The sequence below is a fragment of the Rattus norvegicus genome, chromosome 14 (genome assembly GCF_021556685.1).
Source record: "Rattus norvegicus strain SHRSP/BbbUtx chromosome 14, alternate assembly SHRSP_T2T, whole genome shotgun sequence".
NCBI lineage: Eukaryota > Metazoa > Chordata > Mammalia > Rodentia > Muridae > Rattus > Rattus norvegicus.
This window is the reverse complement of record NC_141547.1, coordinates 20,813,946-20,886,034: the sequence shown is the minus strand read 5'-3', so window position 1 is coordinate 20,886,034 and position 72,089 is coordinate 20,813,946. Positions and strand designations below refer to the sequence as shown.

The following is a 72,089-nucleotide window of genomic DNA, read 5'->3' as shown; positions in this document are numbered from 1 at the left end:
CTGGGTCTGATACTTTCCCAGAATTCCTATCTCTTCCTGGTGGCAGGGAGATGTCCTACCTTCCAATCCTGCCTGAGCTCATTGTCATCAGCTTTTTATTGACAGGTGATACTTCCACACAGTATGTGATAAATTTTCTCTACACTGAAGACACCACGCCCACAGAGTGGTGCATATCACAACCCCATCTGAGAATATTCTTCCAGTAGATGAGGAAAAAGTTAGCAGACACTCTTCTGGGAATTAGTTCTAAGAAGCTGTTCAATAAACAAAACCAGGGAGGAATAATAAGAAGAACTATGAATAAAAAGAATAACGAAAAATTAAAATAATAGAAATAATATGAACATCCCATTTTATATGTAATATAATTAAATGTGTAATGTTTGTGAAAAAGTAAATAAAAGGCCAGATGCAGTCAACATGGAACAGTATTGGATTCCTGTCTTTCTTGAGTAAAACTGACCTGTAATGTTATCAATATGTCTTTCTTAACTATTACAGAAGTTGCCTGTAAACCAAATAGTAGTAATATTTCTTGGTACTTTACAAGAGTGTCTCAGGGTCCTTAAATTATATCTTAAAATTTTCAGTTTAACAATTTTATTGAACATAACTATTTTGTGAATGCACTTAATGTTGTTGCCTCAATTTCTCCTTCCTATGGTGTACCATATCTTTTACTCATTACAGTAGTTCAATTTAAAAAAATCATCTGAAAGACATAAAATTCTTGAAAAATTATTACCACATTATCTCACATTGATTGACATAGTTTCTTCTCCACTAATGCTGCACTTTCCACATAACTCATGAGTTTAACTAAAATAATTCATCAATTGGAAATTACTCTTTCTGTACCTAAAGGAAAAGTATATTAATATAAAAACTTCAAGAAAAGATATATATGATATTTTATACATGTTAATTATATATTATATAAACATATTAAAATTTAAAGGTGTATAGAGCACACCCTTGGAAAGGTGGTCATTTAGAATAAGTCAGATATTACAGTTGTGTTACAATAGCTTATTATGTATTTACTAATATTTTTGTCCATTTGTTCAATCAATTGAAAGATACATTAAAGCATCCAATTGTGATTTAATACTTTTCAAAAGGTGATCAATTATATTAGTAGACACTTGCTACTTCAACTGATGATGTATTTTCTTGTACTTTGAAATTATAAGGATAAGTGTCTATCATAATTATAGTGCTATCTTTTCTGTTTCCTCTTTGCAGGTATGAATATAGAATGATGATATTTAATGATAACTGGTGGGACAAAGAATATTGACTCTTCTGCTCAATATTTGTCTAACCACTGTAGAAAGAGAATCCAGCTACTAATATGGTAGTTCTCGTCCACATCTAGTTATCAGGTGGATAACCATTGTGGCAGTTACAGCTTTCAATTCACCTTTGTCAGAATTGCTCTATGTTCTCTTGCTCAAGTATTTTATGTCCAAAAGAACCCCAAGCCTCTACTCATGCTTACCTTAAGAGGAGGGTACCCATTGCCAACATTTGAGATGCAAATAAATGAAAATTTTGAAATAATTTTATTTGCTCTACCTATTTTAATTTTCTCCATTTCAAAATTTGTTTTGCTAAATATCAAATGAAGACCCTGACAATGTTAATGATGCCCCAAATAGTTCAATATTTATCTTTATGAACATGGGACCTTGGAATATATATTATAACATATTAACACATCTTACACAAATAATGTAGGTGGGAACCTATTAGCATGTCTTTAAGACTTATCATGTAATACCTAATGTATTTAACAAATGAGTCAAATCAGAAAAGTATTAGTTGTGCAATGTGTTCCTGAAGTAGTTAACTAAATTTCAGGTGTTGTTTTGAAAATTAAATTTATTATTCTCTAAGCTTTGTCTCCTATCTCAAGGGTGGTTGGATATTCCCACCTTTAAGCCACATATTTAAATTAAAGATATTTTTGATATATTAAAGACACAACTTTATAAAGAAAGCATTTTGATCATCAGTATTTATTGTTCTCCTGCAATATAATTAAATGTTTAAGTAAAATAGAAGTGAATGAGTAAAACAGAACGGGAGAGAATTCATGAATTTCCTGCTTTCCTTAATGAGACTTAGCTGACAGGTTGCCAACAGGCATTCCCTAAATATCCTTGAAGGAACCCAGAAATTGCATAATGGTAATGAGTTTTTTTCATACTCTCTATGAGGGGCCTTTGCATTTGTAATTTCTCTTTTCTCAACTTCTCTTACTTTCCTAATTTGTACCATACCTCTGCCTATTGAGAAGGATCTGTTGTTTTCAAATGTCACCTTATTAGGCAAATATTTTTTGGCTAATTATTACAAGTTTATCACACAGTCATTGACCTTCATTCTTCTTCAGTCATGCTGCTTTACTGTCACCATGGCTCATGATTCTAGCTTAAATATTTCAGTAATATAAAGCTTACCCTTTTTGAGCCTACAAGTTATGCATGGGAATAGAAAACCTCGGAGAGAAGACATGTAAATTAGGTCAATTTTATATTTTATATTATCTTATACTTTGAGCTATTAAAGATAAGTATCTGAGGCTCTACATAATTTCTTTGTCTTGATAGAACATTGATACTTGGTGGAAATTAATTGACTCAATTTATTAATTGATCACCTTTTTAAAAATATTAAATCACAGTTGGATGCTTTAATGTATCTTTCAACTGATTAAACAAAAATATTAGCAAATACATAATAAACTAATATAACACAACTGTCATATCTGACTTGTTCTAATTGACCACATTTCTAAGGGTGTGCTCTATATACTTTAAAATTTTAAAAAGTTAATGTAATATATAAATAACAAGTATAATATATCATATATATCTTCTCTTGAAGTTTTTATATTAAAATTCTTTTCCTTTAGGTACACAAAGAGTAATTTTCAATTGCTGAATTATTTTAGTTAAACCCATGAGTTATGTTGAAAGTGATGCAGCATTAGTGGAGAAGAAATTGTCCACTAATCCAACATTGAGATAATTACTGCAGAAATTGAAAGATAGCTATGTTAATATATCAATTATGAATATATTTCTGGAAAGCACATGAGTAATTATCAGTGTTGCTTCAGAAAGATGTCCAACACTATGTTCATCTTTGTCAAAATTTCTATGTACCATATCCCTTTCTTCAAGAGCTGCATTTCCAAAGGAACTGCATGGCTCTTTCTTATAGTATATAACCTTAAACCAGGACCTAAGTAGTAATACATGAGAGTGATAGGGTAGCTCCTTTATAATAACATTTATTAGAAAATATCTCAAATACTTCAAATAGGCCAAACTTTTGCCATACATTTCAACCAGGTTAATAATATGGGTTATATTTAATTGAGTTGTTGGCCAAAGAGGTTCCATGACAATCACCAAACAACTCTGGCTACTTCCAAGTTTATTGGTCACTCTTCACAAACTGATGGTGATGTCCTGTGGCTGAAGACAGTGTCTACATCATTCATTGAACATGTAAAAGTTACGCTTGTGCTTAATTAGAGCTTTTACCCTTGTAGAATAGTATTCATGTTACTGGGAGACATTCTGCATGCTAACAGAAGATAAGATAATCCCCAACCCAGTTACAAACACTGATCTGCAAAGGTAATTGGACTGCATAGTATGCTTATTCAGTAATTTCACAAACCTTGTGTTAGTAACCCACCATTCTTTGATAAGTTTTAATGCCCATTCTAGGAAGTAGAAAGTTCGTTCTCTGGCAGTAGATGGGTTGATAAGAACCTGAGACTGGATAAGGCATGGAGCTGGGGAAAAACAAATATTGTTCTGTGCAAAGAAGATTTTAATGATCCCTAATTATCTTCTACTATAGCCCACGATCAGTGTCTCAGCCATCATTAATCATCCTCTTGCAAGAACAAATACAGGGTCCCAAAACTGGGCAATATATAGAGAATGAAAGACTTTGGAAGACTCAATCCTAAGTGAGATGTCATCATAAAATTCTTTCCCTCAAGACTCAGGGAACTCTGTGAAAGTAAAAGCAGAAAGTTTTGAAGAGCAAGAGAGAATAGATGACATCATACAAACAGTGTCTTGCAGATACAACAGGATGGATGCACATATGAACTCATACAGACTGTGGAAGCATGCACAGGGCCTGCACAAATTAGAGCCAGATGAGTTCTAAGTGCTCGGAGGTGGACACAAGCTCCCATGCCTAAACAAGAAACTATCTCTAAATAACAAGTGTTGCAAAGGAAAATTGTTTTTTCCCAGTAGAATCTCAGAGGACGTGCAAACCACATTTAAGTATAGTTTTCATGCCAAGCTGTAAATGACCAACGCAAAACAAACTCAGTGGTTGTTTTTTGTAGATTTTTAATTTTTATCTCATATTGCTTTGTTTTGGGCATTGTTGTATTACTGTCTTTTGTTTTTTCTTTTTATTGTGGTGACTAATTTTGAATTTTATGAATTTTGTGTATTTCTTTTGCTTTTTCCTTGAGGAATTTATTACGTCTCTCTTTTTTTAACATAAGAAGTCACGGAGTTGTTTGAGTAGGGGGGTAGAAAAGACTTGGAGGAGGTGAGAGTGGGTAAATGATGCTCAGAATATATTACATGAATTTTTAATAAAAGAAACATGCCTTGAGTTAATTTAGAACTAAGTGTTAAATTTGCTATCTTATAGTGTACTTAGCCTGTTGAAGTTTAACCTGTCATCAAGAAAACAATGAAATCAACCTCAATATGCCAGGTAATCAGGTTCCAAAACTTAAGATAAACATGCAGGTTTAATATTAAACTATGTGGTATTCTATGCCTGTGATTCAGAGTACTATATGTGTGTACCATATATGTATATGTATATATTGTGGTATTCATTTTCTGCAAACAGGAGCCAGACTGGCATCAATCTTAACAGACAACAATATCTTAAATCGAGAGTACAACATATGAACATGGGTTGATAATGTTAATGTGTGGCTCTGGGTTTTGTTTTATGTCTCTTGATATCAATAAAGTAATGCCTTTCCTTGCAAAATTCCATTAAAGATTTCTGTTATCATATTCCTAATACTTTCCTATGCCATTTTGTGTTTTGTTCTAAATATAGAACAAAGTCCTTTGTAAGGAACTGACAGGAAATATGGGAAGGCAACAGGGGCAGACTCAGATAAGACACACAACAACCAGGCCAAAGACCACAAATTATAGATACACTGGAAGTACAGTAAGAGATGTGGGACATTCGAATTTGGGGCTCACTCTTATTCTAAACTATAAGAGAAAGCCTCTCTCTCTCTCTCTCTCTCTCTCTCTCTCTCTCTCTCTCTCTCTCTTTCTCCCATGTTATTGACACAATTATTGCCTAAGGACTTACAACATTTGGGATGCTAATAAATGCAGTTTGAAATAATATTATATGCCTTAGCTATTTCTATTTTCTTTTAATTTCAATTTTTTTTACTAAATATTAAAAGGGAACCTAAAACATTTCTACATTTTCAGATGCTTTGATGTTGATCTTCATCAAATTGAGCAGTGGAATGTGTATATTTTAAATAATTTATATAAAAATGTAGGACAAAACCTTCTATCAGTATTCCTACATTGTTTAACCTTTACTTGCTTGCATGTTATAAATAGGGGTCAATTTAGAAACTACTAGTAGTGAACCTTGTCCATGAAGTAAATGACCAAATTTCATATTTTTTTTCAAAATTAAATTCATGATTCCGCATTTGGTTTCAAATCTCTATAGTGTTTGTGTAGTCCTAGTTTTAAGCATTATATTTGAAATTAAAGAAGCATATGTCCAAGATTTTAAAGATATAGAATATTACCTTAACTATGGATTTAAACATGACTTCCAGACTGTTTGTTTGAAATATTTTGAATACAGAGAATTTGAAAGTTGCAAGAATCAATTGTGAAGAAAAATATAAATACATAACTATTTTTCCCATTAACTAATGTATTTATTGTCTTTTTTTTTAGTTTTTTTTATTAACTTGAGTATTTCTTATATACATTTCGAGTGTTATTCCCTTTCCTGGTTTCCGGGCAAACATCCCCCTCCACCCTCCCCTTCCTTATGGGTGTTCCCCTCCCAACCCTCCCCCCATTGCCGCCCTCCCCCCAACAGTCTAGTTCACCGGGGGTTCAGTCTTAGCAGGACCCAGGGCTTCCCCTTCCACTTGTGCTCTTACTAGGATATTCATTGCTACCTATGAGGTCAGAGTCCAGGGTCAGTCCATGTATAGTCTTTAGGTAGTGGCTTAGTCCCTGGAAGCTCTGGTTGCTTGGCATTGTTGTACATATGGGGTCTCGAGCCCCTTCAAGCTCTTTCTCTGATTCCTTCAACGGGGGTCCTATTCTCAGTTCAGTTGTTTGCTGCTGGCATTCGCCTCTGTATTTGCTGTATTCTGGCTGTGTCTCTCAGGAGCGATCTACATCCGGCTCCTGTCGGTCTGCACTTTTTTGCTTCATCCATCTTGTCTAATTGGGTGGCTGTATATGTATGGGCCACATGTGGGGCAGGCTCTGAATGGGTGTTCCTTCAGTCTCTGTTTTAATCTTTGCCTCTCTCTTCCCTGCCAAGGGTATTCTTGTTCCCCTTTTAAAGAAGGAGTGAAGCATTCACATTTTGATCATCTGTCTTGAGTTTCATTTGTTCTAGGCATTTATTGTCTTTATATCCTGATCAAAAGCCCCTCCCTCCTCTCATTACCACCCTCACATGACCTCTCCTTCCCACCTCCTCCCCTTCATCTCTGAAAATTGTAGGTCACCCCCAGAAATGCATAATTTCAAATGTTAGAAATTTTACATAAAATTAATTAGGAATTGTTATGAATAGTCCTGGTTCTGCTTGTATTTTGATCTAATTACACTTCCCCAAGAGGGGCTGCCTAGGATGAGGAGTTCTCAGTGCACTTCCTGTGAACTTTCCCCTAATGAATAAAGATGTCTAGGAACTAATCACTGGGAGACCAGTAGGCTGGACATCCAGGTTGGAGAGGGGAAGAGAAGAGGCAGGAAAAGGTGACCTGCTATTGGACAGGGAGAGCATGGAGCACAAAATGTAGCTAGCCAGAGACCTCCAGTGTAGATGGTGGATTCACCAGGATCGCCACTGGAGGAGTTAGATTTAGAGTAGATTACAAAATTAGGATGCTAATTGCTGTGCCCAGAGATTGTGTTACCTGTTGATTCTAAACTAAGTTTATGTGGTGTTTTCCTTCACGTGATGACTCAACAGAGTTCCAGAGAAAGGTAAAGTGGTGGGTCAGCCCAGCTAGCCACAGGAATTTGGAAGCATGGGGCTGGCATGGAAGTGACCTGACTTGCCATGGGTGCGTGAGGCAATAGAGGCAGTGAGACCAACAGTGCCAGTGGCCTTAGAGTAGGAGGGTGCATTTTTATTCTTTCATGGTATAGATGACATCCAACGTAAAGTCAAGAATCCATTAGAAATTTAAGGTTCTGGGGTTGGGGATTTAGCTCAGTGGTAGAGCACTTGCCTAGCAAGCGCAAGGCCCTGGGTTCGGTCCCCAGCTCCAAAAAAAAAAAAAAAAAAAAAAAAGGAAGAAAAAGATAGAAATTTAAGATTCTTAGCCTTTACATAAAAATATAGTTAGAAATTTGGAGGTTTGGCAAGTTGGGTAGAGTCAAGTCACATGAAAACTGAAAAAACAGGAACCTTGAAACAAAAAGGGCTCTGAGGTCCCCTGCTGTGAAAAGAAATAAGATGGCTGTGCTGATTCAGAGAGCCAGAAAATGGAAGCTGCCTACTTCTTGGGGCAGATATTGACTGAACTGTGAATTTATAAAATTGGGACTGTTTGCTTTTAGGATAGATTTTTATACAGATTTCGTCCGAATCACATGGAGAATTCTGCCCGAGGTTTGGAACTAGGTTAGGGAAAATTAGTCACTAACTCCAAGTAGAAAGCAGTGATAATTGTCTGCTATGAATAGGTATTAATTAATAGAGTCTTTAGCTCCAGGCAGAGAGCATAGCAGATAGACGGTGTATTAAAGTCAATAGGAAACTCATATTCTTTGAACGTGGGCTCCACAGGATTTTTGGGATAATTACACAGGTATGACAGATTAGGAAAAAGGCCCAAAATTTGGTTTATACAATAAGCAAAAGATTTTTTAGGATAGTAGGGAGATGGTATGAAAATAATAGTTTTAGGGAAGCTTTGAAGTCCTGCAGGATATCTCATATTCTTTGAAGGTGGGATCCATGGGAATTTTGGGTTAATATCCCAACTTGACAAATTAGAAAAGGCCTAAAATATGAGTTTTGTCATTGCTTTACTATTTCTGTGAAAGAGAAGGCAGGATACAAGCTTTCCTGGTTGCCCACTGAAGAATATGCTGATCTGGGAGGAAGGTTTTTAGAAAAGGTGGTTAGTGTCTATCACCCTCCAGAATTGTAAGGATCAGATATGACAAAGGGAGAACCCCAGGAGAACTAGAGTCCAGAGAATCAAACAAAAAATTATCTTGATACTAAAATTTTGTTTCGAAATTTATATATTACAGAATGTAAAGCTTTGGTGAGCTTCATCATCAGACATGCTGAACTGACCTGCTTTAACTTGTGATCTCAGGGACTTTCAGCCGAATCCAGTCAGAACACAGACATCAGAGACTACAACAATCATTAACGTGGCCTTCTTAAGGCCAAACAACTACCCTATTTCCCCTACAGTTCCCCTCAATGATATCTCAATGCCCTAACACTAATCCCAACCCTAACCCTAACCCTAGCCCTAGCCCTAGCCCTAGCCCTAGCCCTAACTCTATAGCTGGAAATAGGTATGAAGAGTCGTCACCTGGACTTGTGCATCTGGATTTGGTTATTCTAAGTTGTCTCTCTGGGAAATCTAGAAATGGTCATAATTTGAAAAAGGAGGAAATAGCTAGAGTTGATTGTGCAGTCCTAATCTCATTTGGTAAGAAATCTTTATAATAGTTACTAAGTTGAAGTCATAATATCTTACTTTGGTACAGAATTTATTTTGATAGAAATTTAAGGTTTTCATTGGTACAAATTTCTTATTGATATAAAATTGGGGCTAATATTCTAATTCTTATAATAGGCATTGTGACCATACAACACACTTAAAAATACAAGGCTTGGATTCAGTCCTTCTTTAACGGTTATTACAAACTGTTTCTTATATGATGAGACAGTATGAGTTAAGGACCAGATATCAAATTCTTGGCTCTGAGTTAATTGCTAGGGAGCTTGCTAGATATTTTATTTATAAATAGCTGAGAGTCATTGCAGAGTACTTTACATTGATAGATAGTTCTCAAAAATATCAGAAATCTACAGAATGTGACAATTAATGTTAATGTATTCACTTGTCAATGAGACATATCTGCTCATATGAGCTCCCCATTCATGGGTTCAATGAAGCAGGTGAGCAACTCTACCTCCAGGTGAGGTACATTATGGCTAGGTGACCACTGGGCAGGAATTGCCTATTTTTCTTACAGATCTGTACCCTCTTGAGAGGACACAGGTTACAGGTTAGGACAGCTTAGTTCTGCCAAGAGAGAATAAGCCCGTCCTTAATAATTCCTGTTCTTCAAGATTTGTCAGATATCTTGGGCCAGAAGGCTAAAGACTGATGCTCCAGCTTCCTGACATACTGGGGCTGTATAGGTAGGCAGCTAGCTGTCTCTAGAGTTTGTCTCAGCTCTGTAAGCTCTTAGGCTTTCTATATTTTCAGATAGTACTGGTCATTCTCAGATTTCTGATGGGGTTCAAAGACTAGTTATAGTCTTATAGGTAACCCAGGCTATTTAGCATTGAGAGAATATATTAAGAGGATAGTGTTCACATAGTATATGAGCTAACCAAGACATAACCCATTAAGCCTTTCTTAAGTTATGATAGATAGCAGAGTGTTCTAGTTAGCTGACAAAAATGATGGACTGAGTGTTATATTCAGGTATATTTTCTACTTTATAAATAACAAGATGGTAATAGTTGTGCTCAATTCATATCTGAGAAAAGATCCTTTTAATTGGACAGAAGTGGGAAGTGTTGTGAATGGCCCTGGTGTTGTTAATATTTTGATGCTAATTCTGCTTCCCCAAGAGATGCTGCCTGGGCTGAGGAGTAAATCACATACTCGGGTGAATTCCCGTGAACTTTCCCCTAATGAATAAAGATTTCTAGGAACCAATCATTGGTCGAGGAGTAGGCAGGACTTCTGGGTTGGAGAGGAGAAGAGACAGGAAAAGTGACTTGTTTTTGGACAGACAGAAAGAGCTAGGAGGACAATGTAGCTAGCAAGAGACCCCCAGTTTAGATGGCGGATCCACCAGGATTCACCACCAGAAGAGTTCTATTTAATAGAGCATACAAAATTAGGATGCTAGTTGCTATGCCCAACAATTGTGTTACCTGTTGATTCTAAGCTAAGTTTGTGCGGTGTTGTAACTCAACTGGGTTCCAGAGAGAAAGGTATGGTGGCAAGGCTTGGGATTGGAAGAAGTACACCCCAAAAAGAAGTTGGCATTTGGAAGCAAGGGGCCGATGTGGCAGTGACCTGCCATGGGAACTTAGCAAGCCAGGTGGAAAGGTTTGGTAGCTCAGGATCAGAGAGTCTGCTGGGCTCTCAGGCCAGGTCAGCCTGCCTGCCAGTGCCTTGCCAGCAGTAGCATGGGATTCTCAGGGTCAGAGAGTTTGTGAAATGAGAACAGGCTGGCCTGCTCACAAATGCCTTGCTAGTGGTTGCATGGATACTTATTTAATATTCCACAGCACAATAAACCTCCAAGAGTATCTTCATGTCTCAAAAATTTCTCAAGTGTGTGATTGTTACTTTATATATTTTTTTTTAAAAAAGAAATGAATTCATTTTTTTAAACAGATAAGTAGTGACAGAGTTATATGTCTTCTTGCAGAGTAGACAAATAGTAAAAGAGTGTTGATTTTGAGATACTATATAATATAATATATTATACTGTATATTAATATAATGAAAGAACCATACATGTTTGTTGTCGCACTGTGGATAGCTGAAGCTTTTACTACTAAAAACGCCCATGGTTTCACAGTGTCTGAGTTTGGTGAGCTTCCTAGTTATTTCAGCGACGTACATTACAAGGAGCTTGGGGATCATGGTTTATTTCTATCTTCTGTCATCCACCTGAAAAGCTCTATCTTGAGATATAAACCTGCTGTTCGGTTTGAAAGTAGTTGGCCAGCTGCTACTGAAGTATCCTCTAAAATCTACCTGGTAACTGTACTCACTCACAGTCCTCAGAAGCTTGTAGGATACATACAAACAACTCTCTAATGAGTTTTAGGTATTTTGAACTCTTCAGGAAAAAAAAGTGCTACAACCATTTTCCCATTACCCTTGTAGCAACCAATTGAACCTATGTACCCTCTCTTGGCTCTATAAAATAGCTTTGAAAAATAATTTAATGGATTGATCAAAAACGTTCTCAAATACAGATAGGATACAACCCATCTGGTCCACTGTTGAAATCCCAGGGACTTTGCAGGCTTGCCTGAGTAAGTTTACCTGAGAAGGCTATCGCAAAATAGTTTGTTAATCTAGCAATCTTTTTTCAATTCCCAAAGTGTTTAGCAGCTTATTATCAGCAGGGTAGCCCAGTAAAGCTCGGTTAAGTAACCGATAAGATGTATCCACATACTCTGTACTGCAGGAAGCAGGACATTTGCTCACAAATCTTTATAAATTTGCCCTTGGATACTAACAAGTAGTTGTAATCAGGTCCAATCCACTAATACTCAGACCTAATAGATCTCCAACACGAAAAACTCATCCATCAATAAAGTAAATTCTATCATTAGCAATATAAGAATCAAAAGAAAGATCATTCATGATGGCACTGTTGAGTATTTCTTCCCTAATAATTTATATCCTGTTTAGATTGAAAAATAAATATTTTGTCTGAATAATTAAAATAGTATTAAAATAAATATGACCTAGAATACTCTTAAAATATAAACCATGACAAAATGAGTTGGTAACAGGTCGACACTAAAGAAACAAATAACTATATACCAACAGACATCTAAGAAAATGAAATTGAGATATTTCCTAGAAAAGAACACCAAGTAAGAAAGTTTAAGGAAATGGTGAGTTACAATTTTGACAAAGTGTAGAAGGAAGTACCTAACAAGTCTGATATATTTACAACTGAGAATTATTAAAAAGGGGCAAAAATGCCATGGCAGTAGTGGTCCTCCAAAAGACTAAGCAAGTGGCCAGCTACAACAGAAAATGTAGAAGAAAACTAGTGTCTGCCTTTGAATACAAATAATTTGAAACTTGAAATGGAATAAGAAACTTGAAATGAAATGAATACACGTCGAAGATATTGCCACTATGATAGTACAAGAAAATATAGAAAAATCATAAAAAGTCTACAAAATAACTTCTTGGAATATTCTTTTATAAAAAGATGTGGATATTTAAGAAATTATATATATATATATATATATATATATATATATACATATTTCACCAAAATCACTATTGTCAAACTCTAAAACAAAGATAGTCCCAATATTAGCATGAACGAGTTATCAATCCACTATATGGAATCCTACTAGACTAGGAAAAGAATTCATAGCAAATATTTAAGATTATGTGTTACAGGAGAAATATATTTAAAGTACTCAAGGAAAAAATAATATCCCCAACCATACAGTAACAGATAATTCCTTCAGTGACTTTCCATTGCCTATATATAATATAATTAGATGTGTAAAAATGGGACTGAATGGGTAAGTAATAAAATGGATAGCAAGATTTAAAATTTCCTAGAAATTGAGAATTCACTGAATAACATTATATTTAATACTTTAATTGAGGATATTCTCCATCCTTGAATTATATCTAAATATCTCTAATGGTTTATTTGAATATAACCTTTTTTTTTTTGGTTTTTGAAGTATTTGTGAGCCAATTCAGTCTTATTGCTTAAATTGTATCTGGTTTAGAGACACAGCCAGAATATGGCAAATACATAGGCAAATGCCAGCAATGAACCACTGAACTGAAAAACGGGACCCCCGTTGAAGGAATCAGAGAAAAGGCTAAAAGAGCTTGAAGGGGCTTGAGACCCCATATGAACAACAATGCCAAGCAACCAGAGCTTCCAGGGACTAAGCCACTACCCAAAGACTATACATGGACTGACCCTGGACTCTGACCTCATAGGTAGCAATGAATAGCCTAGTAAGAGCACCAGTGGAAGGGGAAGCCCTTGGTCCTGCCAAGGCTGGACCCCCAGTGAACAGAATTGTTGGGGGAGGGTGGTAATGGAGGGTGGATGGGGAGGGGGGAAAAGGAAAAAAAAGAAAAAAATTGTATCTGGTTTTCTAATTTAAATCTTATTTTTAATTATGTTTCAAATGTAACCATACTAAAAATTTTTCAATTATTATTTTTTTATCTGCCATCAATTGATCTGATTTCTTTTCTGGTGATGGTATGCTATTATTACCGTGTCTCACAATTTTAACTAAACATTACAAAGACCATTTCTGTGCCCGTGAGGAAATGTGGTGAATAGGAAAACTTCAAGAGAACAATTGGTAGATATGTAAATATAGCAATCTGTCTATCTGCCTGTGTACTTAATCTATATTTATCTGTACACATAAGTGCATAAAATAAATATTAACTATAATATTAGATACTTGTCACCTCAGTTCATTAAATTTTTTCTATCTTTAGTTGATAACTGAGAAACAAAATTTCTTCTTCAGTTCCCATAGGATATGTATGTATACAGAATGATGAGGTTTTAAGAGAAAAACGGCCCATCGACACAGATTCTCCAGTGAACATTTATCTAATACTTCATAAACAAAATTCAAGCCTTGTTGACATTATGTCTAATTATCTATCTGGACAGCCAGGGAAGGGTTACCCATGTGGCTGAAGACTCAATGTCTAACTGTGAGTTCATTATTCTCAGAATTTCTGATGTTATCTGTTTTTTAAGTATTTCAAGTTTAGAAACTCAGTGCTTCTTGCTTGTGTTCGATTAGATGCCATGAAGGCAAGAGTACTAACAACCTTTAGCATCTTAATAAATGGGAATTTTTAAGTACCATTTGCCATATTATTTTTATTTTCATTCAGCTTTTAAAATGTTTTGATCAAAACAAAGGAGTGAATTCTTGATCACAGATGCTTGGACTAAGTCCTGAATTGTGTATGATGTTACAAAAAGGGGAGAAGGTCAACATCGAGTGTGACATCAGTGAGTTTCCAGAAGGTGGTTTAAAAAGCTGAAGATGGTAAAATTTGTCTCAAAGTACGTAAAATGTAACTGTTGCCTTAGAATGAGACATGTGTAATATTCTGTCTTTTAAAATATATTTATAAAATGAAAGGGTACTAGTATATTCTTATTTCTGAAAAACCTATACATATGAATTTTCTAAATTTTTACTGAAAATATATTTTTTAAATTTTAGTGAAATGTATAAAAACAACATATTCTATTTACTGAATGGAGTTATCATTATTATTACTAAAATTTCTCCTAAGTGTATTTTTTCCCCTCGAGAAGTTCAATGGGTTTTTCTTTTATAAACTCTTTTCTTACAATTAATCATTTTATTTGTTTACATTTCAAATGATAGCCCCTTCTGGGTTATCCCTCCAAAAATCCCCAGTCTCCCCCTCCCCTGCTCTATCCTCCCCTTTGCCTCTAAGAGGGTGCTTCACCCACTCACCCACTCCCACCTTACTGTTCAAGCATCCTACTATGCTGGGGCATGAAGCCTTCACAGGACTAAGGGTGTCCCCTTGTATTGATGCTAAATAAGGCCCTCCTCTGCTACATATGCATCTGGAGCCATGGGTTCCTCCATGTACACATTGGTTGGAGGATTAGTCCCTGGGAGCTCTGGGTGGATGGTTGGTTGATATTGTTCTTCCAAGGGGTTGCAACCCCCGTCAGCTCCTTCAGTCCTTCCCCTAGCTTTACTATTGGGGTCTCTAGGCTCAGTCTGGTGGTTGGCAATGAGTAAGTCTGTATTGGTCAGGTGCTGGCAGAACCTCTCAGGGAAGAGACATACCAGGCTCTTTTGCCCAGAGTATGTTCAGGAAATCTCAACTTGCTTCTACTTTTACTGGTAATTTTCCATTTACTAATAGCTGATCAGCCCTCCTTTATTCCTAACTCAGCACTAAATTGTTTAAAGAAACTATCTTAGAATTGCCTAGTTACTAGCATTTATGCAAAAGGAAAATGTGTATGCATACTAAATATTCTAAAGTTTTATAAAATAGAATTACCTTGCAACAACTAATGCTGGGATACACAATGCTGGAATAGACAAAATTCTCTCTCTTACGACACACAACCTTAGATCACCCAATAGCTCTCAAAGGAATTGTTCATTGATTCACTCTGAGTCATCAGTAATACATCCATTGGTATCACATTACGGAAAGAAAGAAAAGCACTTCCCTTTGGAGTCTTTTAACCAAGAGTGAATTAGGTTTGAATACTTTTCTTCATGCTCCCTGTATTTTCTGTCGTCTGTTGCATGAATCTGAATCTGCCTACCTGAGGACTCTGTCCTTGTATCTCTGTGTCTTTACTGAACAGCATAGCAAACATAACCTTGAAAGGAATGGGATACTTTTAAGAAGTGTTCTAGAGTTTTACAAGAGATTGAATCACTGGCTCCAACTTATCACAGCTGATTAGGACAACAAAGAGTACCAAAAATATCATTAGTTATCAATTAATATCTGTTTGTGATTACTTTCAATCTTTATGGTGAGTTTAGGAAATTGCTTTCAACCTCTGTGTTTACTACTTTCAACAAATGATACATACACCTGTGTTGACTGTGTCAGGAGCATAGAAGGGTATATAATTTAAGATTAGAGCCATGTGTTAACTTAGGTTGTAAAAGTTGATTATATGGGAAATCCAAAGCAAATGATGTTAATTTTTTTCTAAAGTCAGGTTGAACAAACAGGTTTAGTACATGGAAGTTTAGTAGTCTTAAGGATTAAGTAACCTCAAGGTGTATCATTAACTCTGCCTGACTGTGATGTCTAGGAAAAGTTCCAGTCTCTTAATGTGAGAGATATTTTTAGAATATTGCATTGCTCTACTCACTGTCTTTCTTTCTAAAGGGTTGGGATAAAAGAGAAGCAGAGTTTTATTTTCCAACAAGAAAGCGTATCCTGACATACAGACTGGTAGAAATCCAACCACATCTAGGGAATGTTGAGACATAGAGATGCAGCTCCCAGGCAGGATTAAGTAAGGACTGGTGACGGGTGCAAGTAGCGGCTGGAATGATGCCCTTGAGAAGAAAATGTTTTTCTCACTTGACCTTAAACTATGTTTTGCTGTGTCCTGTTTCTTTGGAAGTGATTCTTATGCTCTCTTGGTTATGGTGAGTATATTTGATAATAAGAAGAGGGGTGATTTGTTATATGAATATTTTGATAAGAAACCTTTGTTTAGTCTTATTTCTTTCTTTAGTCTTGCCTCAGTTGTTCCTGGTATCATGGGAAAAATTATCTTATGGTATCTGGCCAAAATGGAAATTGAGGTAATGCATATTCATATCTATATAAGGATTAATAAAGCTTGCAACTGCGTGCAGTTGCTTTTGCCTTTGCTCTGCATCCCCTGTGTCCTGGTGATATGTGACCATACCCAGGCCCCCCAACTAGATGTTGACAAGAGAATAGGACCAGTACCAGATAAGATTATATATACAAATGGCCACACGTTCTTGGCCCATGCGTAGTGCGTGATAAACTCAGTTTAGAAGATGGCTATGTCTAGATGCTTTATAGACTGGATAAAGTGAACGGCTGACAATGATATTGTATTCTCTATTTTTTAAAGGAAAATAAAATACATATCATGTAACATGAATTAGGTAATGCAAGGGTTTTTTTATAATTAATAAAGAGGATTACATAAAAAGTGTAAAGAAAGTATTCTATCCAACCTTAATTATAGAGGTCTTAGCATATAGGCTTCAACTAGAGCACCCAGGATATAAACACAAAAATATACAGAAAACCATTTCTAAGATACAGACTAGAGCTATAAGTCTTCAAAGCTAAACAAACAAAATAAGAATGAACTATTGATCATTTGTGGATATAAAGCTTGAGGTAGTGGATAAGAAATCATTAATATACTAGTGTAAAGGTCACAATTCAGAGACAGGAGGCAACTCCCTTTCAAGTTTCCACTGTGTTCTTAGGCAAGCAAGGATAAGAAGGAAGTGGAATTGAGGTTGTACTAACCTCTCACTATAGATTAATTATTATTAACTATAAATGTGAATGGCCTATATTGTTTACAATAAGTGTATGGGATTATGACTTAATACTTACCAACAAAATCAAATGATGAGACCTTTTGTAAGAAGCAAAAAAAAAAAATTCTTGAAGTGTCAATACTAATCTAGTCTTTTCACATAGCCAGACACTTTGTAAGAAACAAAAGCAAAACAATAATAATAAAGCCAAAGATTGTTTTGTTACAGTCCCTCATAGTATGATTTAACTCTGCCCGTATTTTGGCCTCAACCCTTATTTTTATTCTCTTTTCATTCAGGTAAGAACTAACCAATAACAATTATATAACAAATAGATAAGGGAATATATGAATAAATAAAATGACCTAAGAACAGAGCTCAGTGATAGAGTACATGCCTATAATGCCTAAATAAATAAATAAATAAACAAACAAATAAATAAACAAATAAAGGAAAAAACAAAAATCTGGGTTCAAACATCGGACAAAAGAATAAGTAGGTATGCAAACATTAAAATGATTATACTTACAAAGGTTTGTTATTCAAAACTTTAATGCACTGAGAAAATCTATAATTCACAGTACTCTGCTATCGAATCCTACAGCTACTCCTTCAGCCACAATGTAAGCAACATTATCACGTTGGTCCCCAAGCAAAGAATGCCATCCATAGGGATGCCATGGTGGATGGCTCCACCATGAGTTACAAGATTTTTAGTTTTTGAGTAGCCTAGGATCAGAATGAGGGTCTAGGAGTTAGACAGACCCCTGACAGTATTTTTGTTGTTTTTCCTTTTTTTTTTAATTTTTGAGAGAGAAGGAAAATGAATTTAAGTGGGCAGTGGGATTGTTAGGATCTAGCGAGAATTAAGGAAGAGGCAAATGACCAAAATATGATGCATGACAAATGTAGAGGTGAATGTTAGCAGCGAACCATTGAACTGAGAACAAACCCCCACTGGAGGAGTTAGAGAAAGGATTGAAGGAACTAAATGGGGTTTGCAACCCCATAAGAACAACAATACCAACCCACCAGAGCTCCTAGGGACTAAACCACCACCCAAAGAGTACACATAGACAGACCCATGGCTCCAGCTGTATATGTAGCAGAGGTTGGCCTCATTGAGCACCAATGGGAGGAGAAGCCCTTGGTCCTGCCAAGGCTAGATGCCCCAGTTTAGGGGAATGTCAGGACAGGGATGTGGAAAGTGGAGTGGTTGGGGAAGGGGACCAACCTTATAGAATGTGGAGTGGGATGGAATAGGGGGCTCATGGACAGGAAACCTGGAAAGGGAATAACATTTGAAATGTAAATAAAAATATCCAATAACAAAAATAAATTAAAAATTCTATTCAGTAAAAATATTTTTTGAAAATCAAAAAGAATTCATGCTGTAATATCTGTAACACTAGAGAAACAGAAAAGTTCATTTTTATTAGATAAGTTTCATCTCACAATACACTAAGTTCGTGTGGTTGTTCTTAAACAATATGATAGGCTTGTGACATTGACTCTAGGAGATCCTAACATACATCAATAATACTCATATTATGTGTCTTCCCAGAGGTCTAACATATTGTTATTCATCACTTCATTTCTATAGACTATATTTAGAAGTCATGGTTTCCCTATCTGAGGAAAGAGAGAGGAGAATGCCTACAAGATAGAAGAATGGAATACACTAGAAGTTAATCATTATATTACATGTCTACATTTGTTTCCTGTCTGAAACAGAACAACTTATTTGAAAATAGGACTAAAGCAGATGGTTGCAGGCTTCTTGTGGTTAGAATTAATATAATGTCACTCCGGACTTTCCCAAATCTAAAAAAGACCTAGTTCTTTTTCTTTCTATTACCCTTTTTCTTCCTTTCTCTCAAACAAAATTTTCTACACATAAACAACATTTAGTGATGACGAACGTCAGAGTTACAACACAGACCAGTAGGAACCCGATCACATCCAGAGAGTGGTACTGAAACCAGCTGAGGTCATGTGCAGCCACAGGAAGGTGCTTGGCTCCTTTGTGACGCATGACAAACTCAATCCAGAAGACGGCTCTGTCCAGGGGCTTCACTGGCTGATCATTGTGGAGTCTTGATAACTGCATGGCATTCTCCTTATAGCTAAAAGATGAACACACAAAACTATTTTGTTGCTTCTTTATGGAACATCTGATACTTTATGCAAACCGCAGGTCATATATAAGTTCAGGAATTGGTTAATACTTTCTTAGACTTTGTTGGTTTCAGAGATCTTCAGGAATTTAAAGGAAATATCGTGGAAGCAATCTGTTCCCAAGACAATGTGGTCTAATGCAGACATAAAAAAATGTAATATCCAGTATTAAATCAATACTCTCATCTTTTTGAAATAATTTTGATACCAAGCAACTATAGTGCTCAAGATTGTTTAAGATAAAAATAGGGAAAGATGCATGAATATATGACCACTAGCATGTAGGTAATTCATGTTACTGACCCAGAGAACGTGTAGTCAGCATAAGTCAGTCAATTTAGAGTTCAGAGATCTTTCATTCCTTTAATGTGTTGAGGGCTCGGAGGTTCTTGTACTCACACAAAGCACTAAAAGAACTAGGAATGTTAGTTACACAGGGGAGTCTCCTCCAGAGAGGAGATAAAATCAAATACCTGAATTCCATCCAGAAAGCTGAGAGTGGGGGTTGCTAACAACCTGGCGACCATTTTGGTATCTGTGGTGGCAGATCTCACCTTAGTGCCTCAGAATGGTTATTTCAGATTCTTCCCTCCTTAGACCACTACTGCTCCTTAGGGTAGAAGTCACATATACATGTAGCCTGCTGCCTTCTATGCTATTGGCCATAGACCATACTGAATTCTAGGTCTTTTACCTATAGATCTGACTCTCATTGTAGCCCCATGCTATGGGTATGCCTTGTTCTTGGCCCAGTGTAAAAACAAAACTAGAAAAAAAAAACCTGAAAAAAGCCTTGTGGGTTTTTTTTTTTATTTCACTAAACTACAGACAGAGTCAAAATATAGTTTTATAGGGTCATCCAGCTGAATTTCAGGCAAACGGTATTGGTGATAAAATACTAATATTCCGAAGTTGTTTTTCCAACAAGATATTTTTGCTTACACTCAGTGATTAAATTTCAAATTTACATGTATTTGGTAGAAAAGGTTGTGATTCTAAACTAAAGTTCCTAGTCTTATAAGCAAGGTAAGACCATGCACAATTTATTTCACATTTTAGTTACTAAATGTTTAGTCATAAAACTGTGAAAATATCCTGAACAATTAACACAATTAACACATTTACAGTTTTAATGTACCCTCTTTTGCCTCTTTTCCTTGTCTTTACATGTATAGTGTATGTGAAGTGTGGGTAGTATATACACATGGAGAGGTCAGAAGACACTCACTAGGTTTTAGTCCTTAAATTCTCTCTTATTTAAGATGGATCTGTTGTTTACTGCTGTGCACAGCAGCCTAGCTGGTCTGCTTTTACCCATTCTTCTGTCTCTACATCTCATTCTGCTGTAGAAGCCCAGGGATTACAGGCAAAAGCTAGAAGACTGAGGATCTGAACTCAGGTCTACATACATGCACAGCAAGAGCTTACACTGTGCCTCCCTTCCCAATTCCCTATTGAAAATTGTAGTTTTATAGAATCAGATAATGGAACAAAAACACTATGCCCTATGTTCTCAAGTCGTCTTAGACATACTATTTGGCTTAGTGTTAACATCAGGTTATTTTAAGTTAAGTACTATTTTAGTCCATACATATTCAAACACACACACACACACACACACACACAGAAACTTTCTAAAATTATTTACATCATATTTTTTATACATCAATAGATTTAAAATGATGGACTAAATGACTATTGTATGCATTAATGTTTATTATAATCATAAAATCTAGCCACTCAGATAGTTAATAAAGTTGAATCAAATTACCATCAACTAAAAACTTGGTAATAGTCTAATGTAAAATATATATTAACATTTATGCAAAAAAGTAGCTTATCCTAAGAAATATCGATAGTCCTAACCCTAATGTGATCTTCTGAAATATACCTTTCTTATAGCCAAAATATTATAACACACTTACTCAGCTATAACTGTTACATAATAAGCAATTGTTTTTTTTTTTTTTTCTATTAACTTGAGTATTTCTTATATACATTTCGAGTGTTATTCCCTTTCCCGGTTTCCGGGGAAACATCCGCCTCCACCCTCCCCTTCCTTATGGGTGTTCCCCTCCCAACCCTCCCCCCATTGCTGCCCTCCCCACTAGACTAGTTCACTGGGGGTTCAGTCTTAGCAGGACCCAGGGCTTCCCCTTCCACTGGTGCTCTTACTAGGATATTCATTGCTACCTATGGGGTCAGAGTCCAGGGTCAGTCCATGTATAGTCTTTAGGTAGTGGCTTAGTCCCTGGAAGCTCTGGTTGCTTGGCATTGTTGTACTTTTGGGGTCTCGAGCCCCTTCAAGCTCTTCCAGTTCTTTCTCTGATTCCTTCAATAGGGGACCTATTCTCAGTTCAGTGGTTTGCTGCTGGCATTCGCCTCTATATTTGCTGTATTCTGGCTGTGTCTCTCAGGAGCGATCTACATCCGGCTCCTGTCGGTCTGCACTTCTTTGCTTCATCCATCTTGTCTAATTGGGTGGCTGTATATGTATGGGCCACATGTGGGGCAGGCTCTGAATGGGTGTTCCTTCAGTCTCTGTTTTAATCTTTGCCTCTCCCTTCCCTGCCAAGGGTATTCTTTTTCCTCATTTAAAGAAGGAGTGAAGCATTCACATTTTGATCATCCGTCTTGAGTTTAGTTTGTTCTAGGGATCTAGGGTAATTCAAGCATTTGGGCTAATAGCCACTTATCAATGAGTGCATACCATGTATGTCTTTCTGTGATTGGGTTAGCTCACTCAGGATGATATTTTCCAGTTCCAACCATTTGCCTACGAATTTCATAAACTCGTTGTTTTTGATAGCTGAGTAATATTCCATTGTGTAGATGTACCACATTTTCTGTATCCATTCCTCTGTTGAAGGGCATCTGGGTTCTTTCCATTTTCTGGCTATTATAAATAAGGCTGCGATGAACATAGTGGAGCACGTGTCTCTTTTATATGTTGAGACATGTTTTGTGTATATGCCCAAGAGAGGTATAGCTGGATCCTCAGGCAGTTCAATGTCCAATTTTCTGAGGAACCTCCAGACTGATTTCCAGAATGGTTTTACCAGTCTGCAATCCCACCAACAATGGAGGAGTGTTCCTCTTTGTCCACATCCTCGCCAGCATCTGCTGTCCCCTGAGTTTTTGATCTTAGCCAATCGCACTGGTGTGAGGTGAAATCTCAGGGTTGTTTTGATTTGCATTTCCCTTATGACTAAAGATGTTGAACATTTCTTTAGGTGTTTCTCAGCCATTCGGCATTCCTCAGCTGTGAATTCTTTGTTTAGCTCTGAACCCCATTTTTTAATAGGGTTATTTGTTTCCCTGCGGTCTAACTTCTTAAGTTCTTTGTATATTTTGGATATAAGGCCTCTATCTGTTGTAGGATTGGTAAAGATCTTTTCCCAATCTGTTGGTTGCCGTTTTGTCCTAACCACAGTGTCCTTTGCCTTACAGAAGCTTTGCAGTTTTATGAGATCCCATTTGTCGATTCTTGATCTTAGAGCATAAGCCATTGGTGTTTAGTTCAGGAAATTTTTTCCAGTGCCCATGTGTTCCAGATGCTTCCCTAGTTTTTCTTCTATTAGTTTGAGTGTGTCTGGTTTGATGTGGAGGTCCTTGATCCACTTGGACTTAAGCTTTGTACAGGGTGATAAGCATGGATCGATCTGCATTCTTCTACATGTTGCCCTCCAGTTGAACCAGCACCATTTGCTGAAAATGCTATCTTTTTTTCCATTGGATGGTTTTGGCTCCTTTGTCAAAAATCAAGTGACCATAGGTGTGTGGGTTCATTTCTGGGTCTTCAATTCTATTCCATTGGTCTATCTGTCTGTCTCTGTACCAATACCATGCAGTTTTTATCACTATTGCTCTGTAATACTGCTTGAGTTCAGGGATAGTTATTCCCCCTGAAGTCCTTTTATTGTTGAGGATAGCTTTAGCTATCCTGGGTTTTTTGTTATTCCAGATGAATTTGCAAATTGTTCTGTCTAACTCTTTGAAGAATTGGATTGGTATTTTGATGGGGATTGCATTGAATTTGTAGATTGCTTTTGGTAAAATGGCCATTTTTACTATATTAATCCTGCCAATCCATGAGCATGGGAGATCTTTCCATCTTCTGAGGTCTTCTTCAATTTCTTTCCTCAGTGTCTTGAAGTTCTTATTGTACAGATCTTTTACTTGCTTGGTTAAAGTCACACCAAGGTACTTTATATTATTTGGGTCTATTATGAAGGGTGTCGTTTCCCTAATTTCTTTCTCGGCTTGTTTCTCTTTTGTATAGAGGAAGGCAACTGATTTATTTGAGTTAATTTTATACCCAGCCACTTTGCTGAAGTTGTTTATCAGCTTTAGTAGTTCTCTGGTGGAACTTTTGGGATCACTTAAATATACTATCATGTCATCTGCAAATAGTGATATTTTGACCTCTTCTTTTCCGATCTGTATCCCTTTGATCTCCTTTTGTTGTCTGATTGCTCTGGCTAGAACTTCAAGAACTATATTGAATAAGTAGGGAGAGAGTGGGCAGCCTTGTCTAGTCCCTGATTTTAGTGGGATTGCTTCAAGTTTCTCTCCATTTAGTTTAATGTTAGCAACTGGTTTGCTGTATATGGCTTTTACTATGTTTAGGTATGGGCCTTGAATTCCTATTCTTTCCAGGACTTTTATCATGAAGGGGTGTTGAATTTTGTCAAATGCTTTCTCAGCATCTAATGAAATGATCATGTGGTTCTGTTCTTTCAGTTTGTTTATATAATGGATCACGTTGATGGTTTTCCGTATATTAAACCATCCCTGCATGCCTGGGGTGAAGCCTACTTGATCATGGTGGATGATTGTTTTGATGTGCTCTTGAATTCGGTTTGCCAGAATTTTATTGAGTATTTTTGCGTCGATATTCATAAGGGAAATTGGTCTTAAGTTCTCTTTCTTTGTTGTGTCTTTGTGTGGTTTAGGTATAAGAGTAATTGTGGCTTCGTAGAAGGAATTCGGTAGGGCTCCATCTGTTTCAATTTTGTGGAATAGTTTGGATAATATTGGTATGAGGTCTTCTATGAAGGTTTGATAGAATTCTGCACTAAACCCGTCTGGACCTGGGCTCTTTTTGGTTGGGAGACCTTTAATGACTGCTTCTATTTCCTTAGGAGTTATGGGGTTGTTTAACTGGTTTATCTGTTCCTGATTTAACTTCGATACCTGGTATCTGTCTAGGAAATTGTCCATTTCCTGAAGATTTTCAAATTTTGTTGAATATAGGTTTTTATAGTAAGATCTGATGATTTTTTGAATTTCCTCCGAATCTGTAGTTATGTCTCCCTTTTCATTTCTGATTTTGTTAATTTGGACACACTCTCTGTGTCCTCTCGTTAGTCTGGCTAAGGGTTTATCTATCTTGTTGATTTTCTCAAAGAACCAACTTTTGGTTCTGTTGATTCTTTCTATGGTCCTTTTTGTTTCTACTTGGTTGATTTCAGCTCTGAGTTTGATTATTTCCTGCCTTCTACTCCTCCTGGGTGTATTTGCTTCTTTTTGTTCTAGAGCTTTTAGGTGTGCTGTCAAGCTGCTGACATATGCTCTTTCCTGTTTCTTTCTGCAGGCACTCAGCGCTATGAGTTTTCCTCTTAGCACAGCTTTCATTGTGTCCCATAAGTTTGAGTATGTTGTATCTTCATTTTCATTAAATTCTAAAAAGTTTTTAATTTCTTTCTTTATTTCTTCCTTGACCAGGTTATCATTGAGTAGAGCATTGTTCAATTTCCACGTATATGTGGGCATTCTTCCCTTATTGTTATTGAAGACCAGTTTTAGGCCGTGGTGGTCCGATAGCACGCATGGGATTATTTCTATCTTTCTGTACCTGTTGAGGCCCGTTTTTTGACCAATTATATGGTCAATTTTGGAGAAAGTACCATGAGGAGCTGAGAAGAAGGTATATCCTTTTGCTTTAGGATAGAATGTTCTATAAATATCCGTTAAGTCCATTTGGCTCATGACTTCTCTTAGTCTGTCGACATCACTGTTTAATTTCTGTTTCCATGATCTGTCCATTGATGAGAGTGGGGTGTTGAAATCTCCCACTATTATTGTGTGAGGTGCAATGTGTGTTTTGAGCTTTAGTAAGGTTTCTTTTACGTATGTAGGTGCCCTTGTATTTGGGGCATAGATATTTAGGATTGAGAGTTCATCTTGGTGGATTTTTCCTTTGATGAATATGAAGTGTCCTTCCTTATCTTTTTTGATGACTTTTAGTTGGAAATTGATTTTATTTGATATTAGAATGGCTACTCCAGCTTGCTTCTTCTGACCATTTGCTTGGAAAGTTGTTTTCCAGCCTTTCACTCTGAGGTAGTGTCTGTCTTTGTCTCTGAGGTGTGTTTCCTGTAGGCAGCAGAATGCAGGGTCCTCATTGCGTATCCAGTTTGTTAATCTATGTCTTTTTATTGGGGAGTTGAGGCCATTGATATTGAGAGATATTAAGGAATAGTGATTATTGCTTCCCGTTATATTCATATTTGGATGTGAGGTTATGTTTGTGTGCTTTCATTCTCTTTGTTATGTTGCCAAGACGATTAGTTTCTTGCTTCTTCTAGGGTATAGCTTGCCTCCTTATGTTGGGCTTTACCATTTATTATCCTTTGTAGTGCTGGACTTGTAGAAAGATATTGTGTAAATTTGGTTTTGTCATGGAATATCTTGGTTTCTCCATCAATGTTAATTGAGAGTTTTGCTGGATACAGTAACCTGGGCTGGCATTTGTGTTCTCTTAGGGTCTGTATAACATCAGTCCAGGATCTTCTGGCCTTTACAGTTTCTGGCGAGAAGTCTGGTGTGATTCTGATAGGTCTGCCTTTATATGTTACTTGACCTTTTTCCCTTACTGCTTTTAATATTCTTTCTTTATTTTGTGCGTTTGGTGTTTTGACAATTATGTGACGGGAGGTGTTTCTTTTCTGGTCCAATCTATTTGGAGTTCTGTAGGCTTCTTGTATGTCTATGGGTATCTCTTTTTTTAGGTTAGGGAAGTTTTCTTCTATGATTTTGTTGAAGATATTTACTGGTCCTTTGAGCTGGGAGTCTTCACTCTCTTCTATACCTATTATCCTTAGGTTTGATCTTCTCATTGAGTCCTGGATTTCCTGTATGTTTTGGACCAGTAGCTTTTTCTGCTTTACATTATCTTTGACAGTTGAGTCAATGATTTCTATGGAATCTTCTGCTCCTGAGATTCTCTCTTCCATCTCTTGTATTCTCTTGGTGAAGCTTGTATCTACAGCTCCTTGTCTCTTCTTTTGGTTTTCTATATCCAGGGTTGTTTCCATGTGTTCTTTCTTGATTGCTTCTATTTCCATTTTTAATTCCTTCAACTCTTTGATTGTGTTTTCCTGGAATTCTTTCAGGGATTTTTGCGATTCCTCTCTGTAGGCTTCTACTTGTTTATTAATGTTTTCCTGTGCTTCCCTAAGTGTGTTCATGTCTTTCTTGAAGTCCTCCAGCATCATGATCAAATATGATTTTGAAACTAGATCTTGCTTTTCTGGTGTATTTGGATATTCCATGTTTGTTTTGGTGGGAGAATTGGGCTCCGATGATGGCATGTAGTCTTGGTTTCTGTTGCTTGGGTTCCTGCGCTTGCCTCTCGCCATCAGATTATCTCTAGTGTTACTTTGTTCTGCTATTTCTGACAGTGGCTAGACTGTCCTATAAGCCTGTGTGTCAGGAGTGCTGTAGACCTGTTTTCCTGTTTTCTTTCAGTCAGTTATGGGGACAGAGTGTTCTGCTTTCGGGCGTGTAGTTTTTCCTCTCTACAGGTCTTCAGCTGTTCCTGTGGGCCTGTGTCTTGACTTCACCAGGCAGCTTTCTTGCAGCAGAAAATTTGGTCTTACCTTTGGTCCCTAGGCTCAGGTTTGCTCGTGGGGTGCTGCCCAGGGGCTCTCTGCAGCGGCAGCACCCAGGAAGACCTGTGCCGCCCCTTCCGGGAGCTTCAGTGCACCAGGGTTCCAGATGGTCTTTGGCTTTTTCCTCTGGCGTCCGAGATGTGTGTGCAGGGAGCAGTCTCTTCTGGTTTCCCAGGCTTGTCTGCCTCTCTGAAGGTTTAGCTCTCCCTCCCACGGGATTTGGGTGCAGAGAACTGTTTATCCGGTCTGTTTCCTTCAGGGTCCGGCCGCTCCCCCACCGGAGCCCAGAGGCCTTATACAGTTTCCTCTTGGGCCAGGGATGTGGGTAGGGGTGAGCAGTGTTGGTGGTCTCTTCTGCTCTGCAGCCTCAGGAGTGCCCACCTGACCAGGCGGTTGGGTCTCTCTCTCACCGGGTCTGGGAGCAGAGCAATAAGCAATTGTTAAATGTATCACTATATATTATTTTTAAAAATAATATTGAACATATTATAAGTTCCATTTTTGTACTTAAGCAGTGTATCTAAGTGCTTATATATTTATTTTTAAATTGAAACTACAAGTGAATTTGTATAATCATACTATATTTTATAAACGTAGATTGGTATAATCTTCAAAGCCAATATTTTTCCCAGTTTCACGAACTGACTCCAGTAGATAGGAAATAAGAAATAAAAAGTTCTTCTCCCTTTTTTTTGTTTTTTGATTTGTTTTATGTTATCCTATTTGAAAATAAGACAAATATAAAATATAAAACACTGGAAAATTTCTAGAATGATGGCAAGGCGAATCAGTGATCGACAGAGCTTTTCCCGCTGTAATACTTACGAAGGCTCATTAATGACCGCTCTCAAGGCACTGAGCAAATCTGCGCTGGTCATCGTGCTGATGGTGACTTTCACGGCTGCTCCCTTGGCCTCCATGTGAGTGACGTTGTAAGGCTGATCACCAAACATGGGAATGCCCACCATAGGGACCCCGTGGTAAATGGCTTCGTAGATCCCGTTCGTTCCACCATGTGTGATGAAAGCCCTGGTTTTAGGATGTCCTGTTTGAGGGGCAGAGTGGTATGTAGGTGCCCTTGTATTTGGGGCATACATATTTAGGATTGAGAGTTCATCTTGGTGGATTTTTCCTTTGATGAATATGAACTGTCCTTTCTTATCTTTTTTGATGACTTTTAATTGAAAATTGATTTTATTCGATATTGGAATGGCTACTCCAGCTTGCTTCTTCCGACCATTTGCTTAAAGGTTGTTTTCCAGCCTTTCACACTGAGGTAGTGTCTGTCATTGTCTCTGAGGTGTGTTTCCTGTAGGCAGCAGAATGCAGGGTCCTCATTGCGTATCCAGTTTGTTAATCTATGTCTTTTTATTGGGGAGTTGAGACCATTGATGTTGAGATATATTAAGGAATAGTGAGTATTGTTTCCTGTTATTTTAATATTTGGATATGAGGTTATATTTGTGTGCTTTTCTTCTCTTTGTTTTGTTGCCAAGACTATTAGTTTCTTGCTTTTTAAAGGGTGTAGCTTGCCTCCTTATGTTGGGCTTTACCATTTATTATCCTTTGTTGCGCTGAATTTGTAGAAAGATAATGTGTAAATTTGGTTTTGTCATGGACTATCTTGGTTTCTCCATCTATGTTAATTGAGAGTTTTGCAGGATACAGTAACCTGGGCTGACATTTGTGTTCTCTTGTGGTCTGTATGACATCTGTCCAGGATCTTCTGTCTTTCATAGACTCTGGCGAGAAGTCTGGTGTGATTCTGATAGGTCTGCCTTTATATGTTACTTGACCTTTTTCCCTTACTGCTTTTAATATTCTTTCTTTATTTTGTGCATTTGGTGTTTTGACTATTATGTGATGTGAGGAGTTTCTTTTCTTGTCCAATCTATTTGGAGTTCTGTAGGCTTCTTGTATGCTTACGGGCATCTCTTTCTTTAGGTTATGGAAGTTTTCTTCTATGATTTTGTTGAAGATATTTACTGGTCCTTTGAGCTGGGAGTCTTCACTCTCTTCTATACCTATTGTTAGGTTTGATCTTCTCATTGAGTCCTGGATTTCCTGTATGTTTTGGACCAATAGCTTTTTCTGTTTTACATTATCTTTGACAGTTGTGTCGATGAGTTCTATGGAATCTTCTGCTCCTGAGATTCTCTCTTCTATCTCTTGAATTGTTGATGATGCTTGTATCTATGGCTCCTTGTCTCTTCCTTTGGTTTTCTTTATCCAGGGTTGTTCCCCTGTGTTCTTTCTTGATTTCTTCTATTTCCATTTTTAATTCCTTCAACTGTTTGATTGTGTTTTCCTGGAATTGTTTCAGGGATTTTTGTAATTCCACTCTGTAGGCCTCTAATTGTTTATTTATGTTTTCCTGCGTTTCTCTAAGGTAGTTCTTCATGTCTTTCTTGAAGTCCTCCAGCATCATGATCAAATATGATTTTGAAACTAGATCTTGGTTTTCTGGTGTGTTTGGATATTCTGTGTTTGCTTTGGTGGGAGAATTGGGCTCCGATGATGCCATGTAGTCTTGGTTTCTGTTGCTTGGGTTCCTGAGCTTGCCTCTCACCATCAGATTATCTCTGGTGTTACTTTGTTCTTCTATTTCTGACAGTGGCTACACTGTCCTATAAGCCTGTGTGTCAGGGGTGCTGTAGACCTATTTTCCTGTTTTCTTTCAGCCAGTTATGGGAACAGAGTGTTCTGCTTTCGGGCGTGTTGTTTTTCCTGTCTACATGTCCTCAGCTGTTCCTGTGGGCCTGGGTCCTGAGTTCACCAGGCAGGTCACTTGGAACACAAAAGTTGGTCTTACCTGTGGTCCCGAGGCTCAAATTTGCTCATGGGGTGTTGCTTAAGAGCTAGCTCTATGCGAGGGCAGCAACCAGGAGTACCTGTGCCACCTTTCCGAGATCCCCCGTGCACCAGGGTCCCAGATGGCATTTGGTGTTTTCCTCTGGAGTCAGAAATGTGGGCAGAGTAAAGTCTCCTCTGGCTTCCCAGGCATGTATGCCTCTCTGATGGCTTAGCTCTCCCTCCCACGGGATTTGGGTGCAGAGAACTGTTGATCCGGTTCCTTCAGGTTCCAGCGGTATCTCGGGCGCAGGGGACCCGCAGCTCCAGTGCCCCTATCTACCATTTCCTAGAGGCTGTATTGGGCCTGTTAGTTTTTAAAACTATTCTTTTGAGCTCATTACTCTGATGATATGTCTGTGTTTATTTTTGAAGTGTTTTTCTTTAATGTAACATCCATTCTGCTAGGCCGTGTCATTTTACTGGGGAACTGAGTTCATTCCTGTTATAAGCCCTTTCAGCTCTTTCAATTATTACCCTAATTCCTCCAACAGGGATCCCTTTCACAGGCCGATGGTTTGCTGCTAACATTCAAATGTGTATTTGACATTCTCTGGCTGTGCCTCTCAGGAGACAGCTATATCTGGCTCCCGTCAGCGTGTACTTCTTAGCTCCATCAATCTTACCTAGTTTTGGTGGCGGTGTATCGATGGGTCACATGTGACTCAGGCTCTGAATGTCCATTCCTTCAGTCTCTACTCTAAACTTTGCCTCCATATCCCCTCCTATGGACATTTTTGTTCTCCCTTTTAAGAATGAGTGAGTTATCTACATTTTGGTCACCCTTCTTCTTGAGATTCATGTGGTGTGTAGATTGTATGTTGGGAAATTCGAGCTTTTGGGCTAATATTCCCTTATCAGTGAGTGGCTACCATGTGTTCTTCAGTATTTGGGTTACCTCACTCAGGATGATATTTTCTAGGTCAATCAATTTGTCTATGAATTTCATGGAGTCATTGTTTTTAATAGCTAAGTAGTACTCCATTGCGCAGATGTACCACATTTTATCTATCCATTCTTCTCTTGAAGGGCTTCTGAGTTCTTTCCAGCTTCACGCTATTATAAATAATGGGACTACAAACATAGTGGAGTTTGTGCTCTGGTTATATGTTGGGGCACTTTTTGGGTGTATGCCCAAAAGAGGTGCGACTGGGTCCTCAGGTACTACTATGTCTAATGAGACCCATCTGAGGAATACCCAGACTGATTTCCACAGAGTTCGTACCAGCTTGCAATCCCACCAATAGTTGAGGAGTGTTCCTCTTTCTCAACATCCTCAGCAACATCTATTGTCACATGAGTTGTTGATCTTAGTCATTCTGACTGGTGTGAAATCTCAGGATCATTTTGAATTGCATTTCCCTAATGACTAAGATGGATGCTGAACATTTCTTTAGATGGTTCCCAGCCATTCTGTGTAAGAATTCATTGTTTTGTTTTGTTTCCCATTTTTTAATATGGCTATTTGGTTCTCCAGAGTCTAAATTCTTGTGTTCTTTGTATATGTTATATATGAATGACAACCAGTGTCACAAATATCCAATCTCAATACTAAGTTTACTTTATTTAGGGCTTCAATTTGTTCCCTGTTCATAAGTTTCATTTCCAATGAACATTATTCCTCATGATCATAGTTAAAGTATACTGAAGAAGTACAGGTGTTCTATGGTGGTGTGTTAGAACTTGGAGGACTAGAATGTTAACAGCATAAGGTGTGCTAAAAAAGTTAAGAAACAGAATGATTTCCTGTTATTGGTTTGAATGTAAAATGTTTCAGATAGGTTTATGAACTTGAGCACATTTTCCAAAATTTGTAGTGCAGATTGAGGTTATGGAATCTTAATTAAAGTGGTTAAAGCTTTTTGGATGAAGTACGTCACTGGACTAAGCTTTGAAAGTTCATAGCTTATCCCTACTTCTTGCTCACTCTCTGCTTTCCATATATGGTTGAGATGTGACAAGTGAGCTTCCTCCTCTGGATGACTGCTGCCCTGCCTTCTCCGCTACTCTACATTTTAAGGAACTGTGGTCACAACTCCAAATAAACTGTTCTGCTTTTCCCTTGAGATGCTCTATGTTAGCATATTATGTAAGAGGAACAAAAGAGCCAACAGATTCCTTTAAAACTGATATCCAAACTAACCACACTTTATCCCAGACAACAAGTAATTAAGTCTATTACAGAAAAAAAATTATATGCCAGTATTTATCGTGTACAAGTTATCTACATTTTATTGTATGAAAGCTACAGATTCAGTATTAGACAAAGAAGCTAATGGACACTATTCAAATATTTTAAGGTTAATACTTTGATTATTTGGACTCTATCAAGAATAATTTTATTCTGCACATTTTTCTACAATGTAACTTTTACATTAAGTGGTTTTAAAATTTAAAAATGATGGATTTTTGAGTACATATCAGTATTCACGGAGTTATATGTCTTCCTACAAAGGTTATCTACCTTGATAAAAAATTAGTAATTTTTAGAAGGTGGTTCATAAATTAGAATGACGCTGAAATTTCATTTCTGTAGTGCATTGTCAATGAGCTCTACTCATTCTTCATTTTCTTTTCCTTCTTTACAAAGAATCGGTACATGAACAAGAGACATTTTACAGTAAGAGCTGCAATGACTGCAAAACAGGTGAGCAGGAATCCAATCACATCCAGAGAGTGGTACTGGTACCAGGGAAGGTTATGTCCAAGTGGTCTCAGGTGCTTGGCCCCTTTGTGGCGCATGATAAACTCAATCCAGAAGACAGCTCTGTCCAGGGGCTTCATAGGCTGGTCATGGTGAATGGTTGACAACAACATAACATTTTTTTTATAGCTATAAGTGATAAAATGGTCATCAATGGATGGAATGAATACTACAAAAAACCCTGCTCTTACCCATTGAGCCTAATTTTTGATATTATTGCTGACCTTCATTTTTTGTTAACATTCTGACTCTAGAAAAGTTGATGGAATTTCACAAAGAAGCATGATGCAAGTGCATTTGACTCTACTGTTGAAATAATTATTGATGGGTACACAAGTAGAGGGTGACATAGAGGCCTGAGTTACCACTCCTAAATATCAGTTTGATGTAGAAAAACAGGTAAGAATTACAATGGTTTTAATTTCAAAGCACAAGAGCAAAACTGTGTCTTTCTTCTCATTAAAACATCCTCATTCATTAGTATTCATATTACAGTCATTTACAATTTAAGATTCAACTTATCTCTTAGAAGAATATGAAGAGTAGAAAGTCCTCAGAGACTGGGAAGGGGTGTAAATAGAGAAGACTGTGTGAATAGGGTTAAGGGAGATAGCAGATTTTGAGGGATCTAATTAGGGAATTGGGAAGAGGAGAAGAGGAGAGAAATAGAGACAATAACAACAGGAATGTATGACAAAAAAAGAATTAAACTATTAGCTACTTATACCTTACATTCTATTCCAGGTCTATGTACATATATAATTTTAATGAACTTTGCTCATCTAACCGGATGGTTCTCCTTCCAATAACCATGGAATTCTTAATAAAAAAAAACCCACACAAGAAATGAAAGATTTCTTTTGGGGTATTGTCCAGGGGTGTCAAAAATACTTCTTGGCCAAGTAGTGTGGAAGGTAAAGCAGAAGGGTTGCACACTTAAGACTACCCTGATTTAAATAGCAAAATAACATAAGGCCTTACAAGGAATTTAAAAACAATGAGTAAAGGAGAGTATAATGTTTGTACTGAATCGTGCCCTAATATATGTCGGTTCATATCAGTATAATTCTCGTTTGTTTGTCTTTGGTAAGAAAACAATGAACGTATATATATGAATAAGCAAGTGATTGACTGATTGATTGAATGAATAAATGAATGATTATAGAAAGTTATACTCACAACGGATTGTCTATGACTTCCTCCAGTGCACTGAGAAAATCTAACTTTGACATTGTCCTGATATTCAATGAAACAGCTGCTCCTTTGGCCACCATGTGGGCAATATTATCAGGTTGATCTCCAAACAGAGGAATGCCAATCATAGGGATTCCATGATAGATTGCCTCATAGAGGCCATTGGCTCCACCATGAGTTACAAAGGCTTTGGTTTTTGGGTGACCTACAAGAAGATAAATTCAGATTAACATTGATTAGCAGTTTTGGACTTGGAAAGAGATATGTATACTAAGAGGAACTGAAAGGAGATGTTTTTACATAAAGATTCATAAAATCATAAGATCTCTAAAATATTTTTCTTTCTCAGAGCAAGAAGAAACTAAATTTCTGGAGAAGTATTTTTGCAAATTTGAATGTGGCTTGAGACTTGAGGTATGAAAAACCCTTTTTTGGTTGAACATATGAAGTCCCTAGTAGATAAAAATAGTGAGTGAAAAAATGGAATCCCACAGATTGTCAAAAGATCTTTACCAAACCTATCCAATAGAGGGGTAACATGCAAAATATACAAAGAACTAAAAAGCTTGGCTCCAGAGAACAAAATAACCCCATTTAAAAATGGGGTATAAAACTAAGCAGAATTATTATCTAAGGAAGATTGAGTGGGTGAGAAGCCCTTAAAGAAATGTTCAACATCCTCAGTCGTCAGGAAAATGCAAATCAAAATGACCCTGAGATTCCACCTCACACCAGTCCCAGTGATTAAGATCAAAAACTCGGGTGACAGCAGTTTCTGGTAAGGATATGGAGAAAGAGGAACAGTCCTCCAATGCTGGTGGGACTGCCAACTGGTACAACCATTCTGGAAGTCAATTTCGTGGTTCCTCAGAAAATATGACATAGTGCTACCTGAGCATACAGCTATACCACTCCTGGGCATATACCCAAAATATGTCTCAACATATAACAAAAAACTGTGCTCCACTATGTTCATAGCAGCTTTATTTAAAATAGCCAGAAGATGATAACAACCCAGATGTCCCTGAACAGACGAGTGCATACAGAAAATGTGGCACATTTACACAATGGAATATTACTCAGCTGTTAAAAAAATGACTTCTTGAAATTTGAAGGGAAGTGGAAGGAACTAGAAAATCTCATCCTGAGTGAGGTAACCCAGGCACAAAAGAACACACATTGTATGTACTCACTGATTAGTGGTTATAAGACATAGAAAGCTCAAAATTCTAATGACACATCTCACAGACCATGTGAAGTTCAAGAAGACAAATGTGGATGTTTCAGTCATACTCAAATGGAGTAGAAAATAATCAAAATAAGTAGAGGGTAGGAGGGATCTTGGAGCAGGAAAGGAGAGGAAGGGAAAGATTCTATGGCATTTCAGATATAGGAGGATATAAGGGAGATGTACAGAGGGCCAGGAATTTGAATTGAGGTGTGTAGATGCAACTAGTGAAAGACATTAGAAAGCACCAGGTTCCAGGGACTCAAGAGGTTTCTAGGAACAAACAGGGAGGACATTAGCTGAAATAACCAACAAAGGGGAGAGAAAGTCTGCAGAGACCATATTCAATGGATAGCCAAGGCCTCTGTTTGAGGGATGGGCCCAACCACCCACCTCAAAAATCTTAAACCAGAATTCCTCCTGTCAAAAGGAAAAGCAGGGACAATGAGTAGAGCAGAAACTGAAAGAAAGGGCATCCAGAGTCTGCTCCACCAAGGGATCCATCCCCTCAGCAGACAACAAACCCAGGTACCATTGATATGACAAGAACCTGATATAGCTGTCCCCTAGAAGGCTTTTCCAGAGCCTGACCAATACGGATATGGATACTTGCAGTCAACTATCAGAGTGAGCTTGATGACCCCTATGGAAAAGTTAGGGCAAAGAGTGAGGGAGCTAAAGGGGTTTACATCCCCATAGGAAGAACAACAATATCTACCAACCAGACCTTCGTAAATTCTCAGGGACTAAACCACCAACCAAAGATACAAACAGAGTGTTCCATGGCTCCAGCTGAATATTTGAGAAAGGATGCCCTTATCTGGCATCAGTTGGAGGGAATCCCATTGAGTCTGTGGAGGCTTGATGACTCAAGATAGGGGAAAACTAGGCCGCTGAGCCAGTAGTATTTGAGGAGATGTGGGAGCACCCACATAGAGGTATGAAAAAAAAATCAGGGAATAGTGGCTTTGTGGAAGGGAACATGGGAAGGGGAATAACACTTTAAATGTAAATAAATAAAATAACCAATTTAACAATGTTTTAAAGTTGACCTTGGTTGCTCTGAGTGGATTAAGAATCATTCTGTTGTAAACCGAGGGAGTTATTTAACCTTAACAATCTGCATGTTGAGAGTTAGGCACTGGTAAACACATGTTTATGCAAAATGATTAAAATGTAAAGTCAGAAGGAGAAAGAAAAAGGAAGTGGTGTTAGGATTGAGTCTTTTAACAGTAAATAAGGTATGGGACTATAACCTCTTAGAAACTTATGTGTATGCCAACATATTTCATTATAAAGTTGTTGTGCAGAAATCAGAGTTTTGATATTTGTTTCTAGTTAACAATAATTAATTAGAATAAAATCCCCTTGACTTAAAAAAAGAGAAAGATAGGAATAAGAAAAGGAAGAAAGAAATGAGGGATAAAGACCAAATCCATGTCAGAACTTGTTATCTTAAATAAATAATCCATGAAGTATGTGTGATACGAAGAGTTTGAAGTTAAAAGAAATAGCTACAGTAATCAGTTACTCAGTCATGATGTTGCATTTGATTTCCAGAGACTTACCCAGGAGGTCATTCTGCGGGAGCCACTTGTAGACTCTGGTATTGGGTCCTAATGTTGCTGGGGTTTTGCCATCAAATTTCCAAAGAACCTGTTAAATGTTAGACAATTTTGTTGATGCAGTCATATTTAACATTATAAAGACAGAGCAGGATATATTTAGGAATATAAGTGTAGAGACATAAATATGTGTATGTAACAAGTAATGGAAAACAGAGCTCGGTGTATTTGAAAAAGACCAAGGGGGCACGTTTATGGGAGTGTTTGAAAGGAGGAATGGAAAGGCAGAAATGATATAATTATAATTTCTAAAAGAGAAACAATTTTAAAATGTAGCATTTTTTTAAGGATAGAGAAAACTGCTCTGAATACCTCCCATGGGATAGATGAGAGGGTCAGAAGCAGTAAGTACTGAGAACTCAGAAGACTCACACAATAGTGTCAGCATTTTTTGTGTTACACTCGCACAGGTAACCATAATCTCCACTTTTGAGGAAGAAATGTTTAGACAAATGAGACAGTTAATGATACAGGAAAATATTAGTACGTTGCCATGGTGACATAATTCATCTGCAAAGAGTATTGGCAAATTTTTAATAATTTATTTCATCTAAATGATTTTGACATCTCTAATATTCCAGTCTTAATATTGTAATAAAACTACATTTTAAACACTGTGGAGTTTTATATTTGTTCACTTATTTTATGTAATCTTATTGAATTTCAATTTTTTTGTCATTGATTGTGTGTCATTGATTTTTGTTTCCCATTCAGAAATCTCTTTGCCCATGAGTACTTGGAATTAATAGCCAACGTGTTGGATCATAGGACTATGGAGTCATCTAACTCATCTGGAAGAACCCTTCCATATTGTAGTGTTGGAATGGTCCAGGAATGGAGTTGTGTGAGTAGAACTCTTAGAGCACTGAGAATACTCTGAGAAAACAGGACAAGAGTCTTGCTACCATGTTTCTTTGAAATAAGATTTCTCTTGTTATGTGTCTGTGCCATCTTCCTATGTGCACCAGATAGGAGTTGAGTCTATATATTAGTATCCTGACTGGTCCTTGTGATTGTATACAGCTTGAAGACCTATGATCTTTACTCATATGACATTTCTTAAGCCTCAGAGTATGCATTGTTTGAGGTTGTGAATAAAGTTGGCTATTTCATGAGAAGTTACTCTGATTCACATATCAGCTCCATTGTACCTAGTCTCACTCTACTCTTGAGCTATGACAAGTGGTACTGAATGGGGATTTAAAGTTGGGTTCATATCAGGAAATTGGGCACACTCACAGTAAGAGTTGAATCAGCATATCAGGGCAGAATACATAGAGATCTATACTTGATATTGGTCTTAGGGACATTGATTTAGACTGTTATCAAAATACTTTCTTTACAAAGATTAGGTTAGTAATCACCAAGAAGTGATGCCCAAGTTCTTCCATGAATATAAACATGACAACAATGTTTTAAAAAAATTTTTTTTAAAGTTCATGTGGCAGAGGATGGTCTAGTTGGGCACCAATGGGAGGAGAAGCCCTTGATCCTAGCAAGGCTAGACTCACTAGTGTAGTGCAATGTCAGGACAGGGAGGCGGGAAGGTGTGTGTTGGGTCAGGGAACACCCTCATAGAAGGGGGGGATGTGATAGGTGGTTTATTGACTGGAAACTGGAAAGGAGATAACATTTGAAATTTAAATAAACTTAAATAAAAAATATTAAAAAAAGATCAGGAGCAGATTTCCCAGTGCAGACAAAATACAAAGGAAAATAGCACTACTGGGAACTGCACAGGTGATCAAATCCTGAAATATTTCCCTGTTTAAAGAGGATTTAGGAGAGCCTATGGACAAAGCTATTACTGCATCCTAGGCAAGCTCAGACAATTCAAGGGAAAGAAATTCATCCATCCATTCCTCTCGAACCTTGTTAGTGGTTCCTAGTAAAGTTTCAATAAAATCAAAATGTTTATCAGGAATTAGATATGGATATTGTGAAAGATTTTAAATGGGCCTGTGCTTCCTATGGACCTATTGCTCGATACCACTGTGACTAACTTTGGTTGGGGCAATGTGGCAAAAACTCTGCCTTATGGTTTTCATTTAATTGCTAAAATACTTCTTAGCACATTTCAATTTCCTCACTGGTAGGTATGGCTTGAAGGTAAAGCCCATTAAAACATTCAGCAGTTAGGACTGAGGGATAATCCCAGAAATATCATAGATAAAGGCTGACAAGGATTTTTATCAACAAATTACAAGTTGTAAGATATACCTCCTTCAGTCCCCTCACATTAGATATGCTACTATGGCTACCTGCATGAAAACTAATATGGAATCAGACTTAGTATCTTGAAATATAGAAATATGTAAGATACCTCTGCACCTTATGCCAATTTCAGAGGGAGATTCAGAGATGCTATTGAAAAATAAGTAAAGGTAAAATAAATTCTAGAGTTCTTAAAGAGTTACTTCAGATAATTACAATGATGATTGGCAAAGTTTAATTAAGTTTCAAAGAGAGAATGTTATCGACTTTCTGAAGTTATGAAGCTCTGTACGGACTTACAAACCTAGAGGGAAATCACCTGTTTGAGGAAAGTTTGTTCTACAAAAATTGACATTGTTAAAGTGACCACTTTAAGAATCAAAGTAAGTTGCCCTTATAACAGTTCAGTGCTCAGAATCAAGAAGACCTGGCTTATACTCTGTATGCAAAAAGGACAAACATTAGGATAAGGAATGATGAAAGAAATATGGTGAGTATGGCAATACATTGCTTGGCAAAAAAAAAGAAAAACAATGCCAGCCTTATGAGGGAATCCTAAGACTAGACAATGTGAGGATTTAAATCTAAAGAATATAAAATTTCTGCCAGCTTCAGAGTATACCCAATCTATTATTTTATTACAAGCTACTACTCAAGCAAGTGCTGCACTGGATAGTCCTTGTACTAAAGTATTGCCATTTCCCATCTCCAATGCCCTATTAATTGACAGACAGGTTATTGGGGAACGAATCTGCCTGGAATAGTTGTATTACTTTTGGAGTCACAGTAGTTTATCATGGTTTGTAACTTCCAAATATGATAAACAGAATGCTTAGTTGACTTGTGAAATCTTAATGCTGCCATGTGGTCTATTTGAGCTTTACAGCCATTACCTACACTGACACCTATTAGTAAAGATTGGTCTTCAATTGTTATGAATTTGAAAAACTGCTTTTACACTATACCTATTCATCTTAATAATAAGGTATGTTTAGCCTTTTCTGTTTCTTCACTCAACCCTTAAGAACCACAGCTGTAATTTCAATGTCCTTTATTACCTCAGAGGATGGCAAAATGCACTCTGATGCCTCAATTTCACGCTGTAATGGTTATAGACCTATGAGGCATGCCTTCTCTTATGGTTATATTATTCATTATATCGATGATTTTCTGATAATCACCTCCAAACCAAAAGACCTACAATATGTATATGGCAAGGTTCAGAATGTGCTACATAAATATGGAATAATTATTACTCCTGTCATGGTACAAAGGTCAGACATTGTAATATCTAGGTCAACTAGTAACAAGAATGATTGTTGGTAACCATGAAAAGAACAATTTAAAAACATTGAACAACTTTCAAAATTATCAGAGAATATTTATCACCTACATACTATATTTGAGAATACCTAATTGTAGACTAACCATTCTATTTAACTCTGGCTGATGGCATTAGAAAATCGATGATTTCATTTTCAGAGTCAAAATTATTACATCTATTTGAATCAAAGTAAAAAGGCATTATTTATATTGTGGAATCCTCACTGCCTTTACACTTATTTTTTTCCACTAAATTTTCTCCTATATGTATTAAACAACAAAATGAATAAGCCTTTGGAATGGATCCATCTACTTTATAATGGCCATAATATTTTACTTGCCTTTCTCTTCTTGGTCAATTGGTATATCATGGGAGGAACTATTGTCAATACCATATCACACATAGAAAAGTTATACAAATTTTACAAGAATATACTATTTATTATCCATTTTGATATCATATTCATAAAGCAAGAGTTGACAAAAAAGATAAAAATAAGAAATTAGAAAAAATAGATGCAATTCACTATGCTCTTCTCTCTTGGATGTGTACCTGCATATGTGCATTGATATACATTCTAAATTTCTTTTGGTTCTACCACTGTACTCAGAAAATTCTTTTGCAATGTACATTTTCTTATCTAAACTTTTGACGATAAGGAGTGCCTACATTAATAGAAACTGACAGTGGACTAGGCTGTAGCAGAAAAAATTAAAACTTCTGTAAATGATGGAATATACATCATATTTTAAGAATTCTTTATGACCATCATGGCCAGGGTATAATTGAGAGAACACATGGAATGTTAAAATAACATTTTTTTTCTTTTTTTGTCATCTTTAGTAACCTGGCTATTTTTTTTACTTTTTTTTTCTTTTCTTTTTTTCGGAGCTGGGGACTGAACCCAGGGCCTTGTGCTTGCTAGGCAAGCGCTCTACCACTGAGCTAAATCCCCAACCCACATGGGTATTTCTTATTTGCATTTAGATTGTTATTCCCTTTCCTGGTTTCCAGGCCAACATCCCCTTAAACTCTCCCCCTCCCTTTCTTTAAGGGTGTTCCCCTCCCCATCCTCCCACCATTGCTGCTTCCCCACCCCCCGTCAACAATCTCGCTCACTGGATTTCAGTCTTGGCAGGACCAAGGGCTTCCCCTTCCACTAGTGCTGTTACTAGGCTATTCATGGCTACCTATGAGGTTGGAGCCCAGGGTCAGTCCATATATAGTCTTTGGGTAGTGGCTAGAAGATCTGGCCTTAGGTCCTAGAAGATCTGGTTGGTTGGCATTGTTGTTCATATGGGGTCTCGAGCACCTTCAAGCTCTTTCAGTCCCTTTTAAGATTCCTACAACGGGGGTCCCTTTCTCAGGTCTGTAGTTTAATGATGGTATTCGCCTATGTATTTGCTGTATTCTGGCTGTGTCTCTCAGTAGAGATCTACATCTGGTTCCTGTAGAAAGATATTGTGTAAATTTGGTTTTGTCATGGACTATCTTGGTATCTCCATCTATGTTAATTGAGAGTTTTGCAGGATACAAAGTAATCTGGGCTGGCATTTGTGTTCTCTTAGGGTCTGTATGACATCTGTCCAGGATCTTCTGGCTTTCATAGTCTCTGGTGAGAAGTCTGGTGTGATTCTGATAGGTCTGCCTTTATATGTTACTTGACCTTTTTCCCTTACTGCTTTTAATATTCTTTCTTTGTTTTGTGCATTTGGTGTTTTGACTATTATGTGATGGGAGGAGTTTCTTTTCTGGTCCAATCTATTTGGAGTTCTGTAGGCTTCTTGTATGATTATAGACATCTCTTTCTTTAAGTTTGGGAAGTTTTCTTCTATGATTTTGCTGAAGATATTTACTGGTCTTTTTGGCTGGCAGTCTTCCCTCTCTTCTATACCTATTGTCCTTTGGTTTGATCTTTTCATTGAGTACTGGATTTCCTGTATATTTTGGACCAGCAGCTTTTTACATTTTACATTATCTTTGACCGTTGTGTCGATGATTCTATGGAATCTTCTGCTCCTGAGATTCTCTCTTCTTTCTCTTGTATTCTGTTGGTGATGATTGTATCTACGGCTCCTTGTCTCTTCCTTTGGTATTCTATATCCAGGGTTGTCTCCCTTTGTGCTTTCTTAATTGCTTCTACTTCCATAAAATAACAATTATTAAAAATAAATCATCATGGAGGACAGCAAGAGATCTCCTTGAACTTTCCTAATATATGCTCATTTTTAAATTTACCTGAAGGTGATAAATATTCAGGAACACAAATTATTTCTCTACATAGTATTCTGGATTTCCTTTAGACAGGCCTAGGTGATTACAACTACTTTCACCTTGGGAGGCCAACTGTCTCAAGGTTTGGCAAAGGATATGTATCTGCCATTGCAGATGTTCCAATGAAACAATTTGGATTTCTCTCAGGCTCCTCTAGGCCTGAGTCATGAAGGACAAAAATGCAGGTAAGAAAATAATGGCAGTCATGATGAAGATAGAAATCCTCCAGCTAAAAGGTAAAAAGATTCATTGACTCTGCCACCAGAAGTAAAGTCTATCTACATTGGCCTATTAAGAACTGTATGTACCAAACAAGAAGTTAACTGTTGCCATTGTCTGTCCTCACCTGAGGATTTCTGGTGAGTCCATCTGTTTATTCCCATGAATCTGGGGATATTCATGCATCCAAATATAACTAAATTTGAATGCATATTAAAATAACTCTGGATATTCTGTGCTTAAAAAAGTCAGAAATGAAGAGATGTGAGAAAAGACTCTGAACATAGAGGAAATTTTTCAGTGCTTGTGAAAACATTCTAAGAAAACTAGACAAGGGTCATTGACCATAGTTTCTTCAAACCCAGAAGTTACTCTTGGATTGTGATTTGGCCCTCTTCTCAGCTCTAGCAGAGAAGAGTGGGTCTGCTTCAGGTTAACCACTTCAACTTCCTACTGTATGCCAGGCAGTGTTTAAGCTGTCCTTCATGTTTCTTTTGACAAAACTTTGGTTTTATCATACACATATCATTTTATGATTGAACGAAGCTGGAAATCATGTGCTATGGACTCATATGACCTTTTGTGACCCTCGGAGTGTTATTCTCTGAATAAAGTTGGCTAATGCCTCTGGCTTCCACCTTTCTATGAAATGGTGACAGTGTAGGATTCAAACACAGGTATTAAACCTTCTGTACCAACTTCAGCCGAGTAGACATATAGGATGATGTCACAGGTGAGGCAGGTACAGGATAGAAGGAGGCCTGTCATTGGAGGAGAAGGAAGGATGGGTGGGAGAGAAGTTTGAAGGAAGAGGAGGAGACTAAGGGAGAGAGGAGGAGAAGAGGAGATGGAGAGAGGGAAGAAGCCATGGCAGGTGATGTTAAGATTCTGCTCTGTGTATTTACAGGTTGTTATTAATGTTCTCAAGGGATGGATGGTACTGGGCTTTGTATGTTTAAGTGGGCAATTATATCTTACCAACTGGATCTAAGATTATTGTGTTGTGTGTTCTTTTATGTGGGGGTTTGAGTGTAGGAAAGTGTGGCTGGGATGTGTTTCCGCCAAAATATCTAGCAAATATCTTGGGACACTGTGGCGTGGGCCTAGCGGGGTAAAAGACAACTATACTCTTTATTATTTTTATATTTTTATAACAACAGATGGCACACTAATGTGATGGGCAAGAATGCACTAGTAATCCTGAGAGTTGAGAGAAAGTTTTTATTTTCTAAGTAAGAGGAGGCTGGTGCCAAGTTAATATCTTAAGAGCAGGAATTCAAACAAAGAAAGGCAAAGCCACCTGGGCTGGCAGGCTGTTGGTCCCCTCCTGTGTGATAAGTAATGGCAGATCAGAGAGTCAGAGATTAAAAGCTGCTTTTTAAAGAAAGTTGTTTAGAAATTCTTTCAGGATACTCATATTCTTTTTAACGTGGACTCCACGGGAATTTTGGGTTGAAATCCTAGTTAGACAAGCTATTTCTTAATTGCAGGTATTATTAAAAGGGGATTGAGTCTGTTTTTAGAAAGAAAAGAGTAAAGAGATTACCTGAATCAGGTGGGGATTTTCATCCATGGTTCAGAATTTAGATAGGGAAAAATTAGTCACTAACTCCAAGTAGAGAGTTGTGATGAAATGTCTGTAAAACCAAGGAGAGTGAATGCAAGCATATATTTTAGAAGTTATTAAGGTTAAAGAAAAATCTGTGGCTCCGGGTAGAGAGCTTAACAGATGGATATATTTTGGGTTAAATTCCTGATCTCATAGAGTACAAAAGCCTATCAGACTCATTGTTCAGCTTACTTCCTTTTTAAAAAATTGTTTAATTTTCATAATGGGTGTGACTTTGAGTTTTATAATTATATTATTACTCTGGGAGAGAGTGCAAGATACAAGCTTTTCTGGTTTCAGTCTAAGGAACACAGTATTTTGGGAGAAAGATTTTGTCTTTATATTTTTAAAACCTGTGATTAGGCTCTGGAAACCTCACAGAGTCATACTGATCAGATTTGATAGAGGTAGACCGCCTGAAAATTTTATTCAGGAGAATCAAACAAAAAGATATCTCGATTCTAAACCTTTGTCTTCAAAGCTGTATTTTACAGAGTGTGCCTACTTGGAATCCTGGTCACAAGGATTTCAGCTGAGTCCAGTCAGGACACATCAGCTACAGCATTTGCTTCATTCTTCCTACCCCCTACCCCTAAGGATATCTCAACACCCATGTACAGCTTGAAGACGTTATAGAGGAGTCGTCGCCACAATTCCCTGGACTTTGTGAGGCTGAAAGTGTTTTTTCTAAAATTGTTTTTATGAGGTACTTAAAATTGGTTGTAATTTAACAGGGAGGAATTAGCTAGATTGAATTGTACAGTCATAATCTCATTTGGTAACTAAGCCGAAATCATATCTTTGCTTTGGTATAGAATTTATTTGTCAAAAGAGTTTAAAAGTACAAGGTTTAGAGCCAGTCCTTCTATTGATGTCATTACAAACATCTGAGTTGATTACACATGTGAGTTAAGGGCCAAATAGCAAACATATTACTGACTTTGTGAGAGAACTTTCAAGATATTATTAAGATATAAAGACAAGAGTACATATTGTCTTATATAAGTAGATGGTTTTAAAAAACGTCAGAAATCCACAAAATTGAGATTTAAAGTTATTGATCTTTTGCTGAGACATGTCTGCTCCTAACAGTTCCCCTTTGGTGGATTTAATGAAGAATGTGAACATCTCTACCTCCAGGTGATGCAATACTTTGTGGCTAGGCAGCCACTACACAAAATTGCCTGTTTCATCTGCAGACTAATACTGTCCAGAAATGGACAAATTATGCAAATAGTTGACTGATAAACTCTGCCAAGACAGGGTGATCAGCCCTTTAAAATCTGCATTTCTAGAGTCTGTCAGTTGATTTTGGGCCAGAAGGCTTGTGCTCACATGTTGCTAACAGGGGACTGTGCTAGTGGAGATTTGTCTCTACAACCTCTCAGTTCTCAAGCCGTGTTAGGCTTCCTATGTGTATAGATATTTGGTCATTCCCAGATTTCTGACAGGGTTGAAGACATAGTCTCATAGCCTATCAGGCTGTTTAACGCTAAATATACATATTTTATTGGATAGTTATCAGGTAGTATACAAGCTAGCCAAGATATAATACAGATTTTAAGCCTTTCACAAGCTGGAATGGATAACTAAATGTTCTGTTTAACTGATATAGCATTGGACTGGGTATTAGATATATTTTATGCTCTTAATTACAAAATGATAGTAGTTGTGCTCAGCTTATATTTTAGAGAAAAGTTTTTTTTTTAATTAGACAAAAGGGTGAAATATAGGATGATGACACAGGTGAGGCAGGTACAGGATAGAAGGAGGCCTGTCATTGGAGGAGAAGGAAGGATGGGCGGGAGAGAAGTTTGAAGGAAGAGGAGGAGACTAAGGGAGAGAGGAGGAGAAGAGGAGATGGAGAGAGGGGAGAAGCCATGGCAGGTGATGTTATGATTCTGCTCTGTGTATTTACAGGTTGTTATTAATGTTCTCAAGGGATGGATGGTACTGGGCTTTGTATGTTTAAGTGGGCAATTATATCTTACCAATTGGATCTAAGATTATTGTGTTGTATGTTCTTTTATGTGGGGGTTTGAGTTTAGGAAAGTGTGGCTGGGATGTGTTTCCACCAAGATATCTAGAAGATATCTTGGTGCACCGTGGTGCGGACCAAGCAGGGTAAAAGACAATTACCATTTTATTTTTATATTTTTACAACAACATAGACATGCAACCCTTTGAAGAGCAGTTGCTGTGGACCAAAGGTTCAGAGCATGTTGGCATCATCTGCATACCTGAACTCCAAATAATGACTAGGACCACACATTTACATTGATATCTCTTTTTTCATTTCCCTAAGAGTTTCATATAATGTTTTTTTCTTATTCATCCCTCCTTACCCCAATCTTCACTAAATCACCCTCTTCCTTACCCACCCTACTATTTAAGTTCTTAAAAATCATCTATCTTCCTACCTCAGGAGTCTGAGGAATGGAGATTTCTGGCTATTGAAGCCACTAACCTGAGTTACAGTATGAAATTGTGTCAAGTCACAGTCTCTGGGAAGCAGCTCCACAAGGGTTTGTGTTAAATACTCCAATAAATTGCCAGTGCATTGTGAAAGCCCAATGTATTAATTTGACCTGTGCAGTATTAACTATGTATGCTTTTATCATCAAAATTAAAATCAAACAATAAATTTTAAGGAGCCATTTGTCCTTTCCAAATATTTTCCCATGTGTGGTCATCCACTAGTGAAGGGTTGTCTTAGATTTGTTGTGTTTTCAGTTGCACAAGTTCTGTACATGTTGGTTTTGGTTCACAAGAACTAACAATGGCTGCAACTATTATCATTTCATGAGAAATCAAGAAGAATTTTCTATATCAACCTATGCCCTTCACAGTCATGACCCTTGTCATCAGAATGCCACCATTTCAGAATGTACCTACAGAAATCACAAGATTGATATTCAAGGCACTTGTAGTCAAAAATATCCTCTGTATTGTGACATCTCTTGTGTGTTTCTGTTTGTAATTTGGCTTGGTAAATTAGACATTAGCTAAACCTTTAGGTTTCACACAATCACTGTTAGAATCAGACTTTCTGAGTACTTTTACAGTCTCAGTTTACAGTCACCTCCCATGGGCACTTTATCTCACCTTTTGTGGAATCTGGGCAAGGGCCCATGCAATTGCGTTGGCCTTTTCTTCTGTCATGTTGCTGACCATTGACCCCAGAGAAAACACCACCACACCGTGCTCTCCAGAGCTCTGGACAAATTCTTCCATATCCTGTGAATAAATCACTTTCTCGGTCACACAATAGCAATTGTAGAACAATCACTTATGAAAGCTTTACAAAAGAACTCTAGGAAAATAAAAATTGAAGTATTCTTAGGAATGTATAGAATCATACAAAACATACAAAAGACAGAACTGGCATGGAAAAACACAGGCAGCAGTATGTAGTATACTCATACTTGTTCAACAAATGTTCTCAATGTTTTCCTCTGGTGAATTGAAAGCTAACGAATGCAAATATATTGTGTGAACTATTGGTAAATTTGTAACTGAATTACATTTTTCATCCAACAGAATTCACAAATGTCGCATTACTGTTCAGTTTTCTCCTATAATGGCTGATTTAATACTCTTAGCTAGAGTTTAATTAAATGATATCTATGCTGTGGTATGTACACATGTGACAGTTAATGCACATTTCCTTCTATGATAAATAAAATGTTTTGACTCTTTATAAAATAATCATAACTGTAATAAACAATCACATAGTATGTAATAATTTTTGATATTGTTATTAATGAGCATATTTTCTTAATTTCTCCAAATTCCCTACATTTGTTTTAGCTAATGAAGGCCATGATAAAATCAGATGTTCTACTCTATTAACTTTAACATATTATTTCTGAGATTGTCTCTCATTGAACATGAATCTCACTATTTTAACAAGTTAGTATCCTCAGTTTTAACCTGATTCTGCAACTCATTACTAAAGTCATACATGCTGTGCCAGAATACTCAACTCTGTATATGGGCACTGGAATTCAAACTCATTTTCTTATGGTTGCTTGGTAAAGAACTTTACCCAATTGCTAATCACTCCAATAGCCTACATGACTTAACTCACTGATATATTTTTTTATGTCTGTCATCCTCTTTTCTGGGTTTATTTAGCTCCCATTTAGCAGGACTTTTAATTCCACTTCCCACATATCTCTATTAGTGGGAGAAGAATGTAATGAAAGATGTAGAACATTTCATCCGAAATGATATGAAATGAAAAACACAAAAAGAATGTATTTACCTTAGGCAAGGGTTTAGCAGGTTTGCAATGGAGTCCTCCAATATAGTCAACATTTGGTAATGTTGGGTGGGGAAATTTCAAATCCCAATAGGATCTAATAAGCCATATTTCTACTTTGCTCATTGTCTCATCTACGGTGGTGGGCCTTCCTAGATAGGGAAAATGAGCAAATGAGACAGAGAAAATTTGACAGAACTGTCTGCTGAGTATGAAATCTATTTCCTTAAAATGTTGGAAGAATTTATGTTTTATGTAGAACATGTGCATGTAAAATGTAATATTTTAATGTATAATATAACATATCAAAAACTGATTTATAGATCATATAAATACATGGTAACTTGTATTTATTTTTAAATTAATCTGTAAGTCTTATTTTATGCTTCCTCAATAATATAAAACCATAAATATATACAGGAAATAAACCTCTAGGCCAATATGTGAATATGCAATCCGTGTTTTCTCTCCAACACTTCAAAAAAAAACCTATGTAAATATAAGCAGACACTCCACGTCAAAACTTTCACCTTGATGTGCACCCTAGCCAGTGTATTCAGTGTCCTGATAGTTTGTAAGTAGTCTTTATTCCTTATATGGAATTATAATGATTATAAATAGCTAAATCTATGACTAATGCATCTAGTCTTGTTTAATTTTAATATGTTTAAAAGCATTTATATTATAAAAGAATCAATATGTTCAGAATTATAAGAATAGGAATTTTGTTCATCTGGAATAACAAAAACCCAGGATAGCTAAAGCTATCCTCAACAATAAAAGGACTTCAGGGGGAATCACTATCCCTGAACTCAAGCAGTATTACAGAGCAATAGTGATAAAAACTGCATGGTATTGGTACAGAGACAGACAGATAGACCAATGGAATAGAATTGAAGACCCAGAAATGAACCCACACACCTATGGTCACTTGATTTTTGACAAAGGAGCCAAAACCATCCAATGGAAAAAAGATAGCATTTTCAGCAAATGGTGCTGGTTCAACTGGAGGGCAACATGTAGAAGAATGCAGATCGATCCATGCTTATCACCCTGTACAAAGCTTAAGTCCAAGTGGATCAAGGACCTCCACATCAAACCAGACACACTCAAACTAATAGAAGAAAAACTAGGGAAGCATCTGGAACACATGGGCACTGGAAAAAATTTCCTAAACAAAACACCAATGGCTTATGCTCTAAGATCAAGAATCGACAAATGGGATCTCATAGAACTGCAAAGCTTCTGTAAGGCAAAGGACACTGTGGTTAGGACAAAACAGCAACCAACAGATTGGGAAAAGATCTTTACCAATCCTACAACAGATAGAGGCCTTATATCCAAAATATACAAAGAACTCAAGATGTTAGACCGCAGGGAAACAAATAACCTTATTAAAAAATGGGGTTCAGAGCTAAACAAAGAATTCACAGCTGAGGAATGGCAAATGGCTGAGAAACACCTAAAGAAATGTTCAACATCTTTAGTCATAAGGGAGATGCAAATCAAAACAACCCTGAGATTTTACCTCACACCAGTGAGAATGGCTATGATCAAAAACTCAGGGGACAACAGATGCTGGCGAGGATGTGGAGAAAGAGGAACACTCCTCCATTGTTGGTGGGATTGCAAACTGGTACAACCATTCTGGAAATCAGTCTGGAGGATCCTCAGAAAATTGGACATTGAACTGCCTGAGGATCCAGCTATACCTCTCTTGGGCATATACCCAAAAGATGCCCCAACATATAAAAAAGACACGTGCTCAACTATGTTCATTGCAGCCTTATTTATAATAGCCAGAGCTGGAAAGAACCCAGATGCCCTTCAACAGTGGAATGGATACAGAAAATGTGGTACATCTACACAATGGAATATTACTCAGCTATCAAAAACAACGACTTTATGAAATTCGTAGGCAAATGGTTGGAACTGGAAAACATCATCCTGAGTGAGCTAACCCAATCACAGAAAGACATACATGGTATGCACTCATTGATAAGTGGCTATTAGCCCAAATGCTTGAATTACCCTAGATGCCTAGAACAAATGAAACTCAAGGTGGATGATCAAAATGTGAATGCTTCACTCCTTCTTTAAAAGGGGAACAAGAATACCCTTGGCAGGGAAGAGAGAGGCAAAGATTAAAACAGAGACTGAAGGAACACCCATTCAGAGCCTGCCCCACATGTGGCCCATACATATACAGCCACCCAATTAGACAAGATGGATGAAGCAAAGAAGTGCAGACCGACAGGAGCCGGATGTAGATCGCTCCTGAGAGACACAGCCAGAATACAGCAAATACAGAGGCGAATGCCAGCAGCAAACCACTGAACTGAGAATAGGACCCCCGTTGAAGGAATCAGAGAAAGAACTGGAAGATCTTGAAGGGGCTCGAGACCCCATATGTACAACAATGCTAAGCAACCAGAGCTTCCAGGGACTAAGCCGCTACCTAAAGACTATAAATGGACTGACCCTGGACTCTGACCTCATAGGTAGCAATGAATATCCTAGTAAGAGCACCAGTGGAAGGAGAAGCCCTGGGTCCTGCTAAGACTGTACCCCCAATGAACTAGACTGGTGGGGGGAGGGCGGCAATGGGGGGAGGGTCGGGAGGGGAACACCCATAAGGAAGAAGAGGGGGGAGGGGGTTGTTTGCCCGGATACCGGGAAAGGGAATAACACTCAAAATGAATATAAGAAATACTCAATTTAATAATAAAAAAAAAATAATAGGAATTTTGGGCTAGTTTAGCTGTCAGATATTTTCAAGAGAAATAAGGACATGACTTCAAAAACTTCAGCACGTGTGTCCATGCTTCTGTTGAATTTAGCCATTTGCAATCGAATTTTGGAAGGGACTCAAAAAAGAAATGTGGGACTGGTAGAAACATCAGTGGCACTTCTAAACTTGGGAAATACCAAAATAGCTTCCAAGATTAGGGAAATTTTAAAAAAATAAATAAAGAAAATATTTTATGATCTATCTTTTCATTTATTTGTATGCATATCTGCAAGAGCATAGGTTAAGTTTAAACCAGTGCCTGTGGATCATCAAAGGGCAGCATTTCTCTTGAAACTGAAGTTATAGGCAGGTTTCTGCCATTGGAAATGAGTGATACTGGGAAGAGAGCTCAGGTACTAAACTGTATAGAAACAATCTCAACCCTTTGTCCATGTTTTCGGACCCTACATTTTCATTTTAAATGAAGACACTGGCCTAGGCAAAAGAAAATAATTTCTTCAATGTTTATATACATATTGATACTGTGAAATATATCATTCTTGAACCTTCATGAAACAAGATTTGCTAACTGCTTAGAAACTTACTAAAATACAGGATGAGTAAAGAATCACCCAGAGACCATCTAGTTTCATCTCTATGCAACGGTATAGCTAACCAAAATGTCTTGTATGAGAAGAGTTACCTTCTTCCATTTGATGAATTACATGAGCTTTTACAAGAGGTTGTGACTTGGATGGCTGCTATCATTATACATTTGATCACCTATAAAAGATTACTTCACTTTGTATTTCATGGACATAAGTCTTACACACATGTGAAACTTAGGTTTTCAGTCTACTGAGCAAAAATGTAACTTACCCAAAATCTCACTGTAAAACGTGTCCCATTCCTTGTGTCTAAGTCTCTCGAACCAAAAGTCGAAATAAAGCATACATATCATATTTTTTACCCTGTCTATGAATGTCATTTTGCCAGCCAGTCCCGACAAAATTACAGGCACATAAGATGGAGGGAGTATAAATTTTCCAATGGACTTTTCAAGTTTGTGGCCTGGAGAGAAGCTAAGACTGTACAGAAAAGGAATGTGGAGCAGTTCAGCTATCAGATCCCCACAGGAAGCCACAGGATCTGCGAAAAGAACATCAAACTTGGATTCCTGTAGTTTTGTCATGAGCTGCTTGTTTGAAACAGCGTCTTTACAAATACTTAGATAAAAATAAGAAAATTCATAAACTAGATTTTGAAGGATAGGAGAATATGACAAACATGTATCTCTTGGCAACTCATAAGTCCACACATCCAAAAGTTTTATGAAATGATTTTGCAGCTCATCTTTACTGATAGATGTAGAAAAAATTTCAAACTTAAGGTCAGACGATTTTTTCGGATCAAGAAAAAAGTAAGCCGAAGGTTTCAGAACAGTGACCTCATGGCCCCTCTGTACAAGTTCATCAAGGATTATTTTTATATTCATCCAGTGACTAAAGTCCATCGGCCACACCAACACCTTCCCACAGTGCCCAGATTTGAAACAGTAACTTATCTGTAGCAGGAACAGAGCAGAAATCCACTTTCTGGGCATTTTGAACATCAAAGTCCTTCTGGTCACAGTGTGTTCCCTTCTATCACTGCTTGATCTTTTATCCGAAAAGCTTTATACAAGAGGTTAAAATATAACTTGCATTGCTCAAAGCTGGTAAGTAACAGATACCATGGTGATAGGAAAAAGAAATAATGACTTTTTTCTCCATCTTTATTAATTTGGGTATTTCTTATATACAATGGTTATTCCCTTTCCCGGTTTCCAGGCCAACATCCCCCTAACTCCTCCCTCTCCTCTTCTATATGTGTGTTCCCCTCCCCATCCTCCCACCATTACTGCTCTCCCCGCAACAATCTCGTTCACTGGATTTCAGTCTTGGCAGGACCAAGGGCTTCCCCTTCCACTGGTGCTCTTACTAGGCTATTCATTGCTACCTATGAGGTTGGAGCCCAGGGTCAGCCCATGTATAGTCTTTGGGTAGTGGCTTAGTCCCTGGAAGCTCTGGTTGCTTGGCATTGTTGTTCATATGGGGTCTCGAGCACCTTCAAGCTCTTTCAGTCCTTTCTCTGATTCCTTCAACGGGGGTCCCATTCTCATTTTCATGGTTTGCTGCTGGCATTTGCCTAAGTATTTGCCATATTTGGCTCTGTCTCTCAGGAGAGATTTACATCCGGATCCTGTCAGCCTGCACTTTCTTCATCCATCTTATCTAGTTTGGTGGCTGTATATGTATGGGCCACATGTAGGGCAGGCTCTGAATGGGCATTACTTCAGTCTCTGTTCTAAACATTGACTCCCTATCCCCTCCCAAGAGTATTCCTGTTCCTCTTTTAAAGGAGTGAAGCATCTGCATTTTGTCATTTTTCTTGAGTTTCATGTGTTCTGTACATTCAAGGTACTTTGCGAATTTGGGCTAATATCCGCTTATCAATGAGTGCATACCATGTGAGTTTTTCTGTAATTGGGTTACTTCACTCAGGATGATATTTTCCAGTTCCATCCATTTGCCTATGAATTTCATAAAGTCATTATATTTGATAGATGCGTAATATTCCATTGTGTAGATATACCATATTTACTGTATCCATTCATCTTTTGAAGGGCATCTGGGTTCTTTCCAGCTTCTGGCTATTATAAATAAGGCTGCTATGAACATAGTGGAGCATGTGTCTTTGTTACATGTTGGGGCATCTTTTGGGTATATGCCCAAGAGAGGTATAGCTGGGTCCTCAGGTAGTTCAATGTCCAATTTTCTGAGAATGATCCAGGCTGATTTTCAGAATGGTTGTACCAGTCTGCAATCCCACCAACAACTGAGGAGTGTTCCTCTATCTCCACATTCTCTCCAGCGTCTACTGTTGCCAGAGTTTTTGATCTTAGCCATTCTCACTGGTGCGAGGTGGAATTCCAGGGTTGCTTTTGATTTGCATTTCCCTTATGACTAAAGATGTTGAACATTTCTTTAGGTGCTTCTCAGCCATTTGGCATCCCTCAGCTGTGAATTTTTTGTTTAGATTTGTCCCCCATTTTTAATTGGGTCATTTTTCTCCCTGCAGTCTAACTTAATGAGTTCTTTTTATGTTTTGGATATGAGCCCTCTATCAGTTGTAGCATTGGTAAAGATCTTTTCCCAATCTGTTGGTTGCCTAACAACAGTGTCCTTTGCCTTACAGAAGCTTTGTAGTTTTATGAGATCCCATTTGTCGATTCTTGATCGTACAGCATAAGCTGTTATTTTGTTCAGGAAATTTTCTCCAGTGCCCATGTGTTCAAGATTCTTCCCTACTTTTCTTCCATTAGTTTGAGTGTATCTGGTTTGATGTGGAGGTCCTTGATCCACTTGGACTTAAGCTTTGTACAAGATGATAAGAATGGATCGATCTGCATTCTTATACATGCTGACATCCAGTTGAACCAGTACCATTTGTTAAAAATGGTCTTTGTCACATTGGATTGTTTTAGCTCCTTTGTCAAAAATCAAGTGACCATAGGTGTGTGGGTTCATTTCTGCGTCTTCAATTCTATTCCACTGGTCTATCTGCCTGTCTCTGTACCAATGCCATACCGTTTTTATCACTATTGCTCTGTAATACTGCTTGAGTTCAGGGATACTTATTCCCCCAGAAGTCCTTTTATTGTTGAGGATAGTTCTAGCTGTCCTAGCTTTTTTGTTATTCCAGATGAATTTGCAAATTGTTCTGTCTAACTCTATGAAGAATTGAATTGGAAATTTTAATGGTGTTGCATTGAATCTATAGATTGCTTTTGGTAAAATGGCCATTTTTACCATATTAATCCTGATAATCCATGAGCATGGGAGATCTTTCCCTAATCTGAGATGTTCTTCGATTTCTTTCTTCAGAGGCTTGAAGTTCTTATTTTACAGATCTTTTACATGCTAGGTTAAAGTAAAACCGAGGTACTTTATATTATTTGGGACTATTATGAAGGGTGTCGTTTCCCTAATTTCTTTCTTGGCTTGTTTCTCTTTTGTGTAGAGGAAGGCTACTGATTTATTTGAGTTAATTTTATACCCAGCCACTTTGCTGAAGGTGTTTATCAGGTTTAGTAGTTCTCTGGTGGAACTTTTGGGGTCACTTAAATGTACAATCATATCATCTGCAAATAGTGATATTTTGACTTGTTCCTTTCCAATGTATATCCCTTTGATCTCCTTTAGTTGTCTGATTGCTCTGGCTAGGTCTAGTCCCTGATTTAGTGGGATTGCTTCAAGTTTCTCTCCATTTAGTTTAATATTATCTATTGGTTTGCTGTACATGGATTTTTACTATTTTTAGGTATAGGCCCTGAATTCTTGTTCTTTCCATGAAGGGGTGTTGTATTTTGTCAAATGTTTTCTCAGCATCTCATGAAATGATTATGTGGTTTTTATCTTTGTTTGTTTATTTAGTGGATTACATTGATGGTTTTCCATATATTAAACCATCCCTGCATGCCTGGGATGAACCCTACTTGATCATTATGAATGATTGTTTTGAGGTGCTCTTGGATTTGGTTTGCCAGAATTTTATTGAGTATTTTTGCATCGATATTCATAAGGGAAATTGTTCTGAAGTTCCCTTTCTTTGTTGGGTCTTTGTGGGGTTTAGGTATAAGAGTAATTGTGGCTTCATAGAAGGAATTTGGTAGAGCTCCGTCTTTTCAATTTTGTGGAATAGTTTATGTAGTACAGGTATGAGGTATTCTATGAAGGTCTGATAGAATTCTACACTGAACCCATCTGGACCCGGGCTCTTTTTGGTTGGGAGACCTTTAAAGATTGCTTCTATTTCTTTAGGAGTTATGGGGTTGTTTAAATGATTTATCTGTTCCTGATTTAACTTCAGTACCTGCTGTCTGTCTAGGAAATTTTCCATTTCCTCCAGATTTTTAAGTTTTGTTGAATATAGATTTTTGTAGTAGGATCTGATGATTTTTTGAATATTCTCTGATTTTGCTGTTATATCTCCCTTTTTAAATCTGATTTTGATAATTGGGATACCTTCTCTGTGTCTTATGGTTTGTCAGGCTAAGGGTTTATCTATCTTGTTGATTTTCTGAAAGAATCAGCTTTGGGTTCCGTTGATTTTTTTTATAGTCTTTTTTTTCTATTTCATTGATTTCAGCTCTGAGTTTATTTCCTGCGTTCTACTCCTCCTGAGTGTATTTATTTCTTTTTGTTCTAGAGCTTTTAGGTGTGCTGTCAAGTTGCTGATATATTCTCTCTCTCCTGTTTCTTTCTTCAGGCACTCAGAGCTGTGAGTTTTCATCTTAGCACAGCTTTCATTGTGTCCCATAAGTTTTGGTATGTTGTACCTTCATTTTTATTAAATTTTAAGAAGCCTTTAATTTCTTTCATTATTTCCTCTTTGACCAGGTTATCATTGAGTAGAGCATTGTTCAACTTCCATGTATATGTGGGCGTTATTTTCTTATTATTATTGAAAAACAGCTTTAGCCCGTGTTGTTTTGATAGGATGCATGGGATTATTTCTATCCCTCTGTATCTGTTGAGGCCTGTTTTATGACCGATTATATGGGCAATTTCGGAGAAAATACCATGAGTTGGTGAGAAAAAGGTATTCCTTCACCTGTTTGTGTTTTCCTGTAATTCTTTCAAGTATTTTTGCATTTCATCTCTATATGCTTCTGCTTGTTTATTTGTGTTTTCCTGCATTTCTCTAAGGGAGTTCTCTATGTCCTTGTTGAAGTCCTCCATCTTCATGATCTAATGTGATTTTATATCTAGATCTTGCTTTTCTGGCATGTTTAGATATTCGGTTTTTGCTTTGGTGGGAGAATTGGACTACGATGATGCCATGCGGTCTTGGTTTCTGTTGCTTGGATTCCTGTGCTTGCCTCTCGCCATCAGGTTGTCTCTGGTGTTACCTTGTTCTGCTATTTTTGACAGTGGCTAGACCATCCTATAGGCCTGTATGTCAGGAGTGCTGTAGACCTGTTTTCCTGTTTTCTTTCAGCCAGTTATGGGGACAGAGTGTTCTGCTTTCGAACGTGTAGTTGTTCTTGTCTAGTGGTCTCCAGTTGTTCTTGTGGGCATGTGTCCTGAGTCCACCAGGCAGGTCACTTGGAGCAGAATAGTTGGTCTTACCTCTGGTCTCAGGCTGAAGTGGCTCCTCTGGGGGCTGCGTTTCAGCTCTCCATGCCGGCAGCAACCAGAAAGTCCTGTGCCGCCTTCTCCGAGGTCCCTGTGCACAGGGGGCCCAGAAGGTGCTAGGCATTTTCCTCTAGAGTCAGAAAAGTGGGCAGGGAGTAGTCTCCTCTTGCTTCCCAGATGCATCTTCCCCTCTGAAGGTCTCTCTATCCTCCCACAGGATTTGGGTGCAGGGAGCTGTTTGGCCTGGTCCCTTCAGATCAGGGCAAGGTCCGGACTGCCTGAATAATGATTTTAATTATTCTGTTTTCATAAGAGCATTTAATATCTCTTTTATGATGGAGTGATCTCAATAAGACAAGATGTAATTACTTCATGTTCAATTATTTGTGGCACATAGATTTTAGAATATCTCACAAAACTAGTGACATCATAATGTCACTGGTCTCTGAATTCTCCTCTATAAAGAATTGAAAGCATGTTAGTTTACATAGTTACATGTTAGTTTACATCATTATTTCTTCCAAAAATGAATTAAAAATTTTTCTATCTATGTTGATCAATGTATTCATATCATCCAATTCAACAGTGTAAGTGTATGACCAATGTTTTATGGCATAATTGCAGTCAATCATAAACAGTCTGATGATAAATTTGCAAGAATTTCATGAGACATAGTGACTCACTTAGTCCTCCCATCATCAAGTCACAAAACCTGGAAAAATAAAACAATATTCCATTGGTCTCTTCCATAAAGAGCCAAGTTATGAATGAATATGTTGAGATTCCACAATATCGATGTGACGGCTAGAATTTTCTGAAGACTGAAAAACTGTTGCACATACAAATCCCATTACTGTGCACAAAACCTGCCCAAGATTACAGACCATAATCCCAGAATAGATAAGGGACACATTAACTCCCATCCCTGCCTGAGGAGTTACTGTCAGGTGAGGGCAACTATGGATGAAGTCAGGATCTTCAGAATGTGATGGCTAACCATGCTTCAGGAGATGGCTTTATCCTGTTTTGGTAAATAGTTAATGGGGAATTTCTATCTATTCTTTACCATTCAGTTCCAAAATAAAAGATATGAAACCTTTATAATTAAAGTTAAACTTAACAGCACTATAGCTGGCAGATATCAATGTTCTATGCTATTTCATCTATATCTCTTTCAATAACCCTGAGTTACAACTTGGCAGTTTCCATTTGGGCAGCTTTTATTCCAACTAGGCAGCAATCATGCTCATGTCCTTATGGTTTAACAACCCCAAAGCATCTCCTCCCCCTCCTCCTCCTCCTCCTCCTCCTCCTCCTCCTCCTCCTCCTCCTCCTCCTCCTCCTCTTGGTCTCTGCCTCAGACCTAAGCCTGTGAAACAATTATATGCCCACCTCTCTTCTGCCCAGCTGTAGGCATCGTTATTGATGAATGGGTGATAACATGGGGGCAAAATTATGTAGGCATCACATGGTATATGTGAGGAACTCTGCGTGCTTGGTGGCAATCAGACTTTAGTGTGCAATATTTAACATTACAATACAAAGGAACATTCCAAAACTTAATATTATACCTAGCCACATGCTGATAAGACAAATTTGACTCAATTTGTTTGAAAAAATACATATGAAATTGGGAATGAAAAGTGGTGGAGTACAGTGGGAAATATGGTGGGTATGGCAGAGCTGGTAATTTGATCAGAACATATACTATTCATAGCTGTAATCTCAAACTAAAATAATTGTCTTTTAAAAGGAAACAGATCACAAGGCAGCTACTATCTTGACTCTGATAATAGATAAGAATAAAATGAATCTTAACCTGGCATATCAGAGTATGCAGGGACTTTTAGCAGCTTTTTGTTGTGTCCTGGATGGGAGAAGATGTTGTCTTTCAGAGTCTGTGTGGTTGGTTTAGTGAGATTCACAGCTAGCACACTACTGCATTTGAACAGAGTAAAATTACCCAATACATATTTTTTCCTCTATCACCTGATCTTCCCGCATAGATCAGGAGATGTCTTGTAAATTGTTTTTGACCAACTTACCCATGGCTCCTGAATCTTAGATCATTCTATGCTAAAATCCAATTATCTAACCAGATGTACATTCACAACAGTGTGCAGCACATGGGAAACTACTCTATGTGTTTCATTCTGTAGAATCACTTGTAAGATAATTTAATGAATATGACCTCCCCTGCTACCATTACATCATCCATTAAATACTTTTTAAAATTTCTTCATGTTAAGAGACTTACCTGTTATTTCTCATCTTCTGGCAAAATGACAAATTATATTTAGATATTCCAGCATAGAGAGAGCCCAAATATTATCTCTATAATTCCATAGGTATTTCTTAATCAATTTAAGTGATTAATTAAAATTACTACCCTTTTACAAATAAAATCAATAGAGTTGACCTGTTCTATGGACAAATCATGACACAGTGATGTAAAATCTATGAAATAACAAGACAACATTTGTGTCTGAAGGGCAAGAAACTGTCTGCCAACAAACTACTAAGAGTAAAATTGATGTATTTACTTATAAAGATTTCAAAATTATGAAATGTTAGGCAATTTTGCTTTACTAGAAAATACTATTGAGCAATTTGACAAAATTAGAAATGAAGTACACATAATGAATGGCATATCTCCAGAGATGTATCTTAGTAAAAAGAATCAAATGTACACACAGTAATAATTATTCAGTCAACAATATGAATTTTGAGTAGCAAGTATTCTGGAAGTGTTCAATTGTTAAATTAAAAAATAGGGCTGGAGAGATGGCTCAGCCGTTAAAGGCTAGGCTCACAACCAAAAATATAAAAAATAGATTATTTTCATACAATTTATCCTAACAATAGTTTCCCCTCTCTTTACTTCTCCCATTTCTCTCTCATCCTCTCCCTTCTTGATCTGCTCCCTCTCTGTCTCTCATTAGAAAAAACGGCAAGCTTCTAAGATGTAACAACCAATCATGACAAAGGAAAGTGTAAGTTGAAGCAAAACTATCATATTGACGTGGACACAGCAACCCAACAAGAGGAAAAGCATCCCAAGAGCTGGCACAGGAGATATATTCTAACTTGCTCTCCCAGTCAGGACTCCCATAAAACTAAGTGAATAATCTATGCTATATATGCAAGAGGACCTGTTGTGGATCTATATAGTACCTGTGGTTGCTTCTCCAGTCTCTGTGAGCTCCTCTTCCCCTTGCTTATTGATTCAGTGGGACTTATTTTTCTGGTATCATCCAACCACTCTGACTCTTGATACAAATTCACTTCAAGAGTAACAACATATGACCTGGAAACAAAACAAACAAACAAACAAAAAAACCCCAATAAATATGCAAACGGAAACAAAATTAGTTCTGCAGTTACATCTAATTAGAATTCAGTAAGAAACATTTCAAAGGGGATTAACAGTTTTGTATTTTTTAATTAATTATTATTTATTCATTCACTTTACTTCCCGTTTACTGCCTACCTCTGGTCCAAGCCTTTTCACAATTCTTTCATCCTCCCCTTCCCTTCTATGCAGTTAGGAATCCCATTGGGTATTCTGCCCACCCTGGTACATCAAGTCTCTGTAGATGTGCATTCTCTCCCACTGAGGCCAGACAAGGCAGCCAGCTAGAACATAGCTAATGGACAGGCAACAGCTTTTGGCATAACCCCAGCTCCAATTGTTAGGAACCCACATGAAGACCAAGCTCCAGTTCTGCTACAAGTGTGCAGGGAGACCTAAAATTCAGCCTCTGTATGCTCTTTCGTTTGTGGTTCAGTCTCTGAGGGCCCCCAATATTTCAGGCGATTTGACTCTGTTGGTCTTTCTGTGGAGATCCTATCCCTTTCCAGTTTGCAATCCTCCCCTTGCTCCATCTAGTGTTTTACTGTGGGTATCTGAGTCAGATGCTGGGTAGAGCCTCTCAGAGAACAACCATGCTAGTAGGGAGATATATGATAGCTTTATCTGATTTTGGTTGAATTTAGTTGAATTGATTTAAGTTTTCCTCCATTTAATTTGATGATGGCTATTGTGCTGTGTGTTAGGTTAGGCAATGTGCTTTGTATCCCTTATCTCTCTGATACTTTTAACATGAAGTGGATATTGGATTTTGTCAAAGGCATTTTCAGCATCTAATGAGATAAGCAATCATGAGGTTTTTTTTTTTCTTTGAATTTGTTTTGCAGAGTTTAGTCTTTTGAATTAAGACATTCTCTGAATGTCTTAAGTGTCTCTGTCTTTTGTTTAGTTTGGTTAAGTGTTTGTCTATGTTCTTAAATACTAAAGAACCAACTCTTGGTTTTGTTGATTCTTTTTATAGTTTTCTTTGTTTCTAACTGATTTATTTCATCTCTGAATTATTTCCTGCCTTCTACTCCTCTTCGGTGTGGTTTCTTTTCTCATTCCCCTCCTCCTTCTCCTCCACCCTTTCCCTCTCCTCCTCTTTCTTCTTCTCCTCCCTCTCCCTCTCCCTCTTTTCCATTTCTTCCTCCCCTCCCCTGCCTCCTCGTTTTTCTTCTATCTTCTTTCTTATTCTTCTGTCTTCTTCTCTAGAGCTTTCTGGTGTACTTTTAAATTGGAGGCATGAGAACTTCCTACTTTCTTTGCGGAAGCAATTAATATTATGAACTTTCCTCTTAGCACTACTCTCATCATGTCCCACGAATTTATGTGTTTTGTGCCTTCAATTTTATAGAATTCTACAAAATCCTTGGTTTGTTTCTTTATTTCTTCCCCGACTCAAAGACCATTGAACAGGGAGTTGTTCAATTTCCAAGAGCATGTAGGTTTTTGTTGTTTCTGTTGTTGTTGAAGCCCAGCTTTAATCTATGGTGACCTGATAAAATACAAGCTATTGTTTCAATTTTCTTGTATCTGTTGAGGCTTGCTTTGTGACTGACTAGATGGTCAGTTTTGGAGCAGGATGGATGAGGTGATGAGATGAACACATATTCTTTCGAGTTTGGGTGAAATATTCTATAAAGGTCTATTAGGTCCATTTGCTTCATAATGTCTGCTAGTTTTATTTCTTTTTTGACTTGGTTTTTATATGCATGTCCTGCTTATTACTGAGAATGGGGTGTCCCGACTATTAATGTGTATGGCTCAATGTGTGATTTAAGCTTTAGCAACGTGTGTTTTATAAATGTGGGTGTTCTTGTGTTTGGGAAATAGATGTTCAGAATTGAGATACCATCTTGGTAGATTTTTTTTCCTTTGATGAATACGAAGTGTCCTTCTCTGTCTCTTTGGATTAATTTTGGTTGTATGTCTATTTTAGTAGATATTAGAATAACTACTACAGCTTGCTTCTTGGGCCTGTTTGTTTTTAAAACTATTTTCTAGCCCTTTACCTGAGGAAATATCTGTTTTTATCATTTAAATGTGTTTCTTTAAAGCAACATCCATTTTGTTAGTCTTGTCGTTTTAACTGAGTCCATTCATATTGAGAAATTTAACGACCAGTGATGGTTAATCCCTGTTATTTTAATAATTCCTGCTATTTTGATGTTGGTGTGTGTGTGTGTGTGTGTGTGTGTGTGTGTGTGTGTGTGTGATGCTTCCTTTGTTTGTGCTGGTTTGGAATTGCTTATTTCCTGTGTTTTTTGGGGTGGTATTTTTCTTCTAATATTTTCTGTGGCACCTGATTTTTTGGATAGGTGTTGTTTGAATTTGAATTTGCCTTGAAAATCTCTATCTATGGTGATGGAGAATTTTGCTGGGTATACTAATCTAGGTTGGCATCTGTGGTTACAAGATATTGCCTTGGAGTTGAGACTCTTCATCTTCTTTTCCTAATACCCATAGATTAGGTCTTCTCATTATATCCCAGATTTCCTAGATGTTTTGTGTCAGAAAAGTTTTAGATATGACATTTTATTTGACTGATGTATCAATTTCTTCTACTATGTCTTCTATGGCTGAGGTGCTTTCTTCTGTCTCCTATATTCTATTGGTGATGCTTAACTCTGTAGTTGCTGTTCTCTAGGTTTTCCATCTCCAATATTCTCCCAGTTTGTCTTTTCTTTATTGCTTCTATTTCTGCTTTCCGTTCTTGGATAGTTTTATTTCCATCATCGGTTTCATTGTATTTTCCTGCATATCTTTAAAGGATTTATTAGTTTCTTTTTTAAGATCTCTATCTCTTTGATTGTATTTTCTGGCTTTTCTTTAAGGGATTTATTCATTTCCCTTTTAAAGGCCTTTATCATCTTTTTAAGATTAGATTTAAGTTCATTTTCTTATGCTTATTTTGTGTTAGGCTACCCAAGGCTTATTGTCATAGGGTAGCTGTGTTCTGAAGGTGTTATAGTGTATTGGCTTTTGTTCCTGTTTTTTCAGTTTGTTTGTTTTGAGGGCCTTTAGCCATGTTGATGGCTTTGGCCCTCAATGTTCCTGCTGTAGTTAAGTATTGGAATGAGGATTAACCTGAATATTTCTGGTGTGGCAGGCCTCTGGTGGGTATCTTTGGGTTGTTTGGTTCAAGATCGGAAGGTCAGTATGGTTCAGGCTCTGCATGTCTGATGAAGATGGGCAGAAGGTTCAGAAGAGAATGGAGGTCCAGAGGGATAGCAATCTGCTAAGGGTAGCTTGACATGCCACAGAGACTCAGTGAGCAGGGAAGATGGGTGCGGGAATGGAAAATAGCCTGTATGGTTCAGGGTCTACAGGTCTGATGAAGGTGAGTGGAGAGGAAGCATGAGAATGGATTAACAATTTTAAATAGAAAGTTTGAGAAGAAATCACAAGTATAAACACATGCCAACGAGGCAAGAACATGTAGTTCTATTCAAAATGTGTTGCTAGATGTGAAGGTTATTAACCATTGTTGTTATGGCAAGACAACATAAACAAAATTCTTCCAGTCCCTCAGGCCTAGTAGCATTAAGGGAACTCTAATCAAATTCGCTGTTATGATTGCACATTTCTAGACTGTGAGGCGATGCATATAGAAACTCACTAAATTTGCTTGAAAAACAGCACAGTGCATGCCATTTATATTCTACTATATAATTATAGAAATGTTCAAAATAACTCGAACCTTGGACATTTTAAAAGGAACTTAATTTTGGCACCTGACACTATCATGCCTCATTCATCACTGTCAGTGCCTTCTGGACACATTCATCCACTTACCTCACAAATACTAGTATGAGATATAGTAGTAAGACCCACCTGCTTCTGGCCACCATGAGCAGAGCTATCTCCCCTGCCACATCTTCCCCTGCATGAGGTGATGAATCTCTGAAACTCTGAAACCATTCCAGATCCAATCTTTTGTTGAAAATGGTAAAATTGAAGTCTTAGTACTGATTTGATGGTTTTGACATCACAGAGGTTGTGTGACTGTGGTTGAGACTTGTAGTCAAATTTCAAGAGAGTGGGGATGCACAGTCTGTGACTCAAGTCTCCACTGAGTGAACTGGCTTCAGAATGAGCAAGGGGATTTGAGTAGAGTGCAAGAAACCTCCATGTGTAACCACAGGGGGTGATCTAGAGAACACCTTTATATGGCATACAATAGTCAGGACTTCATATGGTATAAGATAGTCAAATTTCATAAGACATATAAAAATAGAACTTCATATAGCATAAAATAGGACTGTAGGTTGGAATATATATATATATATATATATATATATATATATATATATATATATATATATATATATATATAATACCAGTCACCATAGGCATGATAGTTATAAAAAGCCAGGATTTCTCTGTGAATAAGGGGAAATATAAAATATCTGACAACAATAAGAATACATTTCCTTCATCTAATGAACACACTCTAGTACTGGGGAGACAAGCTTGAAGAAAAGAGAAAGAAGAAACAGTAGACAGAGGTAGGGCATATCAACTTCTTACAGAATATGGTAATGATAAAAATCTCCGTAAGACTAAAAAACCAAAATCCATAAGGATGAGAAGACTGAACATTAAAAGAATTATTGAGAGAGTCACAACAGGTCATTATAAGTAATCAATTGCAAAGGACTAAAATAACATTGGCAAGCATACATCAGATTAATAGGCATTGGAAAAACAGGAACTCAAAGTTCCTCAAATAGAAACCTAACAGAGCAAGACAGGTGACAGTATCTAGAGAGTTAAAGAGAGGAAATATTATAAATATCAGGAGAGAGGATATCCAAACAAAGTGCCTTGTCTTAAAAACAAAAGTGAAAATGATATATTTTACGAGTTTAATGAGCATTAAAAGATTTTAATTAGTGTCTTTATCATTGAAAACTGCAATTACAGAGTTGATGTGAAGATTTAGTCTCTGAACTTGATTGGTTTTCTGCCTTTGAATGTTTACAGTATTGCCTCATGTCAAGTCCATTTTGGTAATGTGCCCAGATTCTTGCTAAACTGCAAACTTTGTTTTAACTCTCACTTTTGTGAAACCACAATGTGGGAGAGTAAACAGGAGCAGGGGAGGTGTAAGTGTCCAAGCAGAGAAAATGCTTGGTGTTTGCAGAATGAAAATATTCAGTAGCTAAGTGTATATCTTCAGGCATTCTTTTTAATTTTTTTAAAGTAGGATTGGCATTTGTTAGATCTTTAATTCTGCTGTAGCCATTGTGTCTTTTACTTAAAATTTCATACTATGAAAATGTACATTTCATTTCTATACCTAAACCCACACATATCACTGATCCTTAGTTTCCTAGAACCTTTTCTGAAATCACTTTAAAAGGCAAGATATTCCGGCTATGTAATGTAAACAAATAGTTCATACAAAATTCAATAGTATATATTCTATTCCCATAGCAAATTCTAAACATTGGCTTTCATACACTATTCTTAGATGATTCCCTCAACCTACAGTTATGACAAAAGGATCGACTGTTGTACAGATCAACACAATGAATCTAGTAGCAAATATATCTAGTAGTATTGGCCACAGTGTTTGTTCTCTTACATATCATACGGTACATACATATTGCTAATTCAGTATTCTATGTCATGTCTTCAAGTAATGAATTTTCCTAAATACTGAGATTGTCGAAGTGGAAGGAAACCTTAGATACTCAGAAAAGTTTTCAAAAATAAATTACACGGTTATTTCTTGTAAAAAATTATCTTCACTCTCATTAGCAATACAAAACTATAATGTAATTCGAAAAATTCAGAGAAATAACCCTAAAAAGCATGAAAAAAAGAAAACACAAGACAAACCGTAGAAGTTAAAAAAATATTGGTTGGCAAAATTTACAAAGAGATTAGGAAAAGCCACACACATCCAGCTGTGTAGCACACATACACACTCATTCTGTGAATGTTGTCCACTTGAACTGCTTCAAAGAACTCTCCCTGTGTAAGGCCATAGTACAGCAGTCTACAAAGTTTAAGGAAAAGGAGGTACGTGATGCAACAGACAATGTTTTCCATTTGTTTCACACTATTGATCACCTTACACTTTGTATAATACGTTTTTCCCCCAATATAAACCATGCCAATATTCTTCTAGAGAATCAAACTGACTCTCTCTAAGAAAACTTCAGCCTCACAGAGGCAGGGGGTGGAGGGATGTGATACGGGGATTATGGGAGGGAAACTGGCAAAGGGAATAACATTTGAAATGTAAATAAAAATATCCAATAAAATATGCTAGTTATAAAGTTACGAATTTATAAGTTGTATATTTTTGGCTACTATGAGATTAAGTATAATTATTCAAAGATCAGTTAGAGTAGGAATAGTAATGAGTATGTTATCAACCTAAATGCCTGCCTTAGGTAAAAAAGGAGTTTATGTTAATATTCCTAACTAATTTTGAGATACTCATCAGTTCAATATGAACAGTGCCATAGTACCTAGAGTACAGAAACCTATGACTCTGTTCACTCACTCATCCTTCCTTCTATGTCGCCTTCAGCTACAAGTGTTTCAACATAAAAATATTCATTACTGTTGAGGGCCAAAAATAGAGAGGTTGTAACTGTAATAGGAAACTTAGAAGCCACTGAATTATTAGTCCACTCCAAGACTCTTGTTTCTGGAAAACAGAATTTTATAAGTAGGTGTTAAAACTTCATGGTATTAGTTAACTTTCACGATACTAACAATGACTGGAAAGGGAGAGGATGGGAAAAGAGTTTGGGCAACAAAACACCCCATGTTAGTGCAAATTTGGAATTGTAAAACTAAATCCAGTTAGAACAATGGCCAACAGCCATATCCTATCACACAAATAGCAGACCTCGTGGAGTCACCAGGTAAAGTGCCACGACCATGGAACTAGCATGCTAATCTGAAAGAGAAACATAGACTCATAAACCATTTAAATCTATCTAATGACACGTGAATTAACTTAAACGAGCAGCAGTCACCTGCAAATCTGAGCCCTTTGGAATTTTAATGGGACTGTGTTAGCACTTGAAAAAGTTATGGACAGAAAACTGCCACTTTAACCTTGTAGCTTAACTTAAAAGACACATGAGAAATATGAAACAATGTGACTAAAAATTCATTTTGAAAACTGAGTTTTCCTTCAGTCTGACAGAGCACATTTAAATCCTGTACACTTGAAAACAGTACACAAAAAATATATATGTAAATGATATAAATAATAAGACTGAGGATCTAAGTTACTGCTTTTCTGTGTTAGAGAGATCACAGCTAAATAAATGATATTGCCTCATATTGTTCCTGGTATTTAAAATGAAAAGTCACGTTAACCAGTTTGGATTTCTTTACCCAGGAATACTCTGTTTTTCAAGAGTACATAGTTGTCTTGAATTCACCTGGTTTCTCAGCAACTATTTATCGCAAAATTCTAGGGTGACACTTTTAGGCCATGGGTGGAAAAATGCTGAAAATTGCACTTTGTTACCTTTCCTGAATAAAATGAAAATATCATGAAGGTAAAAGCAAATCCCTCCCAATACCACAATCTCTATGAGCACCCATTTCTGAATACAAAAGTGTTAGCTTTCTTCAATGTGGACAGCATTTCCTAAACAAGCTTCCTTAGTCTGAGAGTCCAATGACATGCTTTGGCCTGCTACATATTAAAGAACTTTCTGAAGACACTGAGGATAGAGTTTAGCCACTGAACACTCAAAATGGTGGCCAACCTATCTGAGTTCTCATACACTTTTATTCACGGGTCAGCAATGTCATCATACTGGGAAAGAGAATTTTATTTCCTGCTGGTTCTGAAAATATGTTCTTCAACAGTCACTTGAGTAGCTTGTACAACTAAATGAAGTTTATTCTGGAAAAGTATCAGCTTAAGGTATGGATTTATAGACTGATCGCAAGGAAAGTCCTTTTTCAAGTCCATTTATTTAACTCAATATCGTAGGCTTCAATAGTGAAAAACACACTCATGATCTCCACAGGTTCCAGCTATGTAGTAGATTGAGTATTTGTACACACCTACTAAGCCCTGGATTCTAGGCACAGTCAAGGGTATTAAAAATCCCCAGGAGTCTCTTTAGGCCTCATTGAAGAGGAAAAATTCTCCCGGTGAAATGTAGATTTTTTTCTTTGTGCTCCACAGCATTATGAAACTCCATTGCAGCCGGAATGGCACAAACCATCATCCAGCAATTCTCCCTGCTATCATAGCACTCCACAGACTTCAGTGAGTTTCTTCCATCACTTTCGTAAACATGTCCTCCAATAGCATACATTTTACCACAGCAATATACTAGTTTGCAGCCTATTCTGCCCCTAAGCAAGGATGGCTTGGAAAGCTATCTATTGATGGAATGGTCATACATCCAAAAATCATTTTCTGCTTTGTGATCAATGGACACCTCACTGCTGCTTGACCTGTACCCTCTTGCAATGTATATGTCATTATCTGGTGATACAAGAATCCCAATTCTCTTAAGTCATTTGGCGGTTTGCATAGTTTAAACACCCTTCCTGTGACTATATCTAGACAAGGCACTGGCTGCTTCTTCCCTGAGTGCTTGTGTGCAGCATCAAAACATATGATCATCTCGGAAGCCATCATTCCAAACCTCTGTGTACAGCCATTGGTGTTGGATGGTCCCTTTTCTCCACAACTTTTGACTATGGCCTGTGCAGACTGAGGAGAAATTTTCTCAATAGATGCATCTTCCATTAGAAGAAAACATAGACATTTGGCGACAATTTCTATTTCTTTCTGCTCATGTTCAAAACACCTTATAATGCTTTCATAAACATGTTCTTCCCAGTCTACAGTTAAATCATCATTACCTAGTATGCTTCTGAGTTGGTCTTTTGTCAGCTGGAGAAACTCTTGTTCTTTGGTGACACACAGGAAATTTTTACGGATGTTTTCTTTTGATCGATCTCCAAGTTCCTGGTGGCCATAATGATCAGCAAACATAAAGACTCCAATAGAATTCTGTGGATCCAAATGGCTAATAATATACTTAGCACTCTGGTCTTGTATGGAAGGAATATGGAAGATGGTAGCTGTAGTGAACAGGGCTTGTACTTTGGCCTCTATCAGAATAACTAGAGGTACAGGCATAATTCAATACTAAATCCATCGATTCAGCTTCAACACCGATGATCCGCACTTCTTTCTGAGTACTTTCTGTAAGGTCTCTAGTGAACATGGATCTGAAGCAGGGTATGACTGCAGCAAGAACGTTTCTATGACAGGAAAACATTTGCCCATGATACACTTCCACTACAATGTCTGTCAACTGTCCTTCATCATACATTGTTTTGAGTTGCTTAAGAGTACTTCAAGCATGGAAAGGGTTCGTAGTATCGTTGGCTGTGTCTGAAGGTGGAATCCCATTCAGAGTTGGGGAAGACTTACTTTTAAATCTGCTGAAGTAGCCATTTCTCCAAGGGGCCCCAGCTCTGGTTATTTAAAGAGGTAATGCCATTGTGTTTCAATTGCTCCCAGTTTCTGGCTCTACTCATCTTCAGGCATTCTTAATTTGCTAAATGTGTCCTGCTGTTATGTCCTGGACTTAATTCTTGCTTAAGATAATGATATTTACAATGTGCAGGAGGTGGTTATAGATGTAAATGTGAGATCCTCTAGTCTGTATGACAAAATAGGAGTTTTTCCTAATAAAATATAAAAATTAAGGACAAATCTGTGTAAGCTTAAAATGACATTGTACATGATTTTCTGTCCATACCAGTATTGTCTTTGGCTGCTCATGAATAGGCAGCCATGTTGCTAAGACTTTATTGTGAGTTATAAAGGTAAACATTTAGAATGTAAGCAGGTATTATGTTGGATTAGATAGGAGAGAAAGAAGAATAAAGGAAAGAAAAGGAGAGAAAAAAACCTCCAAATCTAGCCTCCCTTACTTTGTTTCCTCTCTGACCAAGACCATTAATATTTCATTTAACTCAAAAAACACCCACCTCACTTTCTTGGAATGAGGCATCACTCTCTTGAAATTACTTCCTGAATTCTAGTGGACAGGCATCATTTCCTTTGGGGAAGCTAAATAAAATTGGGATATTGACCAGTCTTAAGAAAGCCAGTTCTAACATTTATTATCCAGTGTCTGTGTGCTGAAAAAGCTCAGGGTTAAATGAAACCCTGAGTTTTAACAGTCTGAGACGCTGTACCAGAGGAGCTCTGCACCTTCGAAGCTTTCCTGGAAGCAAGTTTTGGTGAAACAGCTCATGAGGTCCTCTGAGACTAGATGAAGGAAAATGCCAGAAAAATATGTCTTAGTTTCTCAGCATTCTTGTAGCATCCTCAAGGCTGAATCTTGTCAAGGCCTTTTTAACTTCACTGGTGTTTATTAACATATGAACTTCCACAGGTAATAAACATTTCTTATCAGCATACCTATGGAATGTATGGCGTGCACAGTCAGCTAAAATGATTCTCTGCTCTCTGTTCGAGGAGGTTGGGCTCTTTCTTTCATAAGTTAGTTTAAATTGAATAACCAGACTGTAATATGAATTTTTATCTATGCAATTTGGAAGGACGGCATGATAAGCCCCAAGGATTCTAGAGCCAAGAAGATTTATTGACTCTGCTTAGCTAAAGTCCTGGCTGGAGACATTTTCAATTCTCAGCTGATCTCAGTGCTGTTCCCTTAAAGAAGGATCAGCAATTCATGTCACCTGTCCTGTTAGTCTTTATGATTTCTTTCATATTTGCAGTCAAGAACACGAGGGTATTTTTCCTGGTCAAATCAGATTTTTATTAATTTTGAAAGAATCCATAGTTTTTCTTCTGTTGAAAGAAGAGCATATTCTCCTTCTCAATATAATATACTTTCTGAGATTATCATATACA

At 37.3% G+C, this 72,089-nt stretch overlaps 1 protein-coding gene and 1 pseudogene across 2 annotated transcripts; both read right to left on the bottom strand.

The window, feature by feature from the left end:
* Positions 1-18,160: 18,160 nt before the first annotated feature.
* On the bottom strand, positions 18,161-53,318 carry LOC134478834 (UDP-glucuronosyltransferase 2B2). Of its 2 annotated transcripts, none has more exons than XM_087582136.1 (6): positions 52,541-53,318; positions 48,934-49,082; positions 47,772-47,903; positions 36,970-37,057; positions 34,159-34,378; positions 18,161-19,478 (listed from the first exon to the last, which is right to left on the bottom strand). In XM_087582136.1, exons 1-6 carry the CDS (start codon positions 53,271-53,273, stop codon positions 19,229-19,231), a joined length of 1,572 nt encoding a protein of 523 aa, XP_087438262.1. In that variant the 5' UTR covers positions 53,274-53,318; the 3' UTR covers positions 18,161-19,228.
* Positions 53,319-68,874: 15,556 nt separating this feature from the next.
* On the bottom strand, positions 68,875-70,658 carry LOC134481733 (kelch repeat and BTB domain-containing protein 8-like; annotated as a pseudogene).
* Positions 70,659-72,089: the final 1,431 nt, after the last annotated feature.

Coding starts and splice junctions, on each gene's coding strand:
- LOC134478834 (XM_087582136.1), bottom strand. CDS start 53,273: ATGTTCAAAATGCCCAGAAAGTGGATTTCTGCTCTGTTCCTGCTACAG. Junction 37,058..47,771: donor TTGCCCAGATTCCACAAAAG/GTGAGATAAAGT, acceptor AACATTTAACAG/GTTCTTTGGAAATTTGATGG. Junction 19,479..34,158: donor GAAGTCATAGACAATCCGTT/GTGAGTATAACT, acceptor TTCATCTTTTAG/CTATAAGGAGAATGCCATGC.